The sequence below is a fragment of the Acanthopagrus latus genome, chromosome 13 (genome assembly GCF_904848185.1).
Source record: "Acanthopagrus latus isolate v.2019 chromosome 13, fAcaLat1.1, whole genome shotgun sequence".
Lineage (NCBI taxonomy): Eukaryota > Metazoa > Chordata > Actinopteri > Spariformes > Sparidae > Acanthopagrus > Acanthopagrus latus.
In genome coordinates, this window is record NC_051051.1 from 4,881,899 (window position 1) to 4,953,987 (window position 72,089).

Below are 72,089 nucleotides of genomic sequence, written 5' to 3' on the forward strand. Positions count from 1 at the left end.
AAGAGTGTAGCCACAGGTGCACTGCTCATTTCCTCCGACCTACTTCTGATCCCGTTAAAAGCACAAATAACCCGAGGACCTGCAGGCCTTTGACATCGCAGCGGCAGAGTGCTGGTGGGATGAGTGTCGACCGTCAGTTCACAGACTACACTGTAAAAAAACAAGAACTTTAAATTACTTTCCCAAAAACACAGCTTTTTGATGTTTTTACACTTACATTACCTGCAGAAGAAGAACACTTGCAGAATAGTCATGTTTAATTTGGTTTTATTATAAAATCTTGCGAATTTCATTACAGTAATACAGTAATGATTATATACTACCTACCAAAAAGAAATGTCAAAGTACTTTTTTTTAAAATCAGGTTTATAACATCAACACTGTACTAGCACCTGACCAACATTTGCATCTCGCTGACACAGTAGTATCAGTGGTTACGTTTACATGCACACACTGTAGTTTTACACTATTATTCCAAATATGATAATACTCAAAATGTGAGCGCAGCCGGTGACTGGACTGTGATGTTCAGCAGAGCATGTTGCCACTATAAGTAGCAATTTTCAACCCTTCAACCAAATTAAACAGAGTAGACAAGTGTCAAGAGAGTCAAGGTGTAATTTTCATGTGGTAAAAACACTAAATTCTCTGAAAATTAGTCTACAGAATTTTTTACAGTGTATCCAAAATATGATGACTTCCACATCCCAAATGTAGGATAATACCTCTTTATTTTATTTCTATAACATTTGTCACTTAGCTTTATTTTTCTATCTGGACTTTTGTCGAGAGTGAGAATGAGTTAGAATACAAAGAGACGTTTATATAATGAAACATGTATTTTTTAACCCCCTGGATGTGTGTAAGAAAACAAAAACTAATACATAAATCCTTTTCCAACACTTTTAGTTTTACTCTGTTGGAAATCGCAGACAAACATGATGCAACACAAAATGTCACAGACATTCACAGCGACCTCACACATCTGTGTCCTGGTGGACGGCGGACTGACGGCCCTGTGTGGTCACAGTGAACAGCACACTGTGCAATTTGGCTCCAGGCTTTTCACTAATCCTGACAAAGCCATTATTTGTCTGCTTCTGCGATTTGAACTGCAGGCACATCCCCTTTTATTTAGTTTTCAATTTCCAAGAATTAGTGCCGAGCGTTTATACAGAGAAACTGGGTCAAAATGTGTGTTTGCGAGGGAAATTTTCAGAGGGAGAAAAAGAGAGAGAGCGAGAGAAAGAGTGTGAGTGTGTCACATTTCCAGAAGTCACTTTTGATAACTGTGTTTCATTTTTCATCACAGACACGACGACGCAGAGACAGATTAAAAAGCTTTATTCAAACTAGTATGATCAGGCAGAACATTTAAGCCAAATAAGCAACATCAAAATCCGACAATTAAACCAGACTTGAAAAGAAAAGCGAGACCATTCTCTCCCATACTGTCTTTGATCCACTAAGTGGGATGGAACCGGATTAGGTTTTTTTCTGATGCGACTCTCGAAGCATACGGTACAATCTGACTGGCAAATTAGCAGAGGAAAAAAAAAACAACAGAAGAAAAAAACTGAGCTGCGCACACGAATGAGAAAGAAAAACACACTTTTTTTTTTTTTACTATGCCGAGCACAAGCGACCTCCTGTGCCGTCCGATCACAGTGAATACAGAAGAATATCAAAAAAGTCCACTGTATAAAAAACACAAAGTATAAAGCAGTTCAATTTACAGTAAATGCATCTACTGGTTCTCCGTACAACGTCTGCTCCAAAACCAAAAAAGAAAAGGCTGAGCCTCCCCACCCCCATCTACTTTTAGAGATTCAAGGTGTTTTGATCATCGGGGTAACTGTGATTTATAATACTGTATGACATGCCATCGTTTCATTCATTAACAGTCAGGTACAGTACACCGTTTACAATGCAGAAGGCACGCAAAGGAGCTCATCACATGTGCAATTCTGTCTTTTAGAAACAACTTTTGGAATCGGGCGTCATCGATTGCACACCGTGTAGAGATCCCCCTCGTCATGCGGCGTCTGTTTTCAGTGCGACAGACAGCCGGCTGTGTTTGTTTCTGGGCGCAAACGGTGAGAGAGGAAGAGGAGAGGTTAGATTTCACCGACTCAGAACATGTAGCTCGATACGTCTCGGAAAACAGTTAGACACGTTTGGATCCGGCGCATATTTCAAAGTGCTGTCATCCGCTTAATACTTTCTACGCGCCATCCATGTAGATTTTTTCTTGCAGAGTCAGCGGCAGAACACTGCAGCTACGCTCTCCCTCTCACCGTTTTAATCTCCTTCCCTCACACCCCGAGCAGATTGGATCATTCAACAACCCTAAATAAAGTGAGTCCTAATAAGCTCCTCGTTTGTTTACTGAGAAAATTAACAAAACAAAAGTCCTGGGCTTGTTGACAAGTAGTGCAACAGCGCCACATCTGAGGTCAAGACAAAAAAAAAAGGACTTTAGCTTCCGTTTTTGAACTTATGTACACTATCAAAACGACATCGTACGCACTAAAAACTACAAGTATGCAACACAAATGCCCTTGAAGAAGCTCACGAAAGCAGCATTAAAAGTTAATACTTAAAATATTTATAAAAAACATGAAGATTCATAAAACAACACCTTGCCTGGACCTTATATTCCCTCGCGCCACGGCAAAGATAAATACATTTTTGTTTTTCCTTACTCTTTTCTCGATTTGTCATTACAAAATATTTTTTTTTTAAATTTATTTATTTTTACTGTAATTGTATTTTTTGATTAATACGGTTTGCACTGCTTTATCGGTCTGGGAGAAAAAGATGGGATTGGTAAGATAATAGCTTATAATTTTGATAATGTCTTATTATAAAGGGAGATGGATTTACATTTGACCCCAGTCTGGCCCCGCCCCCAATTTGTGATGTCACAGTGCCTTACAAATGCATGTTTTTATCTGCGGCCACACCTCCCCCAGTTGCACCCTCGACCTCTCTGACTCCGACCAGACGAGACAGGCTGAAACTGTGTGTGAAACGTGATCAAAGTTCTGAAAAATTCAGTGTTGCAGCCTGATAAGTGTCCAACCTCGTCAAGATGTTCTGTACCGGCGCAGATGTCTGCACGAGATGGACCTGATGTTGGTGTCAAGAGTCTTTTTGCTTCTCCGACCTCATTATCGTCTCTACAGAACCACAGTATCTACAATCAAATGAAAAGAGAAATCTCCTATCTTTTTGTTCAGTTTTACACTTTTCTTTCATTCTTTCATTTCACACATTCATCACAGTTGAGTACGACAGACACTGTAAAAGAAAAAAACTAAAAGAAATGGGGAAATCAAAACCTGATTGGTTCATTCGGTCGACAGTTCGAGCCCTGCTGAAAGGCCGTGAGTCGTAACACGGTAGAAATGCTTCCAGAAAAACAGAGAAAAAACACCAAGTGCAAAGCCTGAATCACTGACATAACCAGCTACAATTCGGTATTTGGAAGAATTATGGAAGAATCTATTCACCCTGATTCATGTGCACAACCTCCATTCCAAAAAAAAAAAGTTGGGACGACGTGAGAAACACCTGAATTAACAAAAATAGAGTGCAATCATATGCAAAGGACCGTGTTTACCTGCAGCCAGACATGTGGACTCTTGGATTTTAGTCAACTCAAATCACTTGATGACAAAGTTGAAGACACGACTTGGAAGTAAAAATGTAAAGGTAATGGAGAATGTTATGATCGAGAAGGAATAAAAAATGTATTCAGCTTTTATAAAGTTATTAGTCTTTTTGGTTTGATTACACTTATATCAGTGAATATCAATAATTATAATACAATTTGAATCACTGTCAAACTTTTTGAACCGGCTGAATGGTGGTATGTGGTATGGAGGTGTTTCTGGAGCAATTCAACAACTTAGCCAGTCGTTTGCGGCCCAAACTTTTTAAAAATGTTCACCAAATTCAGAACAAGCACATATTAAAAAATAAAAAAACAAAAATCAAAAGTCAATCAAGTTGCTGAGGTAAAACATTAAATATATCGTCATTCTGCTGTTTTTCAGTTGAGTGTATATGAAACAGGATGAGCAAATGATCACTTAATTTATGTTTCCCACAGCGTCCCGACTTCTTTTTGAAATCAGGGTTGCATTTGTAAATAGGCGTGTTTTTCAACTTTCACTTAAAAAAAGGACGTAGCGTGACGTATGTATATGATGGTTTTCTAGAAACTACAGCACACGGCGTTAAAAACCCTGCAGAGAAGGCAAATATGTCCACTGAGGAGTTTCGTTAAGTGTTAAAGAGGGAATGATTAACTACATGAGGCAACCCTAGAGATGTCCGAACATCCTGCCGGTAATGATTTCAGTCCCTTTTATGTCCAACCCTATATATCTTTTTTTGTTGACCATGTTGTAGAATCATGCAGATTCATGCTTAAAAGAGAGAGAGGCAGGTAGAAAAGCTGAGGTGATTATTGGTCGATGACTGTACGGGGGCGGATTGGGATCAGAGGAGCTGGGGAGAGAGAAGAGTTGGAGCGTGGGGGAGCTTTTTTTTTTTTCTTTTTTTTACATCTTCTTTGTGAGTCACAGGGAAGAGTTCCAGCCAGAGACTCCCATGAAGAGATGATTATATCATGGCAGTTCTCTCCTGGGTTGCTGCGAAGGAGACAGAAGACAGAATTAGCCGGGAAACGGAAGGCCGACCTCGATGTGCACTGGTAGAAAGTCCTCACTCATGCAACAGTGGATTGTGACTGGTTACTGCCACCATCAAGTGACACGACATTGGGTTTCATTCAAATTCAGGTCTAAATCTAGAAACTTCCTGTGCGTTTTTTTTTTCTTTGGAATCAGTATCGTCGAGGGGGGTTCTGGATTTTTCACCAAATCATCCGAAGAAAATCAGATTAACACACGGCTAAAATAAAATATGACAATAGGGAAGCAGAGGGTGTCATTTTAAGCATGCACAAGCAGGCATCACAATGTGCTATTTGGTATTTGGTGGGCCAATATTGCAACTATGGAAGAAGGAGGGGAGGAAAAATAGACTCCACATTAGTGTTGGACATTGAATTTTGAAACATGCCCTATCAGAGTTCATGTGCAGGGATGTGGAGATAGTAAAGACACAGTCACTGCTCTCAGGTATGTTACACACTGAGAGCCTATTCAGGACAACTCATTCCATAATCCCTTTTCTTTTTTTCTTTCTTTTTTTTTTTTTTTCTTCTGTCCGTGCCATCACTTCACCCCTGAATCTCCGCCAAAGCCAGCCAGATGTGCACAACACAAAAGTCTGACCAGCAGCCAATTTTATTCTAATCTCCACTCCACTCGATAAGCGTTTTTCGCACTTGAGAGACCGGCCAATCTGAATGCGAGTGCTCACAATAGCGTGGAGTGCTGTGTTTGTGAAGGGGCAGAGAGGACTGATGGAAATATATCTGATTTCTGCTCTGTTTAGTCAGGAGAAATACAGTGTGTTGACCAAAGGATTACATTGGGGACTGTTGAAAGGTCATCAAAACCATTTTTTTCTTTCTTTTTTTTTGTTTTAGCCAAACCAAAAATATATACCAAATAGAAAAAGGATAGTAAATATAAATGTCTACATGACTCTAGTGGCTCTACAGGATGTAGTTAGCAACCAGCATACCTCCAGTTGTAGAATGGACTTCCTTTCATTTTGAGTACTTAAGAACAGAAAAAAGAGACAAGTTCAGTGGTACACGTGAAATTCAGACACTCAAACCATCATGCACAAATCTCTCTCTCTCTCTCTCTCTCTCTCTCTCTCTCTCTCGGTGCACCTGTTCATTTATGCATATTCATACTGTTTAATCTTTCATAGCATCACTTGTTGCAGCCGAGTCTGCAGGTCCAGCTGTACAAAAGCAAACAACATCTGGATCAGTCGCGGCGGCGTTCGATGTTGAATACAGTCGACTGATTCCCGCAGACCCCCAGCGCGACGCGTCTCCCATCATGCAGCGAAAATGTATCCTTTGTCCTTGAAGAAAACCCCATCCATGTCTGGGCTTCTTTGAAGTACTCCCCCACCGCCTCCTCCCCCCTCCGCCCCCCTCTTACGCCTACTAGTTATGCTCTGATTGTGTGTTATGCATCTGCAATAAATGACCTACATACTGCAGAAGACGTGGAACAGTGGCACATTATCAGTTTGGGGGTATTTGTTTGGCCTAATTATGCAATGAAAGTGCAGAAAATTGGCTGGAGAAATATGCTCATGGTGAGCATCAGCAGGGCTTTAATCTTATCGGACTTATAACTGTTGCCTTTGGAAATAGATGCATTACAGTGCATTAGATATGTATATTATGAAATTAGTGTAGTAGAAGTGTTTTGGAGCTGATGCAGTATTTTTACACCATTTTGTCGACCTCGTTTTCGAACACAGAAACCCGACACAAAATTAATAATAATAGATTTTTCAGGCATCGGTGCCTTAAATGCATTTCAGAGTCCACATGAGCCAGCTGTGGAAGAAGTACTCAGATCCTTTACTTAAAGGACAATTTCACCCTAAAAATTAAAATTCAGTCATCATTTATTCCCCCCCGATGACGATGGAAAGTCGGGTAAGGTCCCCAGCAAATATTGTGGAGCTTCATGGCAAAACTGCCATTGCAGCCTTCTCCTAAACGACTGAAATAGACGGGGACTTGTTTTAAAATATAATAAAGTAAACTGATAGAAACACAACATTCTTCTGGTGTAATCCAAGTCTCCAACATCCCTGAGATCTGACATTTGTTTGACTTTTTTACATCTTTTTAAAAATCTTCACCGTAGCTGCTAAGCTAAAAGCGTTAGCGTACATCCTGTATGAAGATGTTTATGAGAATGCTGAAGTCATGTTTTTGCTGTGAGGGTCCAGAAATGTTTCATGGCCTACAAAACTTCACCTGACTTTCCATCGGCAGGGGGATGGTTAGATAATGCCGGATTTTTAATGTTTTGTGTGAATGTATCCTTTCTGTAAAAGTACAGTAAAAACACTCAAAACCATACGTCAATAACAGCACTGAAGTACTTCGATGTATCAATATTATATAAAAGTTCTTGTTCTGCAGAGAAAGTGGTCAGTTTGACTGGTAGATACAATAACACACGACACTGTTACATTCTTAAAAGTCGAGTCTGTAGGATTTAGGAGGATTTACGGTGATATAATGGAAGAGATTAAATATAATACTCAGAATGATGTTTATATTAGTGTATAATCACCTGAAAATAAGAATCAGTGTGTTTCTGTAACCTTAGAAAGAGCAAATTGGTCCATGTGTTGAACAAACCAAACACTGGCTGCAGAGAGGGCCCTTATCCTCTTTTACATTTTGAGGGGGTATTTCACTGGTTGGACACTGCAACCACACTATTAGATACCACTAAATCCTGCACGCTGGACCTTTAATACTGACGCATCACTGTACGGTAGCATTTCAGTGTTGCAGCTGCTTTAACCACTTTTAGTGTAGATTAGTACAGTTTAGTAAAACTTTATCTTTTTGTAGCCTTGACAAGTTTTTTCAAACAAAACCATCTGAGATGTTTGGAGCAGAAATGTGCCACTGGAGGAACTTCGCCCAAAATGTTTTATGTTAAAAATAATTGATAGAAAGTGCATGAAACAAAAAATTATAAAAGACTGACACTCAAATTTTGCTTATGCGACCTGTTCTGAATGCATACAGTAAGTTATTCTGTTGTATCAGCTCTGTTCTGCTTTTCAAAATCATTAATCTATTATTAGCTATTATTCCTCTGTCCAATATGCTGATATACATTGATACTGCATTTAAACTGCATATTTCAAGTATTCAACATATTATCTCCTTTTTTTTTTTTTAACTTGTATCTTAAAGTCTTATAATTTCTCTATGCTCATATGTGTTTCTGTTACTGACTAGGAGCAACTGTAACATGACCCACTTTCCCAACAGGGATCAATAAAGTATTTCTGGTTCTGATTTGTGTCTCTGACTCTAAAGACTCTTCTTTGAGCCTGCAATACAACTTGTTGGCCTTCCAAAGGAAAGAAAATCCGTGATCTGTCAGAAGTTTTTATACAACAGTTAGGTCCCTAAACACATCAACGAGTTGTTTCATCAACACTGTTCTGTCTGTAGGCAGCCCTGAATGAAAGTGTGTTTGTTGGCCTTTTTCATCTAGATCAAAAGCTGCCCTCAAACGTAACGTCTCGCACCTGTTCATCGGGTGATTAAACCACAGCTACCCTTTTCATTCATACATACCTCCAGTGTGGATGCTCTGGAGTCTGTGGTCTCGCTCGGCCCTATGCTTCTGGGTATACTGGAAACGAAATACCCGGCTCCTTTGGGAATGATCGGCTGTCTCACGACCACCTTGCCTTTCCTGGTCTCGGCGAGGAACAAGCTGTACCAGTAGGCATCGCTGGAGATCAGGGTGGAATCTGCGATGGTGGAGCTTCTCTGGCTGATCACGCTGTTCCTGCTGATCACGCTGTTCCTGTTGGCCGGGGGGATCTTGATGGCCTTTGGCTTTGGTTTCTGACACTTCAGCACGATAATAACCAGGATGGTTATCAGCAGCAGAAACGACACAGCCCCTAAACCGATTACTAGGTAGAGGTTTAGGTCTGTGAAGACGTCGTACTCTATTGGCAACTCTGTAGTCTCTGAAAAGGACATGACATGTTCCACTGTCGATATCTTGATGGTGACAGTAGCAGAGAGAGCAGGTTCACCGTTGTCTTTGGCAACAATCACCAGCCGCTGTTGCCTCGGGTCTCTATAACTGAACATCCTCGTCGTCCGGATTTCACCGTTGTACTGATCCAGGCTGAAGAGGCTCGCATCGGTGATCTGCAGGAGCTGGTACGTGACCCTGGCATTCTGCTCCGAATCGGCATCGATGGCGATCACTTTGGCCACCAGGTGCCCCTTATCTGTGGACCTCGGGATGACCTCCTCCACGACGGAGCCCTGCGCCCGCCAAGGTGACACTATGAGAGGAGTGTTGTCGTTTTGGTCCAGAATGATGATGTGAACTGTCACATTGCTGCTCAGCGGGGGAACGCCGGAGTCTCGTGCCTCGATGTGGAAGAGGAACTCCCTCTCTCTCTCATAGTCGAAGGTCTTCAGGGCATAGAGATCTCCATTCTCAGGGTTGATGGAGAACAGCATTGACATAGACGTGTTAACAATCTCCTTCTCCATTATGAAATAAACCAAGTACTGGTTCTCGTTGAGATCTGGGTCAAGCGCGCTAAGAGATGTCAGCAACGCCCCTGGTAGGTTATTCTCCACGACATGGATAGTGTAGAAGGACTGGGGGAATTTGGGCGCGTTGTCATTGACATCAAGGATCTCTAACGTGATGGTCTCGTTTTCAGATAAAGGCGGGGAGCCTTTGTCAGTCACCCTCAGCGTGATGTCATATTTGCTGATGATCTCTCTGTCCAGTGGTTTTGACACCAGCAGCTCAAAGTAGCCCTCAGAGGATTTGTTGAGCAGGAACGGCAAAGACCGCTGCCGGTTCAAGGTGAGCTCCACTACCCCGTTGGCCCCGGAGTCCCTGTCGCTGACACTGATCACCGCGATCAGAGTCCCAACAGCGACATCCTCCGTCAGCGAACTCTTCACGGACTTGATCAGCACCTCGGGGTAGTTATCATTCAGATCTGTGACGAACACCATGACTTTACAGTGGCCTGACAGCGGGTTGGCCCCTCTGTCCTGAGCCTGTATGTACATCTCAAAACTCTGACTCTCTTCGTAGTCGATCACCCCCTTCACCTTGATCTCCCCCGAGTTTGGATCCAGCGAGAAGAGCTCCTGAGTCTTCTCTGAGGTGTACAGCGTGTATGAGTACACCAGCTGAGCGTTGGTGCCTTCATCCAGGTCTGTTGCGTTTAAGGTCATGACCACAGTCCCCGCAGCCGAGTTCTCCGAGACATTGACAGAAAATACCGGCTGACTGAACTGGGGGGCGTTGTCATTGATATCCAGGACGTTGATAACGATGCTGGCTGTGCCGGAGCGGGGAGGCACCCCTCCATCCACAGCGGTTAAAATCAAATTATGAATCGAATGCTCCTCTCTGTCCAAATTACCACTCAGCACTAAATCGACATATTTGGAACCATCGCTCCCGGTCTGTATGTCGATGTTGAAGTATTTGCTCTCGCTCAGATGGTAGGTCTTGATTGTGTTCGCCCCCACATCCGCATCCACGGCGTTTGTCAATGAGAACCTCTCGCCGGGAGGGGTTGCCTCCGACACGTCCAAGTGCATTGTCCTCCTGCGAAACACGGGCGCGTTGTCGTTGATGTCCATGATCTCTAACTCGATGTTAAAAATGCGAATGGGGTTCTCGAGTATGACATCCATTTTCAGGAAGCACGAGGTTGTTTTAGTCATGCATATGCTCTCTCGGTCTATCTTCTCGCGGATTATCAGCTCCCCCGTCTCTTTGTTGATGTCAAGGTAATTTTTGCTGTGAATGACATCGAGCTTCGCCCTGCGCTCCACCAAACTGCGGACATCCAGACCCAAATCCGTGGCCAGATTGGCAACAAAGGAGCCCTCTTCCATCTCCTCCGGAATAGAGTAGCGAGTGATGGAAAGCGCGCATCCCCATAGTGCCAAGAACGGAAAAACGGCCGCGATCAGCCGCGTCCGTGAAGGTGCGACGACGCGCGCCATCATTGTGGTATTTTATAATATGAGAAGTTAAAAAAAAGATCCGTCCTTACGATCAGGTTGTCTTGGCGTAGGGGAGCGCCGGTGTCATTCTTGCCTCCACGCTGTAGTTGTAGCTGCAGTAGGCCATGAACAGAAGAGCACCGCTGGAGGAGCGCGGCTCTCTCATCAGCGCTCTGCAGGGGCGGAGGCGGCGTGTGTGTGGGCTGCTCCGGGGGGGCTGCGCTCATATCAAAGGATGGTGGGGAGGGTCTGAAACAAGCTAGCAACCAGGTTTCCTCATGTGGATATTATGATACACACATTCATCCATTCTTTTTTCTAAATGGACAACATTTTTTTAATATCTTACTCATGAAAATGCCCAGTTAACACATAACATTATTTTATTTTCACAAGTTAAAATTGTGGTTCACATGTGAACTGACTGGCCAAAAAGGTGGAATTTTATGTGTAAGTCGTCGATCAAACACACCAAAATTAATTTTCATGGAATGTATGTAATCTACATGTTAAGGTGTACATTGCACATCTGTAAACTGTCATTCATACAGTATGTTAAAAAGTCAATTACTTGTGAAAACGAGTCAACTAGTGACTTTTATTATGTTCAAATATTAGTTCACATGCAAAAAATATTAAATTCATGTAGCATATTTAGATTTTGTGCATGTGAAAAGGCACAATTTATACATGTGGATTACATTAGTCCTAAAATGAAAAATTTTATTTTTTTATTCATTATATTGCAACTTGCTTTTCATGTTGACCTGCAAACTCAATACCCTGATCTCAAAATTAAGATGATTTATAGAAATATTCTGGAGTAAGGAACTATCTTGTAAAATTTGCTTAGTTCTTGAAAAAGTCATATATGTCTCATCTGCAGGACTCCCACTGTACAGATTTTGGCTCAAAGAAACTTATTTTTCATTTATTTGTTGACTACAGAATCATAAATACTGCACAAAAGGATTTTAAAGTACATAACAATGATGGGCTGCTATTTTTTTTATTTGATTTGCTGAATTCTGCAAACAACCCAGATCAGTTTTGATAGGTTACAATCAAAATATTCCCAAAGAAGAAGGAAACGATAAAAGACTATTATATTGTGTCAGTCATACATATTTCTGTCCCTTTGGTGGTTATTATAGTGCATTCTTGTGACACTGCGTGACAGTTCTGCCAGATGATTGACGGTGATATAACTGAGAATAGTTTGTGGGTGGTGCATATCTGAAATGTGTTCTTGTATAAGGAGATAAGTATAAGTGCACACTTAAAGTTGTTCTTGCGTATCTCATCTCTGTCTTGTGGGCTATTCCTCACTCATTCAGTCCAACCTCATCAAACAGAGGTTTTAAATGCACCTCCATGTATTCCCAGCAGTATCCTTGGCAACACTAAAGCTTTGCGTTGTGCGTGGGCAGAAGCATGTGTTGGGTTATACTGCAGAGATGGGCGATGAGATGAGGATGGCCCTCAAAAGTCTTCTCCTTTGGCTCCATCCAGTGACATATTACAGAATTACAGGAGACATTATTTTTTGTCTTGTGCCTAACGTACCCAACAGCACTGTATTATAACTGTGTGAAAGTATATATCAGTGGTAGGTTTAGTAATATTTCAAAACCCTGAAATTTGCTTCCCCATAGAACCTGCTGTATTTTTCTATACAATAAATATTTTGGTCCCAAAGTTTTGGATGAAGCTGTCAGCCAAATTATTGTGACATAAAACCTAAAAGTGACACTGCCCATGGAAAAAAAGATACACAAGTACGTCATATTAGATTGTCACATATCTTTGTCGGAGTTAAATCTCCAGTTTGTAAGATGCTTTTCAGGCAAATATGTTTCCTAAATTTTCAAATCAACATTTTGCTGATTGAGTGAAGTTGAAAATTGATTTAAATTCAAAAGAAGGGGACATACAGTAATAAAAGATTTAACAGCACAAGGCAATAACACCTAACCATGGCTTTACATGGAAAACGTACATGGTGAAGAACTGATTATCAACAGTAGGCGATCTGAGGATGAGGGTAAATCTGCGGTGCTGTCCATGGTGCTGAAGTAACAGATGGATTTGCATTTACATCTTTTTCTCTCAGTCCTTCCCTCCTGACAGTTTTTTTGTGTTTCTTTTCTTTCTTTCTAAATTGTGTGCAATGAATACACAATGAAATACCATGTTGTAGCTTCAATAGTCTAGAAGTAACAAGGTGTGGTTGTGGAAGAGCGAGAGGATCATAGAGACACACTGCTGCCTACAGTATTCCCATATTCCATAATAATCCTGTATTGTTTCTAGGATGATGCTCCCATTGGGACATTCCACCTGTAAAATCCGAAAAGATCACCAACTTTTTATGAAAAAAGTGCTATTTCAGGCATTTTTAGCACTGTTGCTATCAGCTTTGAAGGCAAACAAGTATAAAGATTTTATTTCTGGCATGTTTAGTGCAGATAATACCTGTTAATACCTGTGTTGTACTGTGGCGGGAGAGCTCTGTTTGCTTCTGTGTGTTTTTGTTTCTAAGTTATTTTATATAGATCACTTTGTAGTTGTCTGTTTATATTGTTTCATCATTATTTCTTATTGTCTGTTAATGAACATGTGGCACAATGCTTTTGTTTTCCTCTGAAGACCATGTAACAGTGTGTAGAGGAGAAGATTGAGGATGAGCGGGAGCACCAGGCTAACTTAAGACATGAAAAATAGCGAGTTAACGCGGCGTTGCCTTTCCTGTACGGACCACATGACTGTCTGTATGCAGCAGTTTTGACAGGTTTTCTCAAACTTTTTGAAAAATGTGTTTCTTTCAAGCAAGAAATGTGAGGGTGGGAGCGCTTCGTGGACTCAAATTGAGTTTGTTAGAGGTGCACTTTGCAAGGAGAAGTAAAAATCACAGGAAAAACAGCAAGGCACTCTCTTTTAAACTGTTAAAATACTTTCATTGTCAGAGTACAGTCGTGTTTGACCTTGTTTAGCAAGTAACATTAAAACAGCATGGCAATATTTACCTCTTAAAAAAGGTCTTACACGATCATACTGTGACAATAAAGGCATTTTAACAGTTTAAAGGAGAGTGCCTTGGGAATTTTCCTGTGAGTTTTACATTTAATTCTACTTTAAATCTACTTTAATTCAAATGAATTCTTTCTAAAATGTTACTTATTTAATACTATGCATGCACGCAAAATTATCAGATGAAGTGTGATGAAAGAGAAAGCTATTATTCAATTCAACAACAATTTGTCTTAAACATTTTCTTTAATCATTTTTATTATCTAAATTACATTTAAATGTTTGACCTAGTTCATAAATGATGCACTTTTTCTGTCATATTGAGTTGAGGTGTAGAAATTAGATGATCTGATTTGTGTTTTATTAGACAGAATTAGCGATTTGAAATACTTAACTTTATAGCGTAACACCTAAACAACAAGGACTTGAAAAACACATTGTGTTTACATAGACATTTTCCCATAACCTAATATGTAATAATAGAGTACATAGAATTTAAATATATATAAGTCTGCCTTAATCTTAGTTAATAAGACTAAGTTCATTTTTGACATTGACTCAACATGATTGTGTCACTTTACACTGAATTTATATCATGAAATAAGATGGAACATTTGCATGTTATTAAATGACTTGAGGTAACTGTTTTAGACACATTATAATTTTTGAGTAAAAAAAAAATGGTGACCATGTATATGTTGCACACACACACACACACTGCAGGAACAGTTGCTGGATGTGGTTTGTTAGTTGCTTCTGATGAGCTATCTGTGAGGAAAACGTGCCCTCTAGTGGAGGAAAATGGGGAAAGCTCCTCTTCTCAACCAGGAGGTGAGGAAGCCTTGGATCTGTGGGTGAGTCCAGAGGGAAATGAAGAGAAATAAGGCGACACAGATTGGGGCTCTGGTGCCGAGGCTGGACATATGCTATCTGTTTCTGCTTATAGGACATGAGACATATCATGACTGCTAAGCCTGGCTGTTTTCTGGTACCGGATGTGATACAGTCACAAAATAAATCTTGGCTTGATTATCTGTAATCATTGGCAGGATGTAGCTGTGGGCCTATCTGGATTTGTATTTTTTAATTGCTGGTAGTCTCTAAATGACAGGGATATATATTCATATATATATTTTTTTTCTCCCTCAAAGGTTTCATCCTTCTGACTCGATCTGCAGAGAGCTCAAAATAAATCTAAAACTGGCCCTGGGCACTCAGCTTTTTGAACATGAAGCTGTTCACCGAGGCAGTCAGGCCCGAGCCCGGAAGATTAACCCGTTGGTCTGCAGTAGCTCGGTTGGAGGCGATGGATCTCGAGGATTATCTTCAGAGTCGTAGTTGAAGCCCTGAAGTTTACCGACCAGAATGTAAAGAGTAAAGGTTAAATGACACTCGGAGCCGTGAGTGACAACACACCGACAATAATAATAACTGCAGGTCAGGTGTTCCATGTGAGGATAGCATGTGAGGATGCCCATGACCAAGACTGGGTTCATGCCCTGAAGTCATAGTCTCAGCAGGGTGCCTGCTTGATTCTGTCATGGAAAGGGAACTGGATAAGAGTGTTTAAAATCGTGCAGACGAATCTCAAGCTCTCTTTTAAAAGGCAGCATTCAGCATTCAAGGCCGGGGCAAGGGGGGGCTGCCGGCACCTTGTTTTTTCAGGTAGAAACTTTAAAAGCCTGGTGAGGTAATTCTGCTACTGCTACATTTTTTTTTTATTATTCAGCCCATTTTCAATGCCATGAGTTTGCAGATTGATTTTCAAAAGTGTGCACAAGACCATCAAATTGTAATCCACACCGCCGTTCACACTGTGCTCTGATATTTGAATTAAGAAAAGTCCTCAATGTCAGATTTTTTTTTGATGGTGGAGTAAAATGAAATTCCAGCTTTGTTTATTCATGGTGAGTAGTTATTTCAGCGCAGTGAGAAGGACGGGAGCAGAGAGGGAAAAACACAAAGACAGTCTGCGCACTAGATAAGCATCCCAGGGACGTTCATTAGCTGGAACTGTGGCGTATCAGGCTCAAATCCTTCCTCAGACATCCGACAGGGGATGTGACTGCAGAAATATGACAAAATACATCAAATACTATACCTTACAAATATACTATACTAGCATGTGTACAATGACCTCTGTGAGTATAATCATCACTGAGTATATGATATTTTTTTTCTGCCCTGAATGTGAATGTGTGTGTGTGTGTGTGTTTGTTCAGTCGACATGCTCAATAATCTGCCCTCCTCAACAGGCCACGCTAATATGGTGGTTATTTTACCTGATCGTCTTGTTATGGTACATGTAGGTTATGATTTTTTAGGCTTAGGTACTCAGTGGGTATCTCTGTATTGGTTTAATATTGGTGCCTGCTCATGGAGGAATGTTGGGTCTCATCAGCTGAGTCTTTGTTCTGTGGGTGTTCCCTCAGGTCATGTCCTAGGCCCACAGCTGTTTGCTCTGTATTGCTTCCCCTCTGGCAGATAATAAGATATTCAAAAATATATATATCTCCTACCATCATCATGTGGATGGTAGTGAATTATACGTTTCAGTTCAGCCTCATGTATTGAACATCTCTGTTTTTGTTAAACGCCCAACAAATCAGAAGGTCTTAATTGTGCCCGAGATTGGCATTGTCCCAAAGGCTGATGGGATGTCTTGGCTCTTTAGTCTCCCTTGTTAAACCTACGCTCTGTAGTCTAGGTTTTTTTATGGGTTTGGCCTTGAATCGTGATCAGCATGTATACTGTGTGGTTCATCCCTCTTTCTATCAGCTGAGAGATATTGCTAAAAGCAGGCCCATCTTGCCATGCTGATGTGTTTATTTCCTCTTGTCTTGATTACTCTATTTTTTTAGTTTTGATTTTATTTTGCTTAAATGTTTTTTTTTCTTTAATGTTCTTTTGCCCTATCTTATAGCTGGTTGTTTGCTTCTATTGTCTGTTGCTGCCTATTTCGTGAAGCACGTTGTGACGTGTTCTTGAACGTGACCTGTCAGGTGAGCACTTTTGCCCTGGTACTTGTAGCTGTGTCTCTGTTCTAAACTGTACTTGTTTTATGCCTGAAAAGGCTTGAAACATCTCACATAGAGCTAATGTGTGTGGGTTGTAAAAAACAAACACACAACTATACAGAGTTGAAGAGAAGACAGATTTATTGGTGTTGCGTTACTGTACATAGACTATACACAGAGTGATTAGTCCTAATAAGCATAACTGTGAAATCATCTGTAGATATACATTTCAGACCCTGATGATAAATACAAATATGGAATGCATTCAACCGGTTACACCTTCTTACTGCCCTCCTAAGTGTCAACAGTTTGATGTGCTGTGTCAGCGTAAGGATCCGCTGCACAGGCCCGACGAGCAGAAACAAAGCTGTTGCATTATTCCTCTCATCATCTCAGTGTCACGCTTCTGAAATCAGCTGTGTTCGCTGTTCAGTCTCTCACCCGTCTGTGCTGTTTTCTATTGCATTACCTCTACCATTCGTTAGCACTGCTTGTGCATTGTGCCTGCACTGCTGTCACACTTAATAGACTTGTTAACAAATGACCAGGCATTGAATGTGACAGGAATGATTGGATGATCAAAGCTGAACCTATAAGACAACTGTAACCATACCACGGCTTTGTTATCCAACCTTGATTTACAGCATTTGTGAAAAACAAAACCCACAAAGCCTCTTCTTGCTGTTGAATCTAACAGCTAATGTTCATCTTCAAACATCATATTACATTTGGAACCAGTACTTTGATGGTTTCACGTTTCTTGCAAACACAGCTGACCCTGTAAGACAAAAATGTGTGTTTGTCTACATAAACGTGACTGGCACAAGGACAAACCTCATGTAAGATGCAGGAATCGTGAACCTTTTCCTGGAGTTAGACATTCAGTATGACCTTACTGAGGGACAGCAGCCTCCAGATCAGATCACATTTAGCTGAGCTGAGCTCCAATTTACTGCCTATAAACTGGACTCATATTAGAAAAGACTGTGTCTGGTAACTGGAGAGCTCACTATGGCTCAAAATAGACTTTTTAATTTTTTTTTTACTTTATTTGATATCTATACTTTTATTTCAGTATTTACAGAAAAAAATAGAAATATATTTTTGGTAGGGAGAAGTATTAAAGGTGCAATATGTAACAAGTTTTAGTTGAAAACATTACTAAAATGATCAGCAGCCTGTGAGGACAGTTTTGAAGTTATGGTGTGTTTGTTTTGTGTTGCAGGGATGTCTACTAGCACGCTAACCAGTTAGCAAAGCAAAAGCTCCTGTGCGGTAGCAGTGTGAACAGCAACACAACTGCAACTTCAGACCGCTAGATGAATGGCTAACTGTGCTAATTAGTTAACAATAGCTACAGATAGCAACAGTTAGTGGTTACCCTGGTGATATGTCGCACCCTCTCAATTCTTACATATCGCAGCTTTAATTCCCACTGGGGAAAAAAAAAGGGAGCCCGCCTCCAACAGCAGTACTTTCACCAGAGAAGCAATTTATAGTTATAAACGTAACTACCTCGTGACATATACATCATGAACAGAATATACAGCGTGATTTGTCGCGTCAGTTGAAGATGGGGTTGCTTATGAGACCGTCGTCTCCGTCGAAAGACTGTTCGTAGTGCGAGATGAACCTCTTTTTCTTTCCAAAAGTGGAGAACGTGTTGTACACATCCAGCTCTCCTCTGGGTGACAGCTTCAGGGTGCTGTAGTCGGACGTGGTGCCGGGTATGTATACGTTGTGCTGGTAGTCAGGTGGCTCAGACTGAGGCTGGGTGTACTTCGGAGCCCATGAGTAGTGAAGACCCGGACCCTCCTGAAGAGTCATCTTGCATTCTGTAGAAGAAAATGCGCATAAATTACAGTTTGTATTGGAAGATTATTTCTGCGAGGAGCCCAAATTTACATACAGTGTACTTGATCGGTAGAAGGTGGCTTTAAAGGCATCTTCTTAATTTCAGCCTAAAAAAATCCTAATCCTTGTGTTGTGGCATTAAATCTCCCCCCACCCAGTTTTTGGGGCCTGCTGGTATTATCTGCATTTCAGTTTACCATTTTACATTTTTTTTCAGACTAAATCCTCAGACACAGATAAATATAGCACCCCCCCCCCCCCCCCCCCCACACACACACACACACACACACACGCCACCACCTACTTTCATGTGTGAAAAATAATGAGCTCAAATTGCACAGTTTGCCACCTACCCTTCATGTGATTTCCCCAGGTCCAGTACTGCGGAGCTACAGAGCAGGAAAACCCGCTGGCATCGTATTTTTGCTGGCGAGAAAGAGTGCCCTCCATGTTTCCTGAACTATACCTAGATAGATAAACATACAGGACGATTGTACATTTGGGTTTTCACTTGCTTACGTGTGCATATCACTCATTTGTGCATGTTGGCTCAATGATGTGCTCACCTCTTGTATGCTGAGTTGCGTTGGTTCTTTGTCCAGGTCCAGTCCTTGTTCGAATACTTAAGCTGTATGGTTAAGACAGAAAAAAAAACAATACACTTTTGATTAGCTGGATTCATCTCTAGCAGAGAACTGAGTAATGGCATTAGAAATACCATATATTCAGATGGCAGACGTGTCTTTATGCCTGTTGTTCACATTGAAAACGAACACTTAATAAAGTCCATAGAAGACAATTCAACAAAGTCGGGTTTTCGTGCGACAGCTGCAAACTTAAGAAAGCCTATTAAGTTTTTTACCAGACTATTAAAAAGATGGATTTCATTGCCGTACACATTTCTGAAAAAGGACAAATTACATAACAGGCTCTCTAATGGAAACGCCATGATGACGGAGAAGCTCAATTAGCGAGCAAGCTAATCTGCTTATGTGACTGTTGTGGGGTTTATTGTTAATGATACTGATGCCGTCGACTGGAGCACAAATAAAGCAACGAGATCAGTAGACAGCTTGAGGTTTGTCATTTAAATGTGCGTCTCTTTCATCCTCGCAACGTGTTTTATGCCGGTGTCACACACCTCAACACACTGCAGTAATTTGCTCAGACTGCAGGGTGTGTGTTGTCACAGCGTGCTGCTGAGTTGTGGCTATATTTTCTGATTGGATCATTTGCATAAAACACTGGAGTTGGAAAAATAGTCTGACTTTTTTGTGTAGATTAGAAGCCAAGGTTGAAGTATAACTTCACACACACACACACAAACCATGCAAGTTAAATGTATTAAACATTTTTTACCAGCCAAATGGGAGTAGATTAAAACCAAATAAACAAACTGACCTTAAAGAGCAACACAATTTAATTTTACTTTGTTTATATGTGGCGGACCCTGCCACCTTCAGAGCTTCAAACAGCATTCTAGGGACCGTATTTTTACTCTGCGATCATCTTGTTTATCAAGTTATGGATCATTTATATTATATTATATCTTGTGCAAAACTATATAGTGCCCCTTTAAGTTGCTGAATTGGTACGCTGGTCAAAAAAAAAGAAAATCTCTCTCTCTCTCTCTCTCTCTCTCTCTCTCTCTCTCTCTCTTTATATATATATATATATATACAGTATATATATATATATATATATATATATATATATATATATATATATATATATATATATATATATATATATATATATATATATATATATATATATATATATGATTTCATGTTCTTGAGCACCTCTCTCCACTCCACTAACAGAGAGCAATGGCAGCTAAAGCTAACTGAATGGATTCTGCTGACATTAACAGACCGGCGCCACACAGACAGCCCCTTTAAATGCTTTCACTGCATGTAAATTGTATTGTAAGTTTACTGTAAAGGGCCACATACATTGCAAAAAGAATGCAACGTTTTACCATCATACTGAATCAATATGTGTAAATTAATTAACCAGATGTGGGATTTATCACAGGAGACATACTAACCAATTAGAATAATTTTGCTTTTAAGTATAACACTTATAAAATAAAGACTTTGCAGACTGCAGAGGATCCCCTGACACACTGTGTGTGTAATAACTGAATAAACACATACAGTTTTGTGCGAGTACGCATTGATTTAACCTAATGAGAATAACCTGTTGGAATTTATTCACATTAATTAAACACGATAGAATGACTTTGCATCAAATGTGACACTTTACATGGAACTTATGTAGAGAACATTTAGGGCATGATTGATTGTTGAGAGTGTACTATCCTCCTGTAGGCTAAACTGTAAAACATAACAGTGACTTTCTTTAAAAAGAAAAAGTACATTTAATATATGATTATTAGTCTTCTTTTCTAAGTAAACTAAACTTCTAAAATGTTAAACAGTTGTAGCTGGCACAACTTAAATGTAAAAGTCTAGTTCACTTGCTTAATCTGATGTAGAAGTGTATGTATGATCTATATTCCTCACACGTCTAATCCAGAATAACGTTTCCCAGTTTAACATCTGGACATGCAGCATGACTTAGTGAAGTGTGCTGTGAGAGATCGTGTCAGAGCGCCCCCTAGCGTGTCTCAAACGCGTTGTGACGTTTCTCCCCCTGCGGTCAAACTTCCTGTCATTTCTAATTGACGTGAGACAGCAGGACGACTAGTTATAGTTTCGGGATAAATGCAGCTCTCTAACTGTGTTGATGACCCCCCCTCCTCCTCTCGGTGCGTCACCTCGTTCGGGGTCGCCGCTCTGTTGTTGGTCAGGTCGATCCGGTCCAGTGCGCTCCAGCCGGACGTCAGGTAATCTGTGCTCTTGGAGTTATTCTGCTGGGCGGACATCACCGGGCTGCACGGCTTCAGGAACATGAAGTCGCTTTTGGAGGACTCCGGTGTCAGGCACATTTTGTAGCAGTACACCTGAGGCAGCGCGCCGCCGCTGTTCGACTCCGAGCAGCCCGACGCGCCCGAGGACATCCGGACGTTCAGGTTGGACTTCTTGAACACCTCTGTGGTGGTGGGCGACTCCGAGCGAGAGCAGCAGCCGCCGCAGCAGCCGCCGCTCACGGGGGGGAAGTTGGACTCTCCGTTGGACGCTCTGCCCTTCAGTCTGCGCACTGCAACCAGGACGATGATAGCCACCAGGAACGTGAAGGAGATTGCGCCCAGGGACACGATTAAGTACAGGGTGAGGTTAGAGCTGTGATGCGGGCTTAGTGACAGGTCACCCAAATCGGGCTGCGAATCTGGCAGGCTGTCAACCACTGACAGGATGATGGAAACTGTGGCCGAGAGGGGCGGCTGACCATTGTCCTTCACGAGGATGACCAGTCTGTGCCTGGTGGGCTCCTTCTCCACCAACTGGCGTATTGTCCTGATTTCGCCCGTGTACAGAGCCACGCTGAACAAGCTCGGGTCCGTCGCTTGCAGCATTTGATAGAAGAGACGCGAGTTTTGACCCGCGTCTGCGTCCACAGCGCTGATTTTGGTGACAAGGTGACCGGCGTCCGCGGATCTGGGCACTGCCCCGCTGGGCGTCGTTCCATTCTGCGGAACCGGCGACACGATCACAGGTGGATTGTCGTTCTGGTCCAGTATGAAGATAGTCACTGACACGTTGCTGCTCAGAGGCGGAAAGCCGGCATCTTGAGCTTTCACTGTGATCTGAAAGTTTTTAAGCTGCTCATGATCGAAGGATCTCAGCGCGTAAATGTTCCCGTTGTCTGAGTTTATGGACACGTACGTGGACACGGGCATCCCCTGTATGTCTCCGTCCAGTATGGAGTAGGACAGGTACGCGTTCTGACCCGAGTCTGGATCCTGTGCGGTCACCGAGCAAATCGAGGCTCCGGGCGCGTTGTTCTCGGTCAGATACACGGTGTAGGATGGCTGCTTGAAGTGAGGCGCGTTATCATTCACATCAGACACTTGAACCAAAATAGTTTTTCTCGTGAACAGCGGTGGGGAGCCCATGTCTCGGGCGGTCAGGGTGATGTTAAACTCCGCCACCGCCTCTCTGTCCAGAAAATCACAGGTTACCAGCGTGTAGTAGTTCTTGAAGGACGAGTGCAGCTGAAACGGGACGTGGTGCGGGATCTCGCAGTCCACGTTCCCATTTTCACCTGAGTCTTTGTCCATGACGCTGATGACGGCGATCACCGTTCCAGGAGGCGCGTCCTCCTGCACAGGTGTGGACACTGAAGTCAGGATCACCTCCGGCAGGTTGTCGTTCTTATCCAGGACGTTCACCAGCACTTTGCAGTGAACTGCTACGGCCGAGGGGCCTTTGTCTTTAGCCTGGACATATATTTCATGCATCCTGGCTTTTTCATAATCTATCACTCCCTTGACTTTGATTTCCCCCGTGCGCGAGTCCACGCTGAAAAGCTGGCGCACTTTGATGGGAGCGTGGCCGCTGAAGGAATAAGTGATGTCGGCATTGGGACCCTCATCTAAATCGGACGCGTTGAGTTTTATGACAACTGTGCCTTTGGGTGCGTTCTCGGCGAGCCTCACTCTGTAAAACGACTGGTCAAAGACGGGCGCGTTGTCGTTCGCGTCCAAAACGGTGATATCAATTTGCGCAGTGCCGGACCTCTCCGGCGCGCCCCCGTCCACCGCCGTCAGGACCATCTGATGTGCACTTTGCTGCTCTCTGTCCAGCGGGCTCTGCAGAACCAGCTCTGCGAATTTACTGCCGTCGCTGCGCGTCTGGATGTCCAAAAGGAAATGCTCGTTGACGCTCAGCAAGTAGGTGCGGAGCGAGTTGGACCCAACGTCCAGGTCCTGTGCGCTCTCGAGTGGGAAGCGTGATCCGGGCGCAGCGGACTCCGATATGTCCAGGTTGAACTCGGTCCACGGGAAGCTGGGAGAGTTGTCGTTCACGTCCAGGATCTCCATCTCCACCCTGTACAGCTCCAGGGGGTTCTCTATGACCACCTGCAGGTGAAAAGAGCAGGACAAACTCTGCTCGCACAGCTCCTCACGATCAATCCTCTCGTTGACGAACAAAACTCCGTTCTCCAAATTTACCTCCACGTACTGCCTCTTGGCACCCGAGACTATCCGGAATCTGCGCGCAGAGAGCTTGTCTAGATCCAGACCCAGGTCCTCCGCAATGTTGCCGACAAAAGCTCCGTGCTCCAGCTCCTCGGGGATGGAGTAGCGAATCTGTCCGCACACTGCGTCCAGGAAACAAGTGAACAGCGCAAAACGGCACACGGCACGCCATCTCCCGCACAGTGTCTTCTTCGTCCCCCGTGCGTCCATCTGGAGGCTGGAGCAGTGCCGCAACTCACGCCAAAGGGGACAATGTCTGTGGTGAACTCATGCAGGGTGGTGAAGGAAGACCTGTGCGCAAAAGAACAAAAAAACACACAGTGTGGAGAAAACTTGACATTGGTGGGACTGGAACAGCGACTGTCTGCCCGAGAGAACAGAAGAGGAGAGAGACAGGGATGCGCAAGGGCTACTAGCCTCTCTCAGATTAGTGTGTGCCTGTGTGTGCGTGTGTGTGTGTGTGTGTGTGTGTGTGTGTTTGTGTTTATTATTGGCCCTACTGTTCCAATAGGGGAGGAAAACGACATCTGCTCGGTTAATCTTTCCTGCCTACTAGCCAGATCAAATTCATGTCACAGTCTCCGGGGCTCTGACCGCAGGGTCAAACGCACTTGATTCAATTTTCTTATAAGAGTGTGTCTTCGCTTTGAACTGATACAGTTTAGCATAATCGGATCTAGAGCCACCCCTCCTGCAGCATATTTACTTTTGACGAACAAAACCAATAATAAAAAAATAAATAAAATAAAAGAAGTTACAGCTGCAGAGTTTTGACTCTGAATCTGGCTACTTCTATTTTTAGAAATGGTTTACTTCATGGATTTTTTTCATCATTATTACAGCACGGTATAGTTATAGTAAAACACTTAGTAATAGTCCTTTTTTAAGATTAATTTATTCTATTAGAAACACTTTTTAAATCCCAGTCTAATAATAAAGAGAAAATGTATGTGAATGAAAAAAAAAAATGTTTTTTTTTTGTTTGTTTTTTTAAGTTGAACCTTTTATGAAATCTGTGATGAAAAGGAGGGAAAGCTTCAACTCAAAGCAGCGTTAAAGGAGCAGTGCGTAGATTTGGGTCAGACATTTTGATCTAAAAAGAAAAAAGATCTTCACTGACTCCATTTAAAAAAAAAAAAAAAAGCCCTAACAAACTAAATATGCAAACTCTCTTTTTTTCATGACTGACATTAAATGACAACGCAATTTCATTTCATTATGTTTATGTGTTTATATGCTTCACACAGTGTTTCATCTCAGAACAGCTTGTTTTTTCAGTTATGGAAATAAATATATATTTCTGAGGTTGTATTATTTCCTCATTAATATTCTGATTTTGATATTGAATTTCTTCCGCAGAACTACATACTGCCGCTTTAAAGCCTTTCTCTAATGAAAAAAAGACTGATAGCAGTCCCACAGAGACAGTATTGCAGCACTCTTATCAAAAGACGGACACTGTATTATAGAAGGAGCTGCTGTAAAATGGCTTTGAAGCCTCTAAAGAAGAATGTTCTGGTGAATCTATGCGCAGCATTTGAAGTCTCTTAGTTGTAAAAAAAAAAAAAATGTCCTCAGGAAGAAGCTCAAACTCCTCACAGGGATCACTCCTGTTTTTAAAACAGCATATTCTAGTGCATTAATACTCAAATAGAGCAGTTGTATCTGTTTACCATCCACCTCAACGCACACTCCACCCGTTTGCTCTGAAGGAAAGGAGGAAAAAAAAAAACCCAGTTCCCCTGGTTAAAAGCTGAAAACACAATCTGTCTGCAGGAATGAAACCGCAGCAGATGGTGAGGTTTTTCCACGGGCTCATGCTCTTTTTAATTAATGGAATGGAGATTAGAGGGCATTTTCCCTGGATCATTAGTGAACAGAGGAATTAAGACATTTTGTGAGGAATAATCCCAGGGCTATCCATGTGATGCACATGTGGTTTTCTCTCCGTGGTCGTACTGACCTGCTTTTTAACAGCCTAAGTGCATGGCATCACTTACGCACTGCAGAAACTAAGTAGCTGGGATAAGGGGACACAACCACCACATTTAGGGATCAAAAATACAAAAGAGATTATGCGTCTGTCACTGTCCCTCCCTCACTTACACACACACACACACACATACATATACACACTTACACTTACACACTGTCCCTCTCTCCCTCCCTCTTCCCTCTCACTCAAGGGCAAAAGTAGAATATCAATCCCTTTGTCTTTAACTACTTTCCAGCTTTAAAACTGCAGGATTATGGATAGGTTAGCCTATATTCTGCAGCTTTTAACACTTAAGCGGGTTTCTAGCTGGAAACTGCGTGGTGCATTACGCCCAAAATGGAGGACATGTCCGTCCTGTAACATGCTCACGAGTTCACCTAATTATTATTAATTTAACCTCTTTCGCAAAACATTGCAGATGCTCTGCACCACCTGGCACGAAGAGCCAACAGCGAACCGACGGCGAGGACCTTTCGCATGATCGACCGCCACGGTTATGAGGGGAATTGTAACGTCCAGCCTCCTGTTTGTCTTTGCAAATGCAGCTCCGGCTATTGTGTACAGGGAGAGCTTGTAACTAAGAGTCTGCGCCCGTGTTGGGAGTATGAAAGGGAAGCGATGTTTTATCAAATGCACTCAATAGAACAAATAACATTACCAGGAAAAAGGGATTTTGGCTCCAATTTGGGTATCCCATTTGTAAACATAGATTTTCATTAATAAATTAAGCAATTCAATAGTCTGCGAAAAATCCATTTGGATATTGCCTCATGCGCATGGTTGATTGTGTTTATTATTAAAGTCTTTGTTGTACCACAAAAAAATGTTGCTCTCTTTTCCCTCGGAGAAGAGGAGAATCAGCGAATGGGAGTTTTTGTCCTCTCTTTCATTTGTACAGAAATTGTTATAGAGCCAGTTTCTTCATTCGTCATATCAGGGTTATGTTCATAGGTATTATAACCAACGCGAAGCTCAGATTGTTTCTCTGCTGTCTTAGTAGCATCACACTTTCATGTGTCTCTACCCTTCTCCCTGGCCCCTATAAATATGGCAGCGCATGGGTTTTTCACAAGGTCGACACCTGAGTTATTGAAGTAGATTCGGCGTCTGTAGAAACTTGACGTGAATGTCAAGAGCAGAGCTGTTGCTGTTGGAGTTGTCACATGGCGAGCTCCCGACACTGATAGCTGGCTCACAAAGCCTATGGAACCGTCAACACTAACTTCTTTTTTTTGCCCTGGCGACCGACAGCCACAGGAAGAAAAAAGACTTTTCTTCCAGCCATAAGTTGAATTGTGCATGATGCGACTGACAGTTCATTCGCTGGTGAAATTATAACATCCTGTTGCTACGGTGCCCAGGACGAAGCCAACAGTAACACATGCAAATATATCGTGACTTATCTTAACATCTCCTGATTCCAAACTGAGAATCAAAACTCAAGTCTTAAAAAAAAACTTCATTTAAGGCACTCTGTGATGCAGGGCTGCCCAATCTAGGGCCTGGGACTCAAAGTTGACCCACCGTGAGGTTCACTTTACCCCGCCAGAAAAGAAGAAAGTTTGGACTCCCCTGCTATAAAAAATGTCTATACATAAGTTGTAATTGATGGCTTTTAATAATGGTAAAGACATCAGCTTTATAGCTTTTGATCATGAAAAGTTTTGAGTTGCCATGTTGTGGAAAACCCTCCTCTAACGTAACCCTTGCCTCAAATCTGACCATTTATATTCCATGAAACAGCTGCAGGACATCTGTACATAACCAATGTATCATTTTTTTTTTAATGCTTTGTTAGTTCACAACAGCAAAGAGATGACAGGAAACAAGGAAGTGAAGCAGCTCATGGACATTATCCTAACCCTTAAACCACAGATGATCCCCTAAAATGCCCAAATCCTGTTGATAACAGTTAAATAGCATTTGCAACAACGCAATTTATTTCAGTAAGAACCAATTTGACATTATTTATTCGGAGTTGTGTTTTATTATAACTTTAAGGTAATAATCTTGAATAATTCCATTTTAATAAATATCTGTTAAGTTCTTATCTATCGCCCAAGTGAGGTAACACAATGATGATTGAGCCCAGAGGCCCACTGATGAAAGCGCTTGCATTTGCTGCAATACCAAAGATGTACACTGGGTGGCAACTTTCCTGGAAATTATTCCAAGCCGTGAACGGTTAGTGACGCCTTCACCCAGATATGATTGCTCAGCCAGAGAGAGAGCGGGCAGTTTGTAGATGACACAACAGTTTTGTTTGTCCTGGTCTCTGCTAGTGTTAACGGTTAATGCTACTGTTAACAGTCATCGGCGGACAAACAAAGAATAGACCGATAACAACGGACGAAAAAGTGCAAATCGCTTTCATGTGGTGTTGTTATGGAAGCTTGGCGAAGCTGCCGGCTGACTGACGTCACTCCGGGAAGCAGTGAGTTCCAAAAATACACCTGCTTCTGGAAATCTTTGAGATTGCCATTTTAAGTGACAAACCTGTGATTAATAATTTAAAGTCATGTAAAGACGGGTTATTGAAATATCACCCTTTTTGCAATAAGTGTTTAGCTCATGCTCGCAGTTACACACCTCTTACTTCTACGCCGATCTTATCTGGTCCAAATACTCGCAGTAGCTGCTCAGAAGTCATCGGAGCTGTGGCTGCGCGCACACATCAGCAGCAGACAATGAGGACAACTTTGCATATGAGGACGAAAGTGGCTTTTAAAATGCAGATTCAGAGATTACGGAGCAATTCAGGTCAGTGCCGGATATGGAGAGACTAAACAATTACCCACGCCAACAAGCAGATGTCTCCGCGCTACAACACACATGCATCAACAGAGAGGCGGCTGCTCACTGTGTGGAGCGTGGTCTTTTTTTTTTTTTTTTCCTCCTCCCTCCTCTCAAGAGGACACACTGTTGGACAGCCAATTTAAGGAGCTTCTCTTCTGTTGCTATGATCATTACTTTTGCAGGAAGGAGAGGCAGACTGCAGACAGGAGGGGAGACAACTCTTCACCGAGTTTGACCTGCTGTGTTGACCTATAATAAAGCCTCTGTATTTATAGTTTAGGGATTTCAGCTATTGTTTGCTCACTTGTAATAGACAAAACCACAGACGTATTTCAATCGTTTTCACCTCTTTCTATGACATTTTTTGTTCATGACATTCTTATTTCATCTTTATCTTTATTTCATTTTCAAATGCTCAAAAATGTGACATGATACTGCGAGAAAAATGATTTAGAAAATCAAATTCTAGCAGAGCCTGTAATAAAAGAAAGCAGGCTTTGCTACATTCGCAAGCAGCACAAGTGAAGTCAGCTGTGTCCCAATTCTGTATGAATTTTTTACTATATTGTCCTGCCAAGCTTTCCTGACTGCAGCTTTGCATCTGGACACAACTGTTCGGTGTCAGTCAGCCCTTTAAATCAGAGTAGATGTTATACGATCTCTGTGCACGGTGCCTAAGTTTGCTCAGGCGACGGAATGACACTTTAAAGGTGCAGAAGTTGATTCTAGAGAGAGATTAGTGACTCTCAGTTCCGGGTCGTCAGATACAGACCTGAAAATTAGACTCAACAATTGGATCTCGGTGTCCAGTCTCAACATCAACAGCCAATCAAAGAGGTGGACTTAGCTGCTGGGAGCACTGGGTGGATCCTCAGAGTGTGAAATTGTGAAATGAAACGTGTAAATTATAAAGAAAAGCAGCACAGGGCAGCTACAGTACCTCAGAACTGTAGAACCGTCTGCTCCCGCGCCTGCCTTTTAATCTGACGGCATGGCCGCTGCTGTCGCATGCGATTGGTGTGAGAAAACTGACAGCGCGAGAGTAAGAGAGAATGAGCGTGAGAGACGAGGAGGAAAGCTTGGGAGGAAAATGGCGTTAAATGCTGGAGAATTACAGATATCGTCACACCATGGTTGGAGAGAAAAATCCATCATATCATAACTACCTTTTCCAGAGCTGATCTATCCAAAATATGGAACATAAGGACCGGTATACTCTTCTCTGTCAGGTGGAAGTATCACACTCAGAGCCACCTGAGCAACATGATGATAAATTCATGTCCAGCCAGAGCACTGAAGGAAAAGCCAGGTGCAAAACACAGACAGAAGAGCACAAAAACTATATATATTTATGTAAATGTACCTTGAGGATAGAAGTGCAATTGATGGTCGCATGGTTGTTTTAAACCATTTTTAGGTGTTTTCTTCTAACTGAATGTAAAAAAGAAAGTGTCCTATTCTTAAAAATAATAGAACAAAAAAGCAGTATAAGTGGTTTGTTTGCGAATGCAGTGCATGTGGAGATGTGGCCTGGCCTGTCAAAGCAGGGAAGTGACCCAATATCGTTAACAAGGGCTCCATTCTGGTAAGCCATCTCAGTGAGTGAGCAGACACAGTAGCAGAGCCCTGAAACTGTGGCGCATCTACGGTAAATGGAATGCAGCCGTCAAAATGTTATTGTCCGAGTCCTCCCCTAATCAAAAGCACTTCAACCCAAGGGACTGGTACTTAAAGACATAGTTTGAAACTTCCCAGTCAACAATTAGAGTGCCGTTAACTTTGCTACCCATGGACACTGCCTCACATTAGCACCATAAGACTGGAAATATAAATTGTATCCATTAACATCGTCTTATTCCTGTTTCGTTCAACTACCACCCCCAGAACCCAGGGATATTCACAATCACATATAACAGCGAAAAAGCTGACACCAACAAACTTTACACTTTTTTGCTTGACAAATAACTACGAGACTCTGAAAAACTGTCGGTGATTCATCTTCTGTCTTGTGACTAATCGCCTCAGCACCAGATTCTCCGACGGTCTGGGGCAAGTGCTCCTCTACTTAAAGGCTCTGCACGCCCATGCCAAAACCCACACAGGTGATTTTAATTATTTTTTGCCAATTAGACCATTTGTCAGGGCCGCGCTTGCACCGACAGCACTTGATTCACGTTTCGCTCACTCTGCCGCTCGCCGTCGTGTCGGCGCACCTGTTTGTGTGGGACAAATTACACCTCCATCGTCCTGAAGTACATGAAGTCCTGTGACCTTAAGTGATTCCGCCCACGCTCAGCCCGAGAGAAGGCCTGCTGATCAGCTGGAGAGAACACCTGTGTTGGTGTGCGAGACCTTCAAGTGAAAAGCAGCAATAGATCTTTTCTTTCTTTCTTTCTTTTTTTTAATGAAAGTAATTTTGACATGTCAGTGGGATAAGCACAGCTGTAAATAATAAAAAGCTAATGAAAGCTGAATTGAGTTATTATGCGTGCTGGCTCGCTGTCAGAGCCGTCGTTAAATTTATTAGCAACACCTGTACTTTCCCAGCTATAACAATCTGAAACGTCTGCTTCGTAAAAGGCCTATACATCAGGGCAGCGGCGCTCATACATTATATCAGTCTTCTCATTGTTGCAGGGAAATATTACTGGTATGGTCTATTTATACCATGAAAAAGGGATCCAACTGCACATTTCAGAGTGGCCTTTTCATTGTGACCAGGCTGAGGCACACCTGTGCAAAAGTCATGCTGCTTAATCAGCGTGTTGATGTGCCACATCTGTTCCCGTGGACGGGTTTTTGGCAAACGAGGAGCAATCCCTGACAAATATATCAAAATTTGTGTTTCATGAGTTTAATAAATAATTTGTTTGTGTGGAGAACAAAAGACTTCAGTCTTTAACCTTTGAAAAATGGGAAGAAAAACAGAAGTGTTGCGTTTACATTTTTAATTATATTTTAATGAAGCCGTCTTTGGCGCTATCTATCTATCTATCTATCTATCTATCTATCTATCTATCTATCTATCTATCTATCTATCTATCTATCTATCTAAAATTGTCATTATGATCTGACAGTAGAATAAGATACAGGTCAGCTGTCTGTGGCTCCACCCAGTGGCTGTAATTTGATCTGCAAGAATCCGCTGCTCCTGGACCAACACAACCAATCAGAGCCAAGGGGAGTGTCTGAGAAGTGTCAATCACCCTCGTGCATACCTGGCAGCCCCCCTCCCTGCACAGTGCTATTGGGCAGTGCCCCTCCCCCGCACAGGCGCAGTGCCTGCCCTCACCTGGTCAGAGAAGTTCAAGCTCAAACTCAAACAGTAAACAATGGCGGAGAAGCAACTGAGCAGGTAAATGCCCCCAGAAAGGGCAAAAAAAAAGACAAAGAAAAGCAGTGTTAAGAACAAAGAATTGGACCGAGCCAGAGAGAAAACACAGATAAATATCAGCGCGCCATTTCAGAGCTGGAGGAGCTGCAGGATTTGTAAGGAGTCAAGAGCGACGCAGAGCTAGCGGCTTTTCTGCTGGACAGGTAAGGACCCTGCTTGATGTATGTTTCATTCTATGTTTTAACCACAATGGCGGCGGTTACAGTAACACTCGCAGTAGCACATATCGCTGTATGATGTTGCAGTCAAGCTATGTAGCTTGTTGATAACTCTAGCTTGTTAGCTTTTATGCTAACCCTGGTTTTTAGCTTTGTCTTTATGGCTACTGGTTAGCAAACGTGTCTTTGAAGTGACCGGGCAGTTTAAAGGCAGAACATTAGACCCAGAACATTTGAAATATAGCTATCTTCTCTTCTTTGAATTCTTTAAATATCTGCCAGTACATTTGACTCCACGATGTGATCTGTAGTTAAATATAGCAACCTGCTTTATGCATTGTCGGCCCCTTTAATCTTCTCATCCTCTTTGAACCCAGACCTGTTATTATGTCATCATTCAGAGCACACCACCAACAATCAAAAGCTGTGCAATTATTATCCAAGCATGCTGCGGTCACTAGGGCTGGACTATATTGTAATACAGAATATAAAAAAGCACTGCGTTGTTGCCAGGACTAGGTGGCAAAATCCAAAATCATGACACTTTTGACCAAATGCTGCCACGTACGATTGGTATACGTTTACAAAACATTTCCACTGTGACATTTTGGATAGATAATCAGAACTAATGGAGAAATAATGACTAAGTGTTACAGCTCCAGTTTTCATTATGCTGTGTTGTCTTATTACATGTGTAATTGTGAAATGGTGCCCTCATGTGTTGGGTCTTGCTTTTCAGTTCCTCCTTCCAGTGTTTTTCTGTTCCTTTCCCTCACATGTCCTTTTCCCTCCTCACTCCAACTGTACCTCACCCACCTCGTTATTGTGTGTGTGTGTGTGTATAGTCTTTGTTCTGCCTCATATCTTTGTCAGTTCATTGTGTGTGTGTGTGTGTGTGTGTGTGTGTGTGTGCATTATGCCACCCAGTGTCTCCCCATTTGGTATGTTTCTGATTTCTGTTCCTCAAGTTTTCATTGATTTGCACTTTGATTAAGCTCTTTTTCTCTTTTTTTTCCTCTCTTTTTGTATCATTCAGCTTTGTTAAATAAAGCTCACTCTTAGTTCCTATATCCTGTCATCTTGTTTTCAAAACCTTAACACCAAGTTGCCAATGTTGTCATTATACTGGAATTCATAGCTTCAGTAAGATACCTTCAATACAAAAATATTTTATACCATGTTTAGGGTGGGGATATGGACACAAGACTGAGGTTGTCAAATTTTCTTTTTTTTTAAAAGGAAAATATAACGAGGCTTGTGCTCTCTATGTTAAGCACTACAGCAATTATGTTCAAATACTTCTAACTATAGTCAAACCCTTTTTCCCCTCTGTTGTCTGAGATTCCTCAGGCTTTAGACGTGCGCTCCACCTTTTAACGAGCTAACACAAAGCAGAGTGAATAAGACAAGCGACGGGAAGACAGCAGTGTGAGTGAATTAGAGGAGACGGGGCTGTATGGGCACTGCAGTGGTGCCTATGTGTGTCGCGATGTTGGAGGGAAGAGATTGCGAGAAAGTGCAACTGTGAGATGTTGTATGGATATTATAAAAAATGAGGGAGATTTGTCAATTTACCACAGCGTATCCATATTGTCTGCGTCTCCTGCTGGTTAAAGAAGATACATTTAAGCCATTATCTTTACAGTCCTTGTCACATCCAGTCCGTCTTATCCTCGACTGAGAGTTAACACAGGATATGGTTAGATTGGACTGCTGACACACACATTTATAGGACAAAATCACCTCCTGCACACTGAACAAGGACTGTAATAACTGTCATGACCTGCCTCGTGGCATCATGGTTACTGCACAGCCATTAATCAAAGATCATAAGAATGTCTAACAAGGAGTTCCTGGATTTCTATTTTCGTCATCCCAGAGCTGACACATCATATTATCACCAGACAAGTGCAAACTGTGGTGAAGTCAAAATTGTTCTGCCTCCAGTGTAATGGCATTATTGGGTTAATGCACTGCACCATCACGTCTTGACCGTATCTTCACTGTATATTCTGATACACTGGTGCTCTCAGGACCTAAAACTAATATTTACAATGTGCCTCTCCCCTCTCCTGGTCGACTATATGAAACAAACAAAGACAAACCTCGTATTGCATTCTGTGTTGTTTTTCTATGTCAAGCGAGAATCTAAAATCTAAAATAATAAGCAATGTGTTTTTGACCCCTTCAGTGTATCAGTTAACTGGCGATAAGAGGGAAAGCGTCCGTTGGCTCAGAAGAAAACTGCATTCTGCGAGATGCCCCAGCTGTGATAAAAGCGCTGTATTCATATAGCATAGAACAACGGGCTGATAAACCATATCTTAAAAGATTAGAGGGGCGACGAGCTTATGCTCAAGTTTGCAGATAAGCTCTGCTGTAAATACACTGCAAAACAAAAACAAACGCTCAGTGAGTTAAACAAAAAAGTAATTGAAACACAGCAGCACAGTGAAACTTAAAATATATGGACTGATATAAGTTGATGAGAAAAAAAATCAATAGCCTGACAGAGCACCATAACAAGTTTTTATTATACTAATTCCTGATCCCATATCCGTGCTGTGTATCTTTTCCCTTTATCTTGAATTTGGGTTAGAGTTTATATCTGACTGATTAGTGTAGTTTTATTATAAGGCGATGTGAGGTCAGGGTTGTACTGGCACTAAAACATAAGGGTCCCAAATTTATTTATTTATTTATTTTTGTGCTGCACAATATCCAAATGAAAAAATTCCTCTGACCAATCAGGTATTTTCCTGGGTTTTAGTGGTATTTTGGTGGCCGGTGCACAAGTGGGAGGCGAGGCCCAAAAACTAGAGGAAAGTTAATTCAAAACGAGGCAGCAACAACGGCGAATAAATGCACAGTAATTCTCGAACCATAAACACATTTAATTAAACACTACCAAGCCAGTGAGTGCAATTAAATTGACAAAAAGAAACCGTATGTGTTTAAAACTGGAATCGTGTGAATTGATCTATAAGTGAAGATCGCTGGACAGATTTATTGACAATTCTGCAGCCTTTAATGCTACAAAATCAACTCTGCACAAATTAAACGGGTCTGTTATAACTCAGTTGTATCACAGACATCGAATTCGAAGAGAGGATCCTTTTTTTCAAGGTTTGAAATGGATTCTGCGGTCGTATAAATGGGCTCATCTAACTGTGTTGTATTTCTCGTTTCAATTAACAATGTACTAATTAACAAACTCGCACCATCTGCCCCTTGGCTGCAGATATGTGGTGCTGTGTGTTCATATTGTGGGCGCGCTCTGCACCATCCAGACAGCAAGGTATGATTTCCTGGAAAAAGAACATTCTTCATTTGTTGAGCTCATTGTTGTCATGCATCGCCGTGTTTGGCACAGCTGTTTCAGAGCAATGAGACGAGGATTATAGTGACTGTCTGAGAGCATATTTATTGCTCACCACGCCCTCTGAACTACATTCTACTTCACGGAGAAGGCCGCACAATGTTTGTGCTGTTTGATATGCTGACCTTAACTGTGTTTTCAGCACACAATGATGCCCGTCTGCGGTGCTAATAATACTTAAACCCACTTGCTTTTTGTGCACTTAAGTAAACCAAAACCACAGGTGCGCTCTGAGCCGCCTACATAGTCTGATCGCCCGAGACCTACCACTTTGAGCGTGTCGTGTATTTTTAAATAGAGCCCTGAGTTGGTGACCTGCCTTGACTGAAAGTAACTAAGCAACAGTGAATTTCATACCGATGTAGAAGATGAAAAAGAAACCGTGTATAATTAGGCACAGGTCATGTCTGGTCGACACCTGGTATGCTTGATAAGGTCAGCATCAGCCAGCAGAGCAACTTGGTCGCTTAATTTTGAATATTTAATGTGTGTAACATTATATTTAATGCTATTGAGGATTTCTTAGCTTAATTCTTACATTTACTCTGCACTATAAGCTTTAAATCATATGATGAAACACAGAGTTTAGCACACATTTATATATTTGTGGTGGCCCCTGTCGTCATTGGTCCCCCAGGTTTTGATTTTCTGTTCATGGAGCTGTGCGCTGTAAACATGACGTAGTGTTTCCAACACATAGACTTCACTTGGGTGGGCCACCTCAGTGTATTAACAGCTGCCACCAAGTATTTCTCATTTTCATTTTTTATTTGTGTAAGGGAAAGGCGCCATCTTTGACTGATTAGTGAGTGGACAAATATATACGTGAGTGATGGCGACAGTGAATTTACCATCACTGCTTTTGATCTGGCATCAAATGATCTAACATGATACATAAAATATCCCCCCAAAAAACGGCTGTCAGTGGGTTTCAGTGGTCTTTCCTGTCAAATCTAGTTTCACTGTGGCTTCATATACCATCAGACATCAGTCATGCAGCTGACTCATTTTTCATTTTCATTTTTTCCTTGTGATGAGAGATGTGATGTATTACTCTGTGTGCGTCTTAGGATGTAGGGGTTATTTTACAGTTGATGGTTTTATAATGGTTGTCTGCTCTTTTTCACTCAGACGATCCTCTGTTACCACCTCTGGATGTGCCCCTGATTTATTATCTCATTTCCCATCGCGTTGGGAAATGTGTGACCATTTTTATTTATAAAGTCAAGTCGTTGTGACAGCTTTGTCATTTCTGTGAACTGGTCTGGGACCAATATGTCTTTCAATATGAGGTCACACACTCTTGAGTTGCTCCTTTTCTAATATGAAAACTTTGGAGAGTGGTAGCGCACATGCCGAAGGGCCCGATAGCAGAAAGTCCCAGAGCAATCGCTCTCACAGATCAAGTTCCAGTTTAAGTACATTTTGATTTGATTTGCGTTGGAACGATCTGTTTTCATTTCGCACTTTAAAGAATTAAATGACCACTGTTAACTTCCCCCTGACCCAAACCTCTCTGCTGGACCTCACTATAAAGCTGGCAGTATGGTGGCAGTACTGAAAAGAGTGCTTAAGCAAACTTTCTGCGAATAAATAAGGCTTAGGAAGCTGTGCAGTGAGACATCATTATATACTCCTCAGTTGACCACTAAGCAGCAAGTTGCAGCCTGAGAGGACCCTTGAATGAGACCCCTGTGTCCGTCTTTAGCTCATGTGCCAGTCACCATTAATGCTTGTTGCACCGGCATGGCTTTTCCCTCTGCCTGACACTCACTTGCACTCAGTCTACCCTCAATTGCTGTCACTTGTGTCCTAAAGGCTGTCATCTCCACTTTGTGCTCCATTGCCACCATGTCTTCTCCACTGCTCTATTTTTCCCCAGTTCAGTCAGGCTTGTGGCTGTTTGTCAGTAGAGGCTGATAGCCCGGTTATTTGGTTTAGCTGTCTGCCTCCCCGTTACTCTGCCACTACATTTTGGCTCCAGTGAGACATTTCATTATCTATCAGTGCCTCAGCGAGACCGCATTTTCTAACAGCACCTCATGCTTATCATTTTGCACAATTTAATGAGCTAGTGTCGTCCTATCTTGCAGCATCTATACAGTACATACTGGCATACACACCTCCAAATATTTGCACAATGAGGACACATTTTTTTGTGAGTTTTTTTTAAATGATGACAGTTGATTTTAGTTTTTGATTTTGATACAAGCCCCCTTAATATGCTCCATAATTTGAAGTGATGTCTGTCAAGAATGCAAGGCAACATCATACCTGTAGAGGTCAGCATCTGCCTAATCTTTTTCTAATGGAATATGAATATTATGTGGACAGAGTTTATCAGCCATCCCCTTTCAAAGCTAAAATGGTATTTTCACTCGGGGGGTGAAAAAAACAAACATTTCTCAACCATAACCAAAAAAATATGGCACGTATAAAACATTCAAAATCTAAAATAAATGCAAAAAAAACCCACTTTTTAACTAAACTCCAAAGTATTAACAATCTCAGTGCCAGATTGCTCATTCCACTAGACATTTATCATTTTTAAATGATCAGGGACAGGAACAGTAATTAGCTGATCTAGCTCTTGACTAAAATACCTCCACCAAAGCTTTCCTGCTTTCCCAGCAGGATTTCATACGTAACACTCAGCTCAGGAAACAATGCTGTTGCAACATAACAAACAGTTTGTGCTCATGATTCAGCAATCCTCTTATGGGAAATTGATTAAAAGGAAAAAATAAAATGTTGATGTGGCACTTCATAGTAATGTTGACTCAAGTATTTGTATTCAATTAAAATACTCGGAGTAAGAAACAATGACATCACACAGCGCTTGTTGACTCTGTTAACACTTGGACAGGTACGCAGCTCCAGAAAAACACTCATAAGCATTAAAGACAAGTAGGAATACAATTTTTGTGGCCGCATGCCAAAATAAATAATATTTTGGCGTCAGTTCTTGTTAGTGTCGGTGTCATACCGGTGCTATTTTTCAACACAGTGATTCAAAACCTTGACAATTATAAGGCAAAATTTGTCGAAACTAAATCGCCCTCTGGCGACTGGCATTTCGCTGTGTCACATTCCTTATTAGTCATTAAAGTGTGCATCATTTAGATATATGTAACACCAGATAGCTTATATGCACTCGGCGTACCATTTTATATAACTTACCTCTCCCGGCGCTTCCCGTTCTCCTCTCTGTATTTGGAGCAGTTATAGGAGAGCCTCATCTAACCAATTATAATTAGCTGAAATCTATCAATGTCAAAACATGCCAAAATGGATTAATATCTAAATTTATAAATGTTCAATGCCTCAGGTAAAGCCTGTAACATATAAATTAATTACCACTCTTTTGCAATTTAATTTGCAAATTAATTTGCACGAAAAAAAAAAAAGAAAAAAAGTGGCACATTTTCCTGGCCGATTGCCAGAGTAGTATATTTTTTTTTTCAGTTGTAGGCCTGGATGAACATTACATTAGCTAATCTACTCTCAGTAATCGGAACATCCCTTGTAGATATACGTATGCACAAATAGCCCATTTGACACATGTGTTTAATTGGAAAGGTCAGGGAGCAGGATTCGCCTCCGCTGCAGCTCTGTTGGAACTGTTTGGCCCTCAGTGCAATCTTCAAAGTGGCTCAATAGCGGTTCTGTGCAACGTAGATGTAATATCACACATCCTCTAGTTCCCAGCCTTGTACACCCACAAGTTGCTCCTACTAGGAATTCAAAACAGAAACCTCCCAGTCATCAGTCGGCGTCCCCTACCTCTGGGGCTAACCTGCTGCACAAGGAGAGTTTTTATTGCTAGCTGTCAGCAGGACTTTTGTATTTTTTTTTTTTTTTTTTGAAGTGTAGGTGAATAATATGATAAACTGCTCCACCGCCGTGTTTAAAAGTGCATACGTATCGCATGAACTTCCAGTGAAAGCTGACGAAAGGATTTTTATTCTTTTTGAAATGGAGCGTATAGCCAAGTACAAACAAAAGGTGCGGGACTCTCACAAACTCTGCTGAGCTAAGAATGTCCATTTTTTTCGTTTTTTATGAAGGCACTGCTTCCCATTGATGTACAGTCTTTACAGTGAGGAGGCACTTAGTTTAACAACAGTGTCTCGTCGTTGGGAAACTGGAGCTTCAGTGGAGCGGTTGGCCGCGTTCCAGTGCAAGACAGTAGTTGTAGAAGGGAGGGAAAGGCATTCATCTTGCTCTTTTTCCATCCAGATTTCCAGTCCAGGAATTGAATTAAAAAAATATTGACAACCCCCTGTCTGCAGTTACTAATGTGCTATACAAAAGCCATTGTTCTGCTTGCCCACTTAGCGTGTGCATGGAGCACATCAGAGATTTTCCACTGACTCGTCTAACTACAGGTCATAAGAAAAAATACATGCACTGATTTGAGACAGAGAAAATGTAGCATTTAAAATGTATTAATGTTGAAATGGTATGTAATGTTACAGTTTACAATGATCAGCTTGGAGATAGAGTTTACACACAACCATGAAAAGGGAAATACAAACTGCACTGATGGCAACACCACACGCTGCATCCTGCATCCTGCATCTGAGAAACAAAAATGAATGGATAAGTTGTTAAACAGATAGAGGAGTGTGAATGACTAAACATCCTGAGGAAAAAACAAATTCCAGTGAAAGCTACGGCTTGTGTGAAAACATTACTGTTACACTTTTATATAAATAGCATTAAATAACATCCAGTTTGAGAAAAATCCAAATTAACACACTGAAACATAATTGGTGGTTTCAGTGAAGGGTTGCTTGAGCACATCTGACAGGGCTGTGGGAGTACGTCAGGCAAAAAAAAAAAAAAAGGTTTGAACCACTGGAGCAGAAGATACTGAAACCTATAGGACACAACAAAGTTTAATATAGACAGACTTTTGTTAAAAAAAAAGAAATAGAGAAGCTTAAATTGAATCCCTAATATCCATGAAACTGTGAAGCTTTTCTCTCTGGAAAGACGACAGCAATGTAACGCAGAAATGCTGTCGTGCAACTAGTTTCGGGTGGATAAACAGAAAAGATCATTCAGCATGTAGGGCCTGTATGGAGGCAGTCAGTTGAGAGATGTAGTTCAGGTTGGAGGGCTAGCTGAGTAGGCGGACAGGTATTGGGAAGAGGCTGCAGAAGCGGCAGCCGGAGCCAGTGGAGATGGACTAATTCCACCTCCCACAAATCCTCCAACAGTTGATTGCCTGGGTGGGCAGTGTCGGAGGCAATCCTCCCTGCCCTCCTCTTTGCTCTGGCATTAGGCGACTGCTCAGTGGAGAGCAACTGGCAAGCAATGACCCTCTCAGCTGGATGACACACTGCAGTTTTCCCCCGGAGCGAGAAGACATGGAGCTGTGGCAGACTGCAGAGGATATCAGGATAGTCTTGATTGTTGATCTTTATCCCTGGACAGGATATGTTCTGATAATTTTAATCCTGCTTTTGTGTAGCCGTATGTGCTACTCCTAAAGCCACAACATTTTTATTCGAGTTAGCTGGAAATGGTCAGTAATAAATAAGTCAGGGGTTTTCATTTTTAGGCTAATATGGATACCTGGGTACAACACTGAGGAGTTTTCAGCACACAATGACATCCGATATTGTTTTTAATGGTCTGAAACCCTATTCAGATGGTATTTTCGGTGTAGTTTTCTTTAATATTGTCTCTGCCGCGTAGGGATTTTTTTTATTATCCATTAAATGCTGGAATATACTGCTTAATATCAGTGCAGCCAATATCGAATGTTTGTTTTTCATATTAAGGATTTGGGCAGGTAAGAAAACAAAAAGTGGCATTTACAGTGTGTGAGGCAATTAACAGGCCACTTGCGTGCATTTACATTTAAGCACATTACAGTAATTCATACATACACTCATACACTAATGGTGGTTGCTGCCATGCAAGGTGCCGACCAGCACATCAGGAGCAGTTTGGGCATCAGTATCTTGCCGACGGACACTTCAACATGCAGAACAGGGGAATCAAATCCGATAACAATACGCTGGCTCTGCCCCTGAGCTACAAACAGTCACGCTGGGTCATTTTCTGAGTTCCTATCCAGGTATATAAGATACATTATCTATACATTTTTGTCAAATATTACTTTGGCAGTAAAGATGTTTACAATTTTACAGCAGCCATTGAATATCTGAAGTTTGCACACACAAAAAAAAAACCCTATCAAACTTTTTTTTTGTATAATTGCAGAATGTAAGCTGCGGTTTGACTGAAGCTCAAAATTCAGGGCCTTCGATTTTTCATGAACTGACGTACAGAGGATTATCTACGGTCTCCTCGTGAGATTATAATTCAACCCCTTCGTAACAGTCCTCATTTCAAATTACTCACTCCCGTTTCGTTTCGTTTTTTAGCATTAAGGGACTTAATACTCAATATCAGAGACGGATGAGCGCGACTCATGAATCTTGTACATCAAGTGCACATCTTAAATGTCACATTTTGAGGGAACTGAAGAAGCCTCTTCAGTTCACTTTTTCTTTTTTTTTTTACTTGCACATGCACATACACACACAAGGCGATGCAGGAGTAATCGGTATCAACAAGCGAAATAAACAAATGGTGGTTATCGAGATGAAGCATGCTGATAATAGGTTCACCTTCTCTGTTGACCTAATGGGGGAAATCAAAAGCAGGGGCTGAAGCAGACTGCTGAATCGATATAAAGCACTTATCCTGATTGGGCACCACTACAGGGATAAAAGTGTTAAAGCTGGTAAGGTGGCTCGCTTAGTTTAATTCTCCGGCCTTTCTGTTGTCTCTTTTTTCCACAAAAGCGGCGATCTCTGTTAAAGAAATGCATCTATGCACACTTGAACATCAGTTTAAGAGGGACACGCACCGCTGTGTGGTTCTGGGGTATTAATCTAATAAAACAACATGCATCATAGCAGTAATGAACAACATGTGTTAACTCTAAATTAGTGTGGATGCCGCTGTCAGACATGATACAGCGCATACACTACTATCCCCCCAGCTCTGTAAATGGAACATGGCCCCTAGCCTCGAAAACATGTTATCAAGTACACGTGTCCATCTGCCGAGTGCTGAGCAGTTGACAGTTCATCAATAGCGACGCTATTAATAACTCGGTTCCAACACAACAGCCCAGGGACTAGGTTAGATAAGAAAACATTAATCTCCTCAACAAGTCCAATCCGTTGTGCAGCGTTTAAAAACACCGCTGCAATTAACAGAAAAAGGTGCTCAATCATCTGCCATCTCAGCAGTCATTCCACAGTTATCACATAAAACAAAGTGTACTTAATGAGGTAATGCCCAAGTATAAGACTGTCATTAAAATTAATTATCTCTGGTGATACTTCTTGTAAGATGCTTGAAAAAAAAAAGTGAGGTTTTCATTTAGTAATGTGTGAATGAATGATTAGCTACTTGAGGTATTTGTTTTTACAGTCTGAAACTGCACTCGGTCAACTGTTGACTAAAAAAAAAACTGGATAAAGAGAAATTATTACACGTCTATGTATCCAAAGCTGTAGTTTTTAATTTGATGTCCTCCAACAACGAGCTACGCTCGCTGTGAATTGTTGGCAAGTGGAAGCTACCCTTTTAGCGGCTAATGTATGCGTGATGTGACACTAGGTGCTGTCCAATAAAATCAATGAGCATTTTTAATGGATGCAGGTCAGTTTGGCCAATAATGTTATTTAAGTCCTTTACAGTAATTCGAGGCTAATTAAGCTAGGTAATTTAACATACTCCGCTTCAGAAACAAAAAAATAAACACACACACTATCACACACAAGCCGGGCCAAAAAAAAAACCCCCAAAAAACAACAACATAATTCTGTCTTTAAGTCAGCAACAGTAAATGTGCTGATGTACCAGTTAAACACAAAGTTCCAGGCTGCCTGCACAACAATAAATTGTTCATTGAATAATTTAATGGCTGGAGAAAACGGCCCTGGTTTGGACCCAGTTCATTATACTTGTTTACTTGCATGGGAGACGGCCGGGATGGAACTGTAGCAGCTAAATTGCCGGCATATTTAATGGTCATATGAATTCATTTCATTTTCCAGGGGAACTTAAGGTTAGACACTCGGTTAAGGAGCATCTAACAGGTGGGAAGGGGGGAAAATTCAGTGAATGGTTAATAATTATGCACATTATACTGTCCATGTGGGATTGGGCCATGGCAATCGTTAAATCAGAAGCCCGTTCCCTCAACATTTAAGGGACCGCTGCTCTCTTTAGAGCTATTAAATAACGTGACGTGCTATATTACTCATCCTTTTGAAAAATAACACCATACATTAATCATACTGAGGGGAAATCTTGAGGGGAAAATATACTGCACATGATTTTGTTCTCTGTTGTCTATCAAAGGACTTGACCTGAGGTGTTCAGCCTAGTTTAATAGGACAAATATTTTCCCCTTAATCAGTCTTTTAGTTCCAAATCTGCTTTGGCACCTGATGGAAAAAAATGCATTGAGAATCCCTTCTACCTATGTGCTGATGACATGTCGGAGTAATACGAGCTACCTTCATCCCTACTGTTTTCATAGTGCCTCTCAATGCCAACTTATCTGATGACATCACCGAGTAATGCACTTCTCTCCCCTTGTTTTTGCCCGGGTGTAAGAATTGAATTCTCATGTGATGCAATTCATAGCAATGAGTTTTATACCATTGAAAAAAAATAAAATAATTAAAAATGCCCCAAAATTATGTCAGCTGTACTTTACTTTGCAGTGTAAAAAACTAGATTTATATAAATGTTTTCAAGCAAATCCAAGCCATTTGATATTTTGTCCCCCTTATCAGTTTTACACATGCAGCGGGAAAGTTCATTACGTGTGACAGAGCCATATTATCTGTGTACACAACTTAAATCTAAGAAGCATACTTTTATTTAGGCAATAACAGACTTGGATCAATCTCTTGAGTTTTATTTGAACATTCACATCCTTAATGAGTGCACCGAATGCCCAAGAAGTTTTCGGTGACACCAAGTCCTCTATTCCGTTCTTCTAGTGTCACTGTAAATCAGGAGCATTTGAATGAACAGTGGGTTTGGGGTGAAAGGCGAGATACATCACCGGCACTTGATAGTCCTGAGGCTAAATCAAAATAGATTGAGGATTTGATGTATCCCATCATGCACCACATATCTTACCTCGCTATATTTTTGAGTATCCACCCCGCTGCCATCGACGTCCCTAGGCATTAAATCTACAGCTCTTTGCATTTTTCCATTTCAGTGTGTTTTGTTTGCGCCTGGGTTTATGTGAAGTGATGTATGCCCCTGATGCACTAATGGGCAACATTTGGTTTCCCAGTCTAGAGGTGTTAAAAGAAAAAATAAGCCATCACCCTCCAGACAATGCACGAAAAAAATACAGTCCTTTTTTCTAAATGTCTCACATGCATATGGTTCCTGAATATGTTCCAGAAAGGGTTAAAGATTGATGTTTGTGTCAAGATTATAACTGCAATGACTGCTGGAGGCTTGGTTCCAGGAAACAGAGTGGAGTAGTTCAGTCTGAAATTTGGCTCTCGGCACTAAGTGAACCAGCTAAATGTATCTGACTTCCATGGTGAATTTGCACCAAAGAGCACATTCACTGCGACAGAGAGGTGATTTATATTATTCTTTGGCGCCCCTCGGGAAACGGACACTAATGTCATCTATACACAGGTGAATCACCTTTTTCTAAAGTGTGCGTGAGCGTTCAGCAGCGGTGAAATGCGAGGGGATACTTGACGTTGAATTTGTTTCCCAGAGAGACAAATTTGGGACAATATTGTTGACAATCAGTAATTACAACATAGACTGTTAAACTCTAAAGGAATGTTTGCCAATGAGGCAATTTAGACCCATGAAACAAGGAAATTAATGGTTTAATTACCAGCTTTTTTCAATTTACGACTTGACAGGAATTTCAGTGACCCTTTTCTTGAGTCTTTTTGCTGTCTTTTAGCTGAAAAAACAATTACCCGTGATGACAAGTGGGGCAAATGTGTTTTCTAGCCATATCATTATAGATTAGATGGATAAGATTTACCATTCTCTTACAGCCCTTGTTGGCTTCAAGGTAATCATGCCTTCCTTTCCTTGTAATATAACCGTATGCGAGTTGACAACCGTGACGACGAGTATATTAATGCACGTCCTCGTGGGAGCACATAGGGTCACAGATTCATCCATAATCAAAATATACCTTTTTTAAATAGAGGGAGTCACAGGACACAAATGACCAGAGAATGAACAAACAGCCACGTTTGTGATCAAAGATTAGGATGGTCCTGCAACTATGCAAAGTTTGATAAAAGGATTTGATCTGAGGTTACAGTATAGTATATTTAATGCACAGTGCAGGTGATAAAGCTTATTGAGGTAATTAGCGATTATTGTCTTCCTGTCAATATGTGTACTGTGATGATCAATACCTTTACTTTAGTAAATAAAGGTCACTGGAATGAATCATCCCGGTATTAGTTATTGGAAAATGGCCAAGTAAGTGATGAAGGGAAAGCCATTCATTGTACTTGAAAGCAGGATGGATGTAGTGATTGGACTGATTAATTTACTTCTTAAACTGTCAAAGCAGAGGACTCAGTGATGGGGGAGAACCATTTCAAATATTCAAAGGGGCGAATGTTCTTGTGAAACACCTATTAATCATGGAGATTTTGGCCGAGCAGATGAATTGTGGTGTCGGTTTTGCTATGCACGCTGCCACAGAATCATTAGCTACAACAGTCGCTCAAGCCAGAACAGACATGGAGGCTAATCAGCAGCTGTAATGGACACACTTCATAATTGTCAGTCTTTTTGCGGAGAGACCTAAGCTGGGGAGGCTGAAAGCGTTACTATGAAGCAGGCGGCTTTGATCGCATGAGCCGAGGAAGTGATGTGCCTATATACTCATTATTTTACTGCAAATACAAAGGATTGCCAGCATTTAATACCACAGTATTTTCAAAGTACAAATGTCGTCCTATTCTTATACTTACTGAAGCGAAGTGAGTTCTCTATAATTAAGGCAACTTTATAGGCACTGTTCCCAGGCGAGCGTATGTACGAGTACCTGTGTTAGATGTTTCATCTTTATTAGCCAGAGCATGGTAAGCCTAGCTCTTCATGCACTAATCCCCAGCTAAAGAAACAGCTTTCAAGGAATTAACATCAAAAGTAAAGCTTTGCGTGCCGGCGGGGGAGCTTTCAACAGAGCCTGCCTCAACTATCTCCTAAGTATTTTCAGAGCCTCGGGGATGAAGTGGAAGTTAAGTTTAACTTGCTCTGTGTTCTTCGGCAAGTCTTTGACCTTGTTCTCAGGTCTCTTAATAATCCCTGATATGTTTGAATCCGTACAGCGTTTGGGGCATTTCCATGGGTTACTTGCCGGAGGGGTGAGGATTTTTCACTGGGACCCCATTGCCCATTTTTTCCCTTCAGCCATAGCTCCTGTGATCGTAAGGTTGAGGTACATGCATGCTGAGGTTTTTGGATCGTGACATAAATTACTGTCAGGATCTCTTAGTGTACATGAGCAAATCCTTGGATTTCCATATATGCATGGACCAGAACATGTATGTGTTCATAACAGGGAGCTCATATATCATTTCATTAATTCAGCTTCTCCACTGAAGTCCTAGTTATTGCAATGTTAGTTAAAGTACATGAATTTAACCATAGCTGTATTTGGGGCCATTGGATGGATCCATTTGCTGAATTATGACTTTATTTTCTCATAGAGGTTTTGAAGTTGTACAGAGATATACAGATCAGCCACAACATTACAACCACCTACTTAATGTTGTGAAAGTTCCTCTCGTACAGCCAAGACAGCTCTGACCTGTCAAGACATGGCCTTAAAGACCTCTGAGGGTGTCCTGAGGACTCTGGCACCAGGGCGTTTTGTAGTGGATCCTCTGGGTCCTATATGTTGGGGGGTGGGGCCTCCATGGATCAGACTTTCTCCAGCACATCTTACAGATGCTCTATCAGAGTGGGATATGGTGAATTAGGAGGCCCGGGTGACACCTTGGGCCTTTTATTATGTTCTGCGAGCTGTTCCTGAGCAGTGTTTGCTGTGTGTCAGGGCACATTGTCCTGCTGGGGGGTCCACTGCCACCTTGTAGCGTTGTTGTGATGAGGGGAGTGTACTTGGTCCACAACAGTGTTCAGATGGGTGGTGTATGTCAAGCGGCATCCACATGAATGCCACCAGCCAAGGTTTCCCAGCAGAATATTATATTGTGATGAGATGATCAGTGTTAGTCATGTCACTTGTCAGTGGTTTTAATGTTGGGGCTGATCGATATATTGTTCAGGTCGTTTTGTTTTATCCATTTGGAACAACACCCTGTTGCCATCTTGCTTTGGTCACGCAGCAACAACTCTCTGACTCCTGTTAGTCATTTCATCCTAGAATAAACTTAACCAAAGAAAGTGTGAGTTTATATAATAGGTTTACTTTTAGTCTCTCTATATTTGAGACTGTAAAGCAACACATCACTCCCTCCTAAAGCCCCTTTTCAAGAGATGGTTCTTTGGCCAGCGATGATTGCTTTCACAATACTTGCTCTTGCTTTTGTTCCCATAACTCATTTACTCTTTCATAGACTGTGACAGCTCAGATTGAGCTAAGGGACAGTGACGACTGATTCATTGTGTCTTTCCAAAGTACAGTTGGAGAAAACGACATTGGCAGCTTCGCTTTGTAGCTCATAGAGAAAACAAACTGTATATCTGCTATCTTGTGAGGTCCACGGTGAAATCTCCCCGGTACAATAAATCCCTTGTCTACCTGATGTTAACATCCCATCAGGCAATCATCAGGCAATCTTCTTTCTCCTCTATAAATCTATTTATATGGCTCTCTTGAAAGAAGTGCTGTGGGATTTATTTTGTCACATGTCACACAAGCTGTGGGACTCTGAAACAGGCTGAACTGCAGGTCGCATCACAATGTCTCCATTCTCTTGTGACAAGGTGAGGTAGTTTGACTGGGACAATGCATTATGAATATCTTTGACAACATTTGAAAGTCCCAGACAGGAAAATTGTGAGCGTGAGCAAAAAACACACTGTTTTTAAAAATGTTTTTTCACAGACAGACTAGAGTGGATGCCACATCTCCCACAAATCATATAATGTTCCACTATAATATGTTGTGTGGGGGAAAGTAATGTCATCCAGGTGATGTTTTCATTTCTGCAGTTATTCCAGTATTTCTAAATATCTGCACATGGGAGCTAAAGTTTTTTTTTCTTTCTTTTTTTCGAATGACATGCTTAAAATCACATACCCAGATGTTTGTGCATTCAAATGTACTTCACAGAAATCAAATCATAAACTAAACTTTCTGTAACAGGCAGGGAACGCAGTGCAAGGTGGGGGTGAATACAGCACATGTGGCCCATGGAGGAAGAAGGTAGACTGCTGCAGGGGTTGATGACCTTGGAAACAGAAAACAGGCACACAAAACAAGAACTTTTTATATTCCACCGGGAGAGGTGAGTCCTGCACAGACAGCCTGACCTTTTGGCCGAGTGCAGTGAGGGACAGGGTTGGCAGTTGGCAGTCCAGATTTAACCATGAAAACATTCTGTTCTAATTTCTTTAAGGGCCTTTATGATTGAATAACAACTAATATGTAATATCAGACACCATGATGTTGTGAAAACTGCGATATTTTCTTTTCCTTAAGTGTGCTCATACATTGTTTAGTCCTTTCTTCCTCGCAGAGTGTGGGATTGAGATGGAGGCACCATCAAAATCTTGTTTTGCTCCCCAGGGGCTGCTGTTTTTTGCTTCTGACCTTTTTCCTTCATGTTCAGTATTTTCAATATCCACCATAACAAGAAAACTGGGCTCTGTTTTGTGGTGGGTAAGAAGCATCTTTCAGATGTAAGGTGAAAATCTAGGTTCACTGATCGTACTAGTGGCGCTAATTGGGACACTAATAGTACATCTGTCGTCATCAAGCTATTGCTGGAAAAACAAATAGATAGATCAAAATTCTGTGAATCGTTCACAAAGCAGTGTAGAGGCAAATATGTTTTTGACTTCAATCTTCATAAATGTTAGTGTATTACAGGGGAGAAGGGCATCGACTTGCCAGTCATTGAGTTGTCTGTAGGATTCGTCAATATATTTCCCACTGTAGATATCAGCAGCACAACCATTGTCAGATATCTTCATTGTTAGATTCTCATTATTTCGTAACTGCTGTTTGACTTTCCTCTCCCGTGGGGGACACATTGGAGGCAGCCTCATCCCTTCCTTTCTTTCTGGAACAGTTTGTCAATATCATACAGTATACAATGTCTTTTTTTTTTTTCTTAGTGAAAGTACTAAGTCAGACATGGCTGTTTGCTGGAAAGTACTTGAAGTCAGGGCTAAAGATGATTCTCTGTCAGGTCTCCTTCTCGCCAGGTAACAGTCTTTCCAACGTGTGAAAAGGGTTGTTATGTTAAAACACTTTCACATTCACACCTGGGTTGACCTATGCACTTCAGTCCTCGTTTGAAACATTTTCTGACGTATGCACCAGAGAAAAAAGCCTTTACACAATACAGACATACAGTCAAAGAACAGAGGTTTACATCGCCCGACTCCACCTTTCAGTCTGTCTTTCATCTCAGCCTTCCCTCTGATATTTCTCTGTTCACTGCATTGGGAGAAGCAGCTCTGGAAGCAGATGGAAGTGTAACCTCGTAGTAAACTAGTCATAGTGCTCCTGGGAATGCTAAACGAGGCAGAGCAAGCACAGAGTACGCACTTTGTCAGGAAAAACTTTAACAGTGACAACACGTCAGGGGATCGCAGTCCTGGGCTCTGAGCAACCAATCGCTAACCTGACACTAACCCCCCAAACCCTTACATGAGTCTATCTGTATACTGTCCATTATTTCCATCAGTGCCATTAAATGCACACTGCCAATTATTCCAATGTTTAAACCTTCTATTATGTCAATTTTTATTGATGTCAGAGTATCATCAAGCAATCTAAAACTGCAGCTATCAGTAGGCATGCATGATATGGATTTTTTTTTTACTCAATATATTAATTCGTAATAACCTACTTCATGTCATGTTCGATATCGATAAGATAACCGATTTCACATAGTTATATTTTGAAAAGAGTTCCTAACATGAAGTTTATGCACACACAAGGGTTAGAAAGGCTAAGATGTAGTGAGCAAAGCTGATGAGTTAATAATTTGATTTTGATTTTGATTTTTTTTTGTGAAGTAAATGGTGGACTTTTTCTCTCCTCTCTGAACCCTTGAGGACCTTGAATTGCAAGTGTGTTGTCTCCCTTTCAAACTATAAAGTAAATAAATAAAAACTAATTGCCCACACAACAGCTTTAGCTCTACCAAGGTGCAGAAGCAAGGCATTATGAGTGCGATGAGGGCATGCTGCACTCGTTGTTGTTGTTGATGATGTTGTTGTTGTTGTTGTTGTATTTCGGCTGGTTGTCAAAAGAACTGCAGATTTTGAGACCTTTGAAACTACCACCTGCTGTGTTCATTGGCTTGTGCAAGCTTTACATTTCTTTGTAAATCCTGATAGAACATTGCAGGCTTTTCCCAAAAGCAAGAACACAAATGTAGCAACACAAGAAAAACTCGAGATATAGTCACCATACAGGGATAGAACAATCTGGAGACCAGAGTGATGAAGAGACCGGGATGATACAGCAGGAGCATTAAGATGATGACTTGCAGGTGCGTCTCTCCGCTGCGGCAGGAACCAGCAGCCACGCCCACGGACTCAGACACACACACAGGGAAGGAGCAGGTGGTGGAGAGAAGAGGGGGGGAAATATGGAAAAACACAAAACGACATAAACACCGACTGCCACGGCTTAACTGTGAAAAGTAATTTTACTTTACAAATCATCAGTCACCTTGACAGGTATCATTCATGTTCTTGTGCGATGTGTAAGTATCATATTTGTGCAGCACTGATTCAGAAGAGTGACCTCAAGCACTCAAAGCAAAGAAAGAAATAATAACTTTACTATACCAACTCTAGCTTTGCATGAATGTATAACAGTGTTAGGAAAGACAGGATCCACTCAGCAGGAGTTGTAACAAAAACCTTTTGCCATCAATTGAACTGCTGGTGTTTCCGTAAAGTACCAGGCGGATTAGGCAAAGCAAAGCATTTTCCATTATTTTTCATGCTTTGCAGCACAGTGAAACAGCTGCAGTTCACCTAAAGGAGCTTTACCTAAACGTCTACGCAGTAATATTGAAAGTGGGACCTTGCGTCGATTCTGAACAGATGTTCACAGAGACGGGAAGTTATAAGATTGTATTACTAATCAGGATAGAACTACTCCAGGAGTCCATTATCGGAATCATCATGAATCAGGAGGATGGTTAATGTCTTCACATCAGTGACTTAAACAGCTGTCTAGCTCAATAATGTACAGTCCCTTTATTGATTTCCTGATGTATTTGAATACTGTGGATTCCCCCATGAAAGAATGACATGAAGATGCCCACCATTTAATTATCTATGATTTCTGCATGGAGGCTTGATGAATTGTGAGTTTTTAAGTATTTATCTCCAAAACGTATGCTCATAAAAAAAGATGTGTGCCACTCCTGTAATGTAATATAACCATTTGTTTCTGAACCAGTGTCAAGTAATTCCAATATGTTTTAGTTCCCTTTCCTGAGTTTTAAGCGTATTTTCATGATAATGTAATCGACATTATTGTGGACAGGATAATGGTGACAGGGAGTTTTCTATCTCCCCATTCATACTCGTCCATCATATCCTCTTCCACCAGGCTCTTCAGTAACATTCTCTAATATACATGGGGCCTATTGACTTTTGTGGTTATTATCCACCCTCCAAACGAGTCGGGTTTTTGATTTTTGAAGACGTTTCACCTCTAATCCAAGAGACTTCTTCAGTTCTAACTAACTGTTTTTTAAACTCTGTGTGGGAATGTCCTTACACTTGAGTTTCAGAGTCATTAGGGCCACTTGTGGGTCGTTCGTCAAAGTAGGATTAAGTCGGATTTTTGATATTCTACTGCCAGACTCTTTGATTAATTAGGACTCAGTGACACAACTAGGATATTTTGTAAGAGAAGTACCTGCAGTACAGCAAGCATTGAACCATCATTACCAGAGTTTGTGGGGAAACATTAGCACAATGTTACCTGTGACTGAAAATAGAATATGGAATAGAATAGATCATGCACAGACACCCTGTGGACAGCCCTGACCTTCTACATGTTTAATCAAACAAACATATCAACTGCTATATGATTAATAATTGATTATTTATTTGTCAACAAATTCCTAGATGAATTCTGTAAGAAATGTATAGGGTTATGGTTAATTTAAAAGCATTTCCACACTGTATATGACTGGATCTTCTCTCTACTGTGCTGTTGTTATCTGCAGGCCAGAGATGTTTTGGTGATTTTTAAAGCATGCTTACACCAAATTGTTTTATCCAACAAAGTCCCTAGCTGAGTATACTCTTGGAACAAAGCCTGGTAATCCATAACAGATGCACCACTGGAGTCGTATCCCATTCAGTACATGAGTCACTGGGCTTTATTAAACCCAATCTGGGCTGAACACCACGCTGTGTGATTGACAGGCATATTCCTGTGACCCTCTGGCCTCAGTTTTTTGTCCAGAGACACAGCAAGACCCCTTTATTTATGCTGTTGTTTGTGTTTGAGTATAATTGCAGTGGGCTATGGGTAGAAGCTGGTTGGGGCTGGGGCTGAAAGTCCTTAGATTCAGGATTTAGTTTTTTAGTAAACAAATAATTTTCACCAAAGGAACTTTAGCACCAACAAGACAGGCTGACACTCTAATTTGGCATGATGAAAGCATTTCCAATATTTGATATTCCTGCCTCAATCAAAATTAGTTATTGTGTTCATCAGCTAATGTATTAATGTACTAATCATTGCACCACTAATAACAAGTGCTTATGCATATACAACACAACTGATTTGAGTGGAAATCAATCATGTATAATTAGAACTTAAATTGCGTTGACATATTTTACCCCGTGGTAGAAGAAGGAACAGAACATTAAGTTCAAAAGCACATGTTACTTCAGTTTTTTTCACACATGACTTCATCACACAACTAATTATCGATTTTTATTGAGTACTCTTTTGGCTTTTCCATAACAGCTCGCTGCCTCTTCATTACCACTTCCAGGGAGAGTGGGAGGCAAATTCATATAATGATCTCTTCATCTTCACATCTGTCAGCTTTGGGTTGTTTGATATGACTTGCACTCCCAATAATTTTGGCTTGATGAAGTCACGGCACGAAAAAAGTCATCATCCACGTGTATTTTAGAATGATAAAGGGAAGCCAGTCGAGGCAGCAGTATGGCTTTCAGTGTGTTTTTTTTTCTTGGGGGGGAAAAAAGAACATTTGACTCAAAGTAGGACACAGCAGAATTAGCTCCTGTCTCAATACACTGTTGGCTTTTCATTTGTAATTGAAAGAAGCTCAAACTTGACACAGAACAAAGATTGCTTTTCTGTACACATCTGTTACTACAGTGCAGATGTGTGTATGATTGTGAAGTCGTACCCTTAAATAATCACCCTCGAGGCCGAGGAGGCTACTTTGATTAGTTTCCACATGACAGAGTCGAGTGTCTGTTGGTTTCTCTCCACGACGATGAGGTAGACTTAAACATAGATGGTGAAAATGTGTTTGAAAAAAAAAAAAAACAAGAAAGCATAAAGCTCTTTTCCAGCCTGTGCAAAGTTGACTTAACTGTCAGTCGGTGATTTGGATGCATAACTAATTGCCATCTTGCAGTAAGCCTGCGCCTAAGCTGTTTTGATGTATCAACTCGGAGCCTTGGCTCTTTCCTGGGGTTGATTATTTTCAAACTGTACAGGCCCTTTGGTTATGAGGTCTTTCATTTCCCTGAATACTTTGTGCTCTGTATCCCAGGTGAACTCACTTCCTCTCTTTAAAAAAAGCAGCTGTGTACTTACATATGTCAGAAAAAGGCAAAATGCAAACGGTGATGGATAGTGAGACAGTCCTCGGTTGTTTTCTTGAGCTCACTCTGTTCTGTTATTCTGGTTATCTTATCAGCTGTGTTGTTGGTGTCCAAATAGCTGACTATAAGGGAGATAATGCTCTTTTTCGAGTTTGAATTCATGCTGTCAGGAACAATGCAGTGTACAAAGTTTCTTGTCATACTCTTTTGACAGATATGTATGTCGTTAACAATAGCTGAGACGCCTTCATGTCATCAGTTTTGACTGAATTTTAATGCTGAAAATAGGGTGAGCAGCGTTTTGAATCTGTAGAATCTAAACGAGCTGTTAAATTTGGTCAGCTCAGTGATGTTTTATCTTTATGGCCTGCAGGCAAGAAGGGATCCGTAAAAGGTGAAGCTATATTGGCCACCTAGCTTAGCCATGACATCATTGTAGTAGTTTTCAGTAATGGGGTAATGTGTCTGTAAGGATGTTCTACATTTTTATCTCTAATTCTGAGACCGACATGTGTTTCCAGGGTTTCTCTGCTGCTACCACTGAATTAACTAATTTGGTACCATCTGAGACTGAGGAATTGCAGTTCTTACCACATTCATCACTGCATAATGCAAGTGAATGTCATCTCAGTGTGAGCTATGTTTCATCGGGGTCAAAATGAAAAGTGCACCATTGAAAAACGGTGAAAACATCTGCTAATTCATTCATGATCCGTCCTGTAAGTGTCTCACAGAGTGACAGAAATTCAGACCCCGGGAGTCAAAGAATACGGTGCTCTCGATTCTTCTGCATCTCCCTGTCTTTTTTTTCCTCCCTGAGTAATTTATTTATAATGGTGTACTTCTGAAAATTTAAACGATTCCATTTGCCACATGTTTCACTGCTTGTCCTTGGCCGGACATGTTCCCCAGTCTTAATGTGCAGTATTTCCATAGTGATCGCTCATTCACCCCTTCTGGCTTGTAGTCATTCTGTGCTTTTAATTCGTCCGAGACCACGTCTACAGAAGGGGCACAGTGAAAGCAGCATGGCAGTAACGCATCAGCAGCTTCAGTCTTCCCGTTAGTGTTCAGGCATCTCAAAACCGGATATTGAATACGTCCAGTGTCGACGAAGCTCTCCAAGTAGCATTAATCAAAGACTGCTTACTGATTGCACGGAGGGTCACCTCACACAGGCCAGTTTTATCAGTCAATAATGACCTATCAGCAAGCGTATTGGTATCCGTGTCTGATACGCACCAATATGAAATTATATTTTCTTCCAGAAGATAATGCAGAAAAAGATGTCTGGAGTCATTTGAGATTATTAAACTCCTAGTGAAGATTGTTTTTCAATGCATTGATGCAATTTTGGACAATGAAGTCTGTTGAAACTGTAATCAATCCTCTGCCACTCTTATTCGTTTGCCTGGCTGCATTTTGGGTGCCCGGTGGAAGCTATAAAAATGACAGACAGCACGCAGACAATATGTAAGCGCTGGGAGAAAATAGTGCAGTACACCACAGCTAACATGTCACTATATGAAGACACCTACAGAACCACCACAGCTCTCTACTACCAATCAACCGTGCCAGGCACGTTGACAAATGCCTTGGAAACAATGAATGTTGTCCTGCAGACTTGCTCACTTCTCAAGTCCCACAGAGGGGCAAAAGTTTTACAAGCAGCTGTCCCTGGTTAGGAGCTTAAAAGGCTGGAACGTGGCATCACTTCTGTGAGTGACAGTGCAAACTATAGCCTAGAATATCTCAGGTTGGGGCAGAGTAGCTCGAAGAAAAATGTGCTCAGTCTCTGTTTGCACTTTCAGTGTTCAAGAGAGTACTACTTTCATTATGCTCTGCACTTATTGTTTGCACTTAAAAACAATAAGACAAAGAAACACCTAATCGAGTGTAAAACTGCTTTTTAGTCCGACAGCAGCAGACGTTTATCTGCTGTGGTGATAACGTTAACTTTCCCTAACTGCCTTATCCGAAGCAGAGGCCTGGAATGGAATTTTGCAGGCAATCGCCACATCTACTAGGAACAGGGGGAAAACCATGTTCTCTGCACACATTCTCTTCTGTGAGCCTTGATTGGATTTGCAATTATACAACTTGTACCAACACAGTCTGGCTCAATTAGCCACGTTCTTTTTTTGCACTTGCTTTTAAAGAGCTGAATCTATATTTGTAATGGTGTAATAGAAAAACATCTTACCTAATGCACAACATCACAACACTCCACCACAAACTACACCACAAAAAATGAGCATTGACTTAAACCCACAACTCTCTGATGCACTGTCAACAACAATTACTAATGTATGGTGGGCACTCAGTGAACTGTAAATGACTTGTGCAGCGCCGAACCATTTGAGAAATGATCGCCTTTATTTGGCTCCATGTGTTTTGCGAAGGGTGCGGAGCCCGTCCTTTGTTTTGATTAAGATTTGTCACCAATCACCGAAAGTGAAGGGCACGCTGTTCTACATAATTCTTACATAGCGTACCTTAAAGTGGACAGTTATAGTTTGGTTACGTGAGCTGTCTCGTTGAGTCTCAGGTCTGGGGAAATCATATTTAGTAACCATGGCCACCAACAGAGAAGATTTAGTTTGAGCTGCCACCCTGCATTGCCCGCGTTATGACTCAGCAGATGTAGCAGAGAAGACAATGAATCCTCCCAGAGAACGGCGAGAACAAACGGGAGCGCATGGGGAGAGCGTCTGAGTTGCATATATCTGGGAGATGCGTGCACTCCCTCTCCGTACGGTCGGGATAAAGCGGGCCTGAAGAGCTGTGATTTATTGAGTGTGTGGAGGGCCCTGACAGGCACGGCTCTCATTAGACAGACAGAGTTTTAATTAGAGGGAGCACAGCAGTGATGCAGGTGTTTACATTTTGTGAGGAAAACTATGCCAAGCGCACAGGGGCACACCCGGCCCTCTCAGAGATGGAACAGCATGAGTGAGATGATCTCGGGACCTCAGAGAGCTTCAAGCAAGCAGCCTGAGTGAGTGTGGAAAACACTGGCTACACATTTACCTCTCTGATGAAATATATTTTGTGACTGCACAGACAAATACTAATTTATTTGGTGTTTACCCCACCCATAGGGATGCAAATGATCAACAAGGTATCAATTGGGGCATTTATACCTTGTCTTCAGGACAGTTGGTTGATTGGCTGGTTGTACTTTATACATAATTTACTTCTACTTTGGTCCAACCAAATTATCATTGGTTGAAAATGCTTCTTAATCCATTATTTTCGGTGCATGAGGGACATAATATATTTTACTCTACTACCAATGTGTTTTTTGGTTTTAATGGACTATAAGACTTACAAGACGGGAAATCAAAACACCCCCCTTTAATTGCCACTTGGAACGCGCCCACCTCGTGGATGCTGCCTGGCCTAACTTACTGAAGATTCACTTGGCTCGTCAGAAGTCGTCTGTGCGGCGGCATTTTGGACGATGAGGGTGACAGGAAGAGTCGAGTCTAAACTTTGATCGCAGCAGTTTTCTTATCACAGCCCAACACACAACATGGCATATCATCTTAAAAAAAGAAAAAAAAAAGTAAGCCTAAAGCAGGCTTTAGTTCTTTTTTTTTTTTTTCTTTAGCTTTTTTTATGGTTTCTGCTTAACTTTTCTGTTTAACACTTGATAGGCTGTGACAGTGTTGGTGAAGTAATTTTTCAAAATCCACATCACTAGTTAGATTTTTATCTTGAAATATTTCTGAAGGTGAATCTCCTTGTGCTTCACCAGTGGCAGCAATGACACCCAGACGGAGCTTGACATTCATCAAAATGGAAAAAATATCACAAATGTAATAGTGGAATCTATTGCTCGAGCCCATCAGCACTGTGGAGGTCGAACGCTTTAAGAAAACAAAGGCAACTTTGGAACCTGGAGCACGCGAGACAGTCACGCACACACTAACCACATAATACAAAGGACTAGAAGAGAAGATTCTGTAGTCACAACTAAGTGAAGCACTGAGCTTTAACACAGATGACTGAAGCTGTACATGACTTTAACCGCCTGCTTTTTGAGGACGAGAGGAAACTACAGAGTCTTGCACATGAGATGAACAAATGGAAGAGGTGTACATGGGCAAAAAACATTTGTCACACCGTGGCTGCTGCCAGAAAATCCAGCGGGACGTTATAGAAAGCAAATAACCAGACAGTGAAACAAGAGCAGCAACATGTCCCTCAGTTTGAACTGATTTTAGGATGTCTCTATGTTTTGGAACTCAATCTAGTCACTTGATCTGTAAGAGAACGTCATCTCTAATCTGGTTCCTTCAGATTTTGAGTTGAGTCTTTCTGTATAGACATCAATAACACTGATCATTGATCCTGAGTATCAGTGTATTCATACATATCAGATAAACCAGTTGTTCTAACACAGAACTGAGGCTTCACTATTTCCATAACTATGATTTACAAATTTAAAGGTGTCTCAATTTGAACTCACCGGCGTGGGTTTTTAACGTGGTGTTGACGTGAGCATGTGTACTCTGTATAAGCCGCACTGAGCTGTAAAGCAAACCTCCACTACAAAAGGCTTAGAACAAGTTGTAAACTCCCAGGGGATGTTAATGTGTTAGAACAAAGGAGATTAAGATTATATCTATTTCTGTTTGTTTTTCGTGACTGTGCTTTTTTATTTGTCAGTCCTGTCATTTTTTTCCGTAAACAAATTAAAATGCTCGGCAAAAACAAGTAATTTTTCTTGTCTTATTTGTCAGTGTCTTCCAAGAGAAGTCGGCAGAGCGAGACATCAGCTGCATGATATTCCTTATATAAACACACAAGCTTTCCAAACTGATTATTATGTAAAACTGCATTTTACTTTGGTGTCATGTTTTGCACATAGGCCTACTTATAGCATAGAGTGTGGTCCACCAGTACATCTGTCTACTCGCTGGAACAATCTGGGTTTGTAAATCATAGTTTAGAAACATTCTTGGATAAACAGGTGCCTGACTATGTTTTTTTTTGAAATTCAGGAGCAAACATTTTAATGATTGTAATTTGAAACTAATTTCTTGCATTTGTACACCAACTAACCTCTTTGTTGTCATCAAGAAACAGCCACCTGCACTGGTCTAGATTAGAGAGATTGCGTCCATAATGGTTGTAGGCTCCAGGCTATTTTATTCCCCACTATTCCTGTTAAGTCTGCTGTTGTGTGTAGTGGAGGAGAGAGCGGACGGGTCAGCAAATTAGCCCGAGATATTAACAATAATTAGACAAAATCACTGAGGGGGTGAAAAAATCAAAACGTTTTGCCATCTCCTCAGCCGAATCATGTCCGAGCGGCAGAGCTGAGAGTGGGCCGGCTGGCAAAGTTAGCTAATGTTCTATTTTAATTTTCTCAACTTTTTATAAACAGTCGGACGCCCTGTGTGGATTGACAGACTGTGATTGACAGCCGAAGCACGCTGTGGCAAACAATCAGCGACGGGTTCGACTGAACTAACTCAAAGGGTGGTCCAAAAACGTGTGATGTTTTTATTTATTTTATTCATTACTTGATTTTGTCAGTTGCTGAAAATAGTCAAAATCATCATTGATATAGGCAGATTAAAATATAATCACCTGATTGCTGGGACTGTCAGATGATGATGTTATTTATAGAGGGACAAAAATCGGGGGTCATTTTGCTGCCTAATTGAATGATAGGAATGCATTTACTCCACTTGCTCCATCGCTCGGGTGCATATGCTTGCATCTGTAACATGTCTAAAAACACACATTATGAATGGAAACATGCCAATTACTTTATAATCTGAATCTGAACTGTGTCCAAAAAAAAAAAAAAAAACATGGAAGAAACCTAAAAATGTTCTACCACATTTTGTGCTGCAGCCTCCGCAATGTAAATGCATCTTGCACAAGAAGGTGTGAGAAACATGTCTACTTGCTTTATCTCTGTCGTTATATCTCTGTTTATTACGGCATGCCTCATTGGATAATGTCGCTCTCAGCCTGTGCAGCACCTGACATGTTTGATGTGATGATAAATGACTGACTGGCTGCTGGGACCAGAATCATATTGATCTCTGAGTTAGATGCAATACCTGGTATCCATGGCAGCAGTCCTGAATGCTGTGGAGTCGCAAATACATCGGAGAGGTCAGAAACTACATTTGTCGTCGATAGTCGCTCCCCAGTGCCACACAGCCCCTTGGAAAAATACCAAGAGTCGGTCCTCTTTCCTGCATCCTTAAAGAAGATATTTATTGAAGTTCGAAAGCTTTTCATTCTGTCTGCTGCATGTCAAATATGAAAGGGGCCGCGTGTCAAACAATGCCTTTTCGTTTAGAGAGAACAGTGACTGAGACTCCTCACAGCATTTTGTCTGTGTTTGTGTGTGTCTGTGTAATAGATCTGCTCACATTTCACACTGACTATCGGATTGGATTTGAAAAACATCTTTCACAAAAAAAAGGCCAGATGATTGTTCATCATTTATCACGGTGTATCTTGGAACAACGACGTTTTGAATAAGTGGATGTGAATGCAAGTTACATAAATCTCCACCAATCAAAGGCAAAAATAAAACAGAATTGGGTATAATAAGGCGTCTTGTTGTGAAAGGAGAAAACAGGTCAGAACAATGTGGGCTCGCTGTTAGGGAGCCTTTGTGGTCAGCATAAGCTGCATTACGCAGTGCTGGAACTAAGAGCAGCCCCTAATGGGCATTAGGGCTTAATAATGACTACGTTATTACTCGGTTACTGTATTATTCATGACTTCCTCATTACACAAGCAATTCTTAACAGTGAGGATCACATTTCTGTCGGTGTGTGCTTAATTGTAAGTATGCTGACGGTGAGGAAGAATCGGGAGACAGCTGGTGGAACAACTGTTTACCCTAAATTGTATATTTCCTATGTGTGATAACTGCAGCACATGAGAGTACGAGAATGTGGGATGTTACACAGGAGTTTTCAAAAAAGCAGACCGAGTCTCTGCAGTGCGGAGAGAGAAAAGAGAGTATGTCTGCTGAGAAAGCTTATACCTGCGCTTTATTGAAGGAAATGAGATTCACGTTCATGACTTGAGTTTAGCACGTGATTCTGATGGATACCACACATCGTTTTGACGCCATGTCAACATAAGGCTTTTCGTGAAGATGTGCTAAGTGTTACGCCCTCATTTGTCAGATTAACATGGCTATGAAAAGGCTCAGTTTACAGTTACAGCAATACTCCCCATACCGCCCACTGCGGAGCTGCAGGAAAATAACAAGAATTATATAATTTGTCTTGTGTATTTATTTAATTTGATGCAAAAAAGCACTGATGATGCCATCTCACAGCTCCCTGCTAAGTATTTCTGTGTATGTATGTGTGTGTGTGTGTGTGTGTGAGGGGGGTTAGGAGGCAAACAGCGTGTCTCTCAGGATGTCTCTCTCTGTTTGAGTGCCTAAGAAGAGCTTTATCTCGTTCAGGTGGATGTCTGCAACCCAAATAGAGTTACAACAAATAAGAGGGGATATCAGAAAAAAAGGTATCGCACGGGTTAGAATCGGCCCGCATTATTGACATTTTGACTTTACACATTCTTATATTCTGCATTTATTTGATCCACCTTTGGGGTTTTGTTAAAACGAAATACATTTTGTAAGGGTAAAGAGGAGGAGTGAGGAGATAAGAGGTAATTCACCATATGTGCTGGCAGTATGGATGTGTTTAACCCACAGCTACACAGAGCAGGGAAGAATATTCTTGTCGTGTACAGTATAAACACTGGATGCATTTGATCATAGTGTTCTGTTTAGCAGGACATGCTAATGTTTGTTACACATTTATTTTCTTTCACAAGGTTCAGTTTCTGCAAACATTTCACTTCTCTTTGAATAACTACATGCATAGCAGTTTGTTAATTTGCAGTCAGTGGTATGCATTTGCTGAAAACAAAACACGTTTTGGGTTATTTTTAGTCTTCGACTGGTTGATTGTGATACTGATTGCCTCGACTGTACTTAATCTGTGCGGTCCATTACACCAGCAACTATGTTTTTTCAAGTCGATCGCAGCGGTTCTTGTTTGCTTCGGTTTTCTGTGTTCTGAAGGCTTTCTTGTAGCCAGTATATACACATTATTTTTTTATTTCTAGAATACAGTCAAGGCTAGTACGATGGCTTTGACTGTGCTCCTCTTATTACTTACAGGCAATGAAAATGGATGTGGTTTGCATGTGTCCTTGTCGGTCTGTAGAATTTTAACAAAAAAACAGAGTTGAATGGAGGCTTTAAGACAACTTTCTTTTCTATTTTCTCTTTTTCTTTCATGTTTTGTTGGGTTGCATTGATGCGTAATACAGAATGGGTTGATCTCCGATGATGTAAAAAGAAAGAAGAGAGACTTTCACCTTAGTTTGTTGTATAAAATCATGACAAAATGTAAAAATAACAGGAATTCATTGCGCACAGACCAAAGTAACTTTACTTCACCCGTTGGATATCAGACTTATATCACCGATCCACATGCTGATCCAGATACATCAGTGCGATATTTTTGTATCCCCACTGGCGCTAACACTCGCTGCATGAGTCTCTGTCTCTTGGGGCGATTATAACAGTTGCAGATTGGACAATGATGAGCCATCATTTAGTATGTGCACATTCGCACCAGAGGGGACAACATGTTATATTTGTGCGGCGGTGACATTGCACTCACATTAAGTGTCTGTTCATACCCCCCTACTCCATTGTATTAACAACACAGTAATAATCAAACAGGAACAGAAACGTCACATCCCTTCAGGGCACCACAATCGTTGAAGGACGCCATCAAAGAACTCCAAGGCTGTCTGTCTGGCATGCACTAAACTGGGACATCATTGACGGAGACTTGAATGACAGTATCGGTGTTGTTATGAACTATATTAATTCTTCATAAATGCCACCGTATCCAGTCAAAAACAGAAAAAAATAAACAGTCCAACTCAAAACACTCAGAAACTTCACCACAAAGCTGAAGCGCTCAAAAAATACCGCTGCCACAGCGGTCAACACAAAATAAGTTCTTGGTGTCAGTATTGGCATCGGCAGTATCTGAATCAGATCAAAACAGAAAAGTGAGTAGGTGCATAACTGTTTCTGAGAAGCAAAGAGAAAAACAGATGCATACACACAAAATCATAAATTCACCCTTCAGGGACAAATGTGTGGAGCTACCAGATACTCACATATTATTCCCGAATTGCCTCGAAGCATCCAGTGGGCATAAACATACCGCTAAACATCTTAAAATCATGTGCTTATTTGCAAATCCCATGTGTGATTAATTGAAGGAAAAAAAAACAAAAAAACAAGATGCATCACCCTAAAATAAATCACCCTTATCTTCATGTTAATACAGGGAGTGAATGTTTATAATTCTTATTCCTACGAGATAAACCATGTCATCCCCCACGCTGCGCTCGTGTGTTTGTGCCCTTTTGCATTGCGACAGAATACGCTTAATCCAGTTTCTTGTTTTCAGTACTTTTCATTTTTTGGGCCTAGTATTTTTTACAGGATGATAGCAGTAAAGAAGGCTGCATGACTGCTGTCTCTGTTCATCATCTGTATAAAATTGAATGCTACTTAATACTATCTCATTACCATAAAAAAAAATCAAATAAAAATGAAAACGGGTAAACAGAATTTTAACAGCCCTGTCTGGCAGAATGACCGACAGTGTGAGAGTCTAACACAACCTGTGTATGTGACACAGCGTAGGCAGTTTGTTGTGGTAAGTGACTCTTTTCCTGATGTGTGAGCGAAGTACCAGCATTTTGCTGCAGTCACAGAAAAGTGCATTCTCTGTCACCGAAGAGAGTTAAAAGTTTCCACTTACCAGAGATTGAATGTTACTTGCGGAAACACTGAAGTAACTAGCAAACAGTGGGGATGTTCACCAGCAAAGATCCTTCAAAGCATTGTGAGACAATCATTGACTTTTTTTGCCCATGTCATGGTAGACGCAGTGTTCACTCAAATCACTCTCAGCCAGATAAAAACAACCTAGCAATGTAAAACTGGCTTTTTACGCTGTGACTCCTAATTATATACCAGCGGCCTGGTGTACAAATCAAATACATTTTTCTGTATTTTCTGCATTTTTAAATTTAATTAATGTACCCAAATTCTATTGATTACACGACAAATATACGCAAAAGGTTATGTTTGACATTGGAATATTTTTTCGCTATATCATTATAGAAAATGTGTGTGTACATATACACATATGTTTTGAACTCTTCTCAAAAGCACTTAATGGATGCTGTAGGTAAAGAACAAGCAGAACTGTCTGGTAGGTTAAAAACACACTTTACTGTAATTGCTGTGCCTTTTCAAATGAAGAAAAGCATTACATCATAATACAACAATGTCTAACAGTATATAGTCTCATATCATGGTGATGATATAATACCAATGTATTGCCCAGCCCCAGGTCAAGGCAATCTGATAGAAGATGATTCCCCACTGAGCAGGGGAGCCGATGAAAAAGAGTACAGTAATGACTATTTGAACCCAACGTCACTATGAGTGTCCTGTTCAGCATCCAGCACTATTGAACGCATGATTCTTATTCAAGAGCATCACAAAAGCAACGTTCTTACTATTATCCGTCTTCTGGATGGAACTATGTGCTTCAAATAATTACAAATGTTCCCTCACAATACAAGAACACAGTACAAGTGAGTCCATCGTACATTGTATACAAGTCAGTGCCACGCAGAGTACAATCGAATCCATCTTTTTGTGTGTCATATCATATTATAAAGGCACTTATGTTCAAAGTTAATCCAGGTGAGACTTTCTGAATTTATTCCAAGACTCTACTAAAAACTGTGGAACTAAAAGCATAATGGCAAAAAAAAAAAAAAAAGGGTCTGTCTTTCGGTGTAAGACTGAGAGAGATGGCACTCAGGGGAGCGAGAGATTGCAGGGGTTCACGGGTGAGTTTTAGGAAGTGTGACATCTCGGGGGAACAAACTGTTGAAGTGATGTGTGACCTCAGTCCCAGAGGAGCGTCTCTGGTACAGATAGTATCTAGGGTGGACATGAATAGTGACAGCTCTTCCTGACCCTTTTTTCTCACTCTGGCATCAATCCTTCCTGTTCGTTGATCGAGGGTAGCAGAAAGGAAGTGTGCTACTCCAGCAGTGGAGGTAACACATTGGAGCCACAGTCTGTAATTACCGCAAAACAAAAAATGAATGGTGGCTTCTTGTCAGATGTTTTGTTTTGTCAGTTGTCACACAGAGAACGTCCTCTATTGACTTTATTGAAAAGGTGTAATGTTCAGACACAGATTTGTCTGATCGCACTATTTAGATTTTGATAGGAACACTGGTTCATTCTCAACCCCTCATGAAAGTGCTGCACTTTTGCTCTCCCCTGATGATGCTGCTTTTCCACTAACCATTAATTCAGCTCCTCAAGCTCTTACTCTCAGATCAGAAAAGCCACATTGAATCAAAATCCCATTTTGCCCGACTCCCTCTGTTCCTAATCTTTCTTAATCTCATGCTGTTTTTTCTGTCCCTAGTTTAGCAAAGTTGCACCACTTACCTGAGTGCATGCACTTTTACTCCCCATCCATCGCTCTCTCCTTTTGTCTATCCCCCTGAGCCAAATGACTTCTGCAGCTCCTAAATCTCATGCTTCTCTAAAATCACTGCCAACCCATCCCTCCCCATTGGCAGCTGGACAAATTTTGGGTCATTAAATTCCATTTGAGCATTTTAACTATGTCCTGTAACCCCATCCCTCTCAATGAACTCCTGTCTCTGAACCTAGTTCAATTTGTATTTATACCGAGCACAGCAGCCACACCAACACACACGAGTAGGTCCAATCAGTTTATGTTTTGGGTTTTAAGTACACCGATGAAATCAAATGTACATTTTTGCAATTTCTCTTTGGACTTTTTCGATGAATGACAAATAGACTTGCATTCACACGGTTATTTTCTAGTCTACTGCCCACTCAAAGCACAGAGCAACACTTGCACATACAATCTAAACGATCAGAAGGGGTAACAGCACATTCCATTCAAACGCTTGCCACAATATTTCTATGCTTAGCAGTTCACACACCGATTGAGCAGCTCATCGAGAGCAATTTTGGGTTCAGTATCTTGGCCACGGATACTTCCACATGCAAACAAACAGTAGATGGTAGGGGAAGAGAAAGCTATCAATCACCTAATTAATTGATTGCGGATGGCATTGCTCTTATAGACAAATTAATAAGAATAAAAGTAGCCTATAAAATTATGAAATGGGACACCAAATATACCTGGGTGGCTGTTAATATACCTGGGTGGCCTCTTCAGGTAAACTGTTATGCAGCTTATTGCTGAGTTTACATTTGAATGCTGCAGGATACAGTACAGTGCGTTTTATGTGTGAGAAAGATACTTGAAGTGTGAGGGATCCTATTCCATACAGTGGGTTTCTTCTCCATGCAGACCTCCTTCCACTCTCCTCCTCGTGTGCAGAGCGTGGCTATGGGCACACAATATCAGTATCTGCACCAAACTGGCAATCAGTAGCTGCTTGTTGACACCACAGTTAGTGCCTGCCAGGGGGAATCCAGTTGCTAGGGGATGTGTCGAGCACGGCACTTTAAGCTTCTAAAGCAAGTATCTTTTTGTATACTAAGTACTGTACCAGCTTATGAATATTCATTTACAGATTCTAAACAGGATAACTGGATTGCCCCTTTTTTTCATGCTTACTTATAGCTGAATAGGTAATGATAATGGAATGAGCTCTCTATAAACCTAAAGACTGTGAAAATACTCCGCACATGAAAGACCGTTTCAACGGCTCATGGCAAATTCATGACTTGGTAAGCTGCCAGACTCCCAGACAACATGATCAAGAATAGAGAAGAATACCATTTATTTTCAACATGTAAAACATATACTGTCGAAATGAATAAATACAGAGCAATTAATTAACAGCAATGAAATGAACAGCAAACTTACACAACGTATCTCCAACAAACAACACAGATAAGAATTACAAGTCTGTACACCAAATTTCAGAATGGTAATACAGCGGAACAGCTCTCAGTGCTTTATAATACAGAGTGTGTCTAATTTTCACTGAACATTTCTACCATTAATTGAATGATTGTTTGTGTTAAATCACCCATTTAATTTCATAATTTCAGTCCAGACCACCTCTGAAAGCTGCTGACAATTCTTACAAAAAGAACCCATTGTCGTCAGCAAATAAAATGACATCACACATACACAGTGATTTAGAGTTATCTATCTGTGCAAATTGTTGCCTGTTTCCACTGTAGCTTTTCAAACAATTTAGCACAACCTCTCTAATACTGAATCATTTCATTTATTGAATGTTTTGTTAAATATTAAACTATAAATGCTTACTTAAACTGCAGACTTCATTTTAGTCAATATATCCATTTTGTCTGTAAATGGGAGGATTCACTCTTATTGAAGCATTTCAATAAAAGTTTTTTTTTTTCTTTTGAGAAGTTATAACTTTGAGAAGTGGGGAAGTTATTAACAGGGACACCTTCAAAAGATTATTCATAATGAAGCCACACACTTGATGCAAATGGGAAGGACACAAAAAATAATAAATGTTAAACTTAAGCTAGTCAATGTCTTGATGATAATATACCTGCAGTATTCGATGTGATAACTGCTGTCTCTTGGTGTGTTGCAATTACGCACAGCTGTCCATTGGTAACGCTTCGTGTCATTGAATCCTTTTTTTTCTGAGTGATGTTCCAACTTTTATTTCATGGCGGCACAACAGTGCAAATGCTGTTGTATGACATTCATGATATTATGTGACCCGACAATATGCAACTTTTGGGGCTGATGCAATATTCATAAGAGGAAGTAAAAACATTCAGATATTGATATATTTTTTACAATGGTCCCCCAAATGGGGGGTAGCAAATACTATACCAATAGATCTGTGACAGGCCAGTATCAGTCGACCGATATATTGACTAGACTGTCTTCAATTAGCGTTGCTCTGCACAATCAATATGAATTCCTGAGGAAGGTTTGTCTTTTATGTTTGTTGAACTTTTGCTGTCCTCACTGATTGGCACCGTTGGGACCACTGGTGTGACTGGCTGAGAGTTTATTTATTAATCACCACACCCTTCAATTTATACTCCAAAAAAATATAAAATAAAAAAAATAGTATTTTTAGCACTACTGCACTTACTTCACCCAAAATATCAGGTGCTCTTGGAGACACCCACATAGTTCAATCTAATGAGCAAGAAACTTGAAACTAAAGTCACATTTCAGCAAGATGGCTGTTTGGCAAGTATAGACCCAGTAATTCAGTGCTTCATCACAGACTATTCATTGCTGTAATGCTACTTTACGTGGTTGAAGGGTGTTTGAGAGTGTTGTGGAACAGTCGTGAAGCTAATGAAGTTCACACTTCAGACATCTTGCAGCATGAAACGCAGAGTCAGCCTGATCCCTCTGGTACTATGCTGTATATAAGCTGTCCTTTACCATTCTGCAAAGCTGTGGAGGCAACTTTGTACTACTTTTTAGCTTCCCACAAGTGACATTGCTCACTTGTCTTAAACGCTAATGTGATAGCAAGGTGTGAATCACACACATCCAGAGACTTCATTGCCAACCAGTAGAACTGCAAAAATCATCCACACCGTGGATAACAGTCAGCATTCCCTTGACCATTGATTTGGGTGCCCTTTTGTGAACTAATGTTGATGCTTAAAGACAATTTAACAGCTAAAAATGTCTTTTCAAAATAGCATTGTAATGTAAGGCATGATAAAGACTGATTTGAGTGCATGGTACCCATTTACCTGTAGTAGGAAATGCAAACTACCGGATTTATTACGTATTCTAGGTTATAACCATAAAGTAAAGCGGAAATTCCTCCACCTTTAACAAAATACAATACTATCTAAGATCTATTTAAAGCCATGATTTTCTTTCTTTTCATTAACAGTGTTATATTATCTTTAAAGTAGGTGAATAAATATGAAAAAGGCTCTTGCTGAACTTCCAGGAGTTGACCATATACTCCTGTGATGTTGTCTCGACAAGTGAGGAATGTACTGAAGTGGCAGCATGTTTTTGGGAATGAGATATGCTATAAGTTGTGCAAAATGTTCTGACTGATAGCTCATTTCAAGTATTCAAGTGCCTTCAGCAATACTTTGGAAGCTGAATGTCAAAACCCCTCTTTCAACATTTTCCGGCAATTTGTTGAACTTCTAACATCACAACAGTTATTCTGCGGGACCTCAGCAGAATGGTAGACAAAGGGCCTGTGAGTCACAGATTCCCGGCAATTGCAGTTTTAGCTTCCTCAGAGGAGATCGCTGGTAACTAGGATGCATTGGCATTTGAAACAACAGGTGGCATCAGGGCAAGGCACATAACAAATATGGGAGAGAGCAAAGAAAGCGCTATCAACGCTGGAGGGAAAGGTCACACTTTCAGTCCCTTCTTCTACCAGTCACTCTTTCTTCTTCAGTGAACCAAGAAAAAGCATGGGTCTGGAAAAAAAGAAAAAAAAGCTACCGCACTTGAATTAGCCCACTTCCAATCTATCTTCAAATACAGCAGCAACTCAGGGGATAGTAAGGAGTCAGCACCCTGCTCATTGTCATTTCAGTGGAGACACTGGACGACAGAGGAGCTTGAATTCAAGGCCTCTGGCTGCTGGTCGGCATTTCTAATGATTGAACCCCTTCCTTCCCTGGTTTCCTGGTTAATGGTTGTGCTCAAGGCTTTTCTAATAAGTCTGAGTCGCTAACACAAGCCCAAGACCTTATGGGCACAAACTTAAGGTTTTTCAATCTTTCTACATCCAATTCTTACTTCCCCCGAACAAGGTTTGAAAGCATGTGAACTTTCAAGGTTTCAATCATATCTTTTTTTATATAGTGGTAAGTAACTGTTTCCAAACTAAGAGTCAAAGGATACGCTCGCCCAAATCTATAAAAAAGAAAATCTGCCATTGTCTTACTCACCCTCATGCTGATTGGAATACATTTCACAATCCAGCGTTTCTGCATTGTCCTACCGTGCAAAACTAACGTAGATGGGCATAAAGCAACCAATAAGAAAACAAATAATGGCTGTATACATTTTTCCTGCCATAATCCAAGCTCCAATCCAACCTGTGTGAGAAATTACATAGCTGTCCATTCAGCAATCAATGTGCTGTAGGATCAGGATGTGAGAGGAGGAGTGGAGAATTAACTTTTGGTGAGGTGTCAGTAAGTCACATGCTGGGGAATTCTCTCTACATGAGGGGTTGTGTTACAGGAAGGTTGATAAGATGATCAGGGGGTCATTGTTTTGGGAAGAAATGACTGATGAGTATTATAAATGCAGGTAACCCCCTCTCTGTTTTGTATTTAAGTCAATAACATTTGGAGAGCTGCAGGGAACGTTCTGTAACTTCCCTCCGTGCAGCATGTATTAAAGAGATCTGATTCATCACGCTGAGTCTGAAATTCTTTGGAGAATTAGCAACTCTACCTCACAAGGAGAATTTCCACTACACCTGTAAGACCAGAGACCTCAAAATTGATTTGAAAAGATGTTACTCACACCCTAGACGCATTGGTCGAACTTGTGCACCCACTTCAGATGGGGTGTGCACCAACACTTTTATCTTAGCATCTACAGTAAAGATTTCTGCTTTAAAAAGGTTGTGAATAACATCTCTTCAAAGCAAAGTCTCTGGACTTACAGAGGTTTGAGCTGTATGGAGCCATTGTGTGTTTATTTGTCATAAAACCATCTGCTTTGCTTAGGGGAGTATGTAACTGGAGACTTCTTTTACAAAAGAAAAACAATACTTTTTTTTACTTTGTGTAAGCCCTTGGTTAGAAAAAAAAAACTGATGGGAGGAAATGATAGATGGCAAATTGTTGTGCTTTGCACAAACTCATGCTACTATCTACACTACTGTAGGTCATCGGAGGTTGATGTTCAGCTTGAAATTGAAAATCTATGGGATGACTGTGATTGCTTATGGCCAATATCTGTATACACTTAACAGTATTATTTATTTATTTTTTCATTCATCTTGTTAGCTTGTTTCACAAACAATTCTTAGCTCCTGGCTAGTAACAGAATATTACAGGCATAACTCTCAGCATTTGGGTTTTCTGTCACCAAGGAGCAGAATTCCATGCCTCGGCACTTGACGGTGCAGAGTTAAACGACTGCAGCATAAACCACTAAGGGAATACGTCCAGGTTCAATATTATCCTAGCACAAATTGGGTTGTATTAGTATAATGTCTTTACAATTGCAGAGTAATTTTGTAAATAAATCCACTTTCAGGCAGAGAGTTGAATGAGAGGACTGATACCACTCATATATCTGCCTTTTAAATGTGAGACGTTTGTGATGCTGAAGATTACTGTGGCGTTTACCGTGGACTATGAGGACTTTATAATAACATTGATAGGTTTGGCTCCTTTACAGGGTCAAAATGCTCAGGTATCGATGGATAACTCAACCCTGTGTTTCACCTCCACGTTACCTCCTACTACCTTGGTAGAGCTGATCTGTAATCCATGGTGCTTC

At 41.1% G+C, this 72,089-nt stretch overlaps 2 protein-coding genes and 1 long non-coding RNA gene across 4 annotated transcripts; 1 reads left to right on the plus strand and 2 right to left on the minus strand.

Annotated features, from left to right (window-relative positions):
• Positions 1 to 1,341: 1,341 nt before the first annotated feature.
• Positions 1,342 to 10,875, minus strand: LOC119031962 (protocadherin alpha-C2-like). 2 transcript variants are annotated; one of them, XM_037120817.1, is made up of 3 exons: positions 8,285 to 10,875; positions 5,665 to 5,701; positions 1,342 to 4,661 (listed from the first exon to the last, which is right to left on the minus strand). In XM_037120817.1, exons 1-2 carry the CDS (start codon positions 10,718 to 10,720, stop codon positions 5,690 to 5,692), a joined length of 2,448 nt encoding a protein of 815 aa, XP_036976712.1. In that variant the 5' UTR covers positions 10,721 to 10,875; the 3' UTR covers positions 1,342 to 4,661; positions 5,665 to 5,689. The 2 variants fall into 2 exon arrangements, with proteins under 2 accessions (XP_036976712.1, XP_036976711.1); XM_037120816.1 differs by lacking the exon at positions 5,665 to 5,701 and having other exon boundaries at positions 4,566 to 4,661.
• A 6,046-nt stretch (positions 10,876 to 16,921) lies between these two features.
• On the minus strand, positions 16,922 to 24,571 carry LOC119030706 (protocadherin-10-like). The gene is made up of 4 exons (XM_037118495.1): positions 21,401 to 24,571; positions 19,185 to 19,246; positions 18,972 to 19,084; positions 16,922 to 18,599 (listed from the first exon to the last, which is right to left on the minus strand). The coding sequence occupies exons 1-4, from the start codon at positions 23,933 to 23,935 to the stop codon at positions 18,328 to 18,330; spliced, it is 2,982 nt and encodes a 993-aa protein (XP_036974390.1). The 5' UTR covers positions 23,936 to 24,571; the 3' UTR covers positions 16,922 to 18,327.
• Positions 24,572 to 31,932: 7,361 nt separating this feature from the next.
• LOC119031510 lies at positions 31,933 to 59,151 on the plus strand. The gene is made up of 3 exons (XR_005078623.1): positions 31,933 to 32,054; positions 48,842 to 48,983; positions 58,253 to 59,151. It is a non-coding gene; the product is annotated as an uncharacterized LOC119031510 (long non-coding RNA).
• The last annotated feature ends 12,938 nt before the right edge of the window (positions 59,152 to 72,089 follow it).

What these genes read in the sequence shown, in the direction of transcription:
- LOC119031962 (XM_037120816.1), bottom strand. Translation starts at nt 10,720, where the DNA reads ATGATGGCGCGCGTCGTCGCACCTTCACGGACGCGGCTGATCGCGGCC. An exon ending in CCAGAGCATCCACACTGGAG is followed by an intron (nt 4,662 to 8,284) that starts GTATGTATGAAT and finishes TCTCCTTCGCAG; the next exon opens with CAACCCAGGAGAGAACTGCC.
- LOC119030706 (XM_037118495.1), bottom strand. Translation starts at nt 23,935, where the DNA reads ATGGACGCACGGGGGACGAAGAAGACACTGTGCGGGAGATGGCGTGCC. An exon ending in GAGCGGCGACCCCGAACGAG is followed by an intron (nt 19,247 to 21,400) that starts GTGACGCACCGA and finishes TTAACCATACAG; the next exon opens with CTTAAGTATTCGAACAAGGA. An exon ending in CTGGGGAAATCACATGAAGG is followed by an intron (nt 18,600 to 18,971) that starts GTAGGTGGCAAA and finishes TTTCTTCTACAG; the next exon opens with AATGCAAGATGACTCTTCAG.